A 72089-nucleotide genomic window follows, 5' to 3' on the forward strand; every position below is an offset into this window, starting at 1 on the left:
CGGAATGGATCCACAAAAGCAGCAGAGAGAAAATATCGTTAAAGTGGAGTTATGAATTTATTTTAGGAAGATCCTTATGTCACTGCCAATGTGTGCCGATAAAAGAGATGTTTACATCTTGGTGTATGGCTCCACAGGTGTATTCATGGTTTGGACTCTGATAGAATCCACTGATTTAGATGCAGTAGGCCTGTATATAAAAGGTCAACTAACAATAATTCAACGAATTAATCAATTAATGTCAGTAACTTTGTTTATTGATCAATCAATTTATTATCATTCCTAGAGCCAAAGTCCACTTTATTCCAGTTGCTTATGTGTTTGATCAGGCTAATCCAAAATGCAAAAATACTTAGTTTAATAGCGTGGAAGACAAAGAAAAAAAAATACTCACATTTAAGAGCCAGCAACCGGTGAATTTTGGACATTCCGTTTTTGTTGTTTCTAGCGGCACCTTTGGACCAAAGTGGTAGTGTTTTACGACACCAGCTTCCAAGCATTTGTTAAGGAAGCGAGTTAAAGAAATACCGCAGGATGCATCGCGATAATTGTATGTAGGCTATTTATATGTGACTATGTAAGATTAATAATGGTAATACGACATTGGTGAAGCAAAAAGCAAGTTCCATTCTGCCTGCCGTAAATCGTTTTGTCTAAGGGCCTGGGAAATCATACTAACCAGAGGCAAAGTGATCAAAGGAGGGCCAATTTTCTGTCAATAAGTTAATTAAGCTATTGACATTAAAAAAGGCTGACAGTTAACATGCAAAACTTTGCAGAAATAATGTGTGCAATGATGTTTTTTCCCAAATATAATCCAGGGTGCCACCTCGGTAACTGAAGTCACTGTAGAAATATTATTAATATCATAATATCAATACACTTAATAAGAAACAATGTTTTTCTTTAGGAGATTACAAGAAAGTTATAGATAAAACTGTCTACCAGGCTCAGGAAGATAGTTGACCCTTTGATTAAAATGTGTAAAACTTTGGCACGGTTGAAAATATACCAATGTGACTTTGTTTTAGAATATCACATGTCATTTTTTAAAGGCATTTTTTATCACTCTCATGTCACACTTTGGCAGTGGCCGTTGCGCCTTTAATCAGCACAACCAGGTTGTCAATCACGTATGTCAAGGCGCTCTGGCCACGCCCCCTCTGGAGCCCGTCCAGGATGACGTCGTCCCGTTTATTAGCCAGAGAGATATGGGTGAGAAATCCTAGATGGTCTTCCATCGTGTAAGTGATGCTCTGGACCTCCCTCCCCCACCTTCTTCTCCTCCTCTGGATCAAAACAGCGTCGTCCACATCTTCTTTGTTTCACGGAGGGCTGCGCGTTCTCGCGGGTCTGTGTGCAGGAATGCGCGTGCACACCTGACAACAAGACGACATCACTTCAATATTGCTATTGTGTTTACTATGGATTTTTAGAAATGGTGCATCCATGGTACCTACATGTAGCCTATATATTTTTGTATTCGACATCACAATATTATAATCTGAGGGCATCATATTGTGTATTGTTTGAACATGTCTTGCATAAAAGCATTCACTGCAAAATAAGAAGTAGGCCGATATTATTTACTGTCAGCAGGCTGACACGCTCTCTACAACACACACATACACAGCAGTCTGGAGTCAGTACTGTACAGGATTACTGTAGACAGTTGGTGTACATGTACACACAATGTGCAATAGGGTTTTGTTCCCTTCACATCAAAGAGAATACCTGATTCAGCAGTTTTGGCTCCTGCAGAGAACTATAGAGTTAACCGCTCTCTGGATGTACAGAGAGGGGTTAGGGGATGTCTGCGTGTGTTTGTGTGTGCAGAAATACTCTAGGCAGCCAACTGTGTTATATTGAGATATATTTATGTCTTTTGATTTCAATTTTCACAAAGATAAACCAGCTTCACCCTGGATGGCCCTTAATAGTGTTGAAAAAGGGCAAATTCATGCACACGAGCAAACAAACCCACGCACAACCATTTGTATTATTGTCCTTCATCTTTACATAGGGTTGCAACATCTCGTAATCTCTTTCAGGTTGGAGCCACCTCACATAATCAAGGGCCCTTAAAGCCAGATTGAAAAACTGTATCACGAAAATGTCTTCAATTGAAGTATTTACCACACGGGGAATGTTGACTGTGCCCTCTCAAAACTGGAGACTGTCCATGTTTACGATACCTCTTAACAGTGTCATGTTTTAACCTTATACATGTAATGCACAGTTCTTCAGTGGAGCTCATGGTTAATTAAAATTCGACCAAATGCAATGTTAAAACAGACATGTGCAATTGCAATTCACAGGTATAATATATTATTTTTTTATTCTCTTTTTTGTTTCCATTTTGACTGAGTAAGAGACAAAGGGTGAATTGTTTTCCATCTCCCCATGTCAGCATGGGGTAACAAGACTGTGGACCAAAGAGGATGGAGACTAGGACCACCCCTCTAAGCCGGCGTGAATCATCCAATTAAGACGATGGCAAAGCATGGCGTCCATCTCTGTTTACGTCTGATGTTTCTCCCAAACACCATAATGCTCTGATTGGATTAGGGGGCCTCGGCGTAGGGCGTGATTGATTTTTCTTTAATGGAGAGTTATGGTGGGATAGACTTGGGGCCTTGCTACCGACTCAAGCACTTTTAAATGACACAGGTCACGGGCGTGCATCCGTGCACACACCCACACACTGTCCACTGAGCCATTCACTGCCCCTCAAATGTAATGAGATTATACTTTGTACTGGTGCCATGATGATGGCTGCTTGGTGCAATCAAAGCGTCTTATATAAGACTCTTTTGTTGGGATACTGTAGGTGTTCCTCACTGTTCTGACTGTAGTAGTCAGGAGAGGCTGGTCCAGGCTGGAGTGGTGCACAGGGATGACCTCATCCTTAGATGGACGCAATAACAAACCCCTGTGGCGAATGGTTGCCTTCTGCTGCCACCTACAGGCAATCTGGAAGAAGGTACAAATCCCTCTTTCTGCCCTTTAATTCCAACTAAAATTGAGATGAAAATCAACAAAGGTGTTTGGAGCTTGTCGACCAATAACGAGATTATCTTTTAAAGTTTGGAGTGACGATCATAAAAATAAAATACACTCCAACAGGAATCAGAACCATATTATGTTGGTCAAAATGTTTGAAATGGCTCCAATGTTTTTAATTTATCAGAAAAACTGAAAAAGGGGCTCTAATGGAAAAAAAATATTTGATTGCATGTCTAAAAACTAACAAAATGTATACATATATATATGTAAATTTAAAAAATGTAATCACATTTTGTCAGCATATACATATACATAAGCTGATTCTTCTTGCATCCAAAGCCTCCTTCTGACTTGTTTAGACCTTCTTTTATGCTTATAAGAAGAAAATCAGATTTGTGTTGATAGCTGAACACCCCCATGATACTTCTTCTCCTAAGGTCTGGATTCATACATGCTCTTCACAATTTTCTCTTGCAAGTTTTATTGTATCAGAAGGTTTTTCTGCAGTTTTCGGCTTGTGGTACATCCTGTAAGAATGATAGACAAATCTCCTGTAACCGTATTCAGAGGCGGCCTTAACGATCTGGGGGCCCCATTCAAGACCTAGTGTGGGGCCCCCCACTTTTTTTGTATTTTCTTGAAAAAAAAAACCTTAATTTTTTTTTTTTTTAATACATATTTCTTGTGCATGCTTGTGCATGCTTCCCGCAAAAAGAAAACAGATTGTAGAGTTTTATGAGATGATGGGCCACTGGGTGCAGACTCTTAAAGGGCCCCCCCACTCCTACCTATCCAGTCAGGTACACTGACTTTTCAGCACATATACAATTAATGGTAAAAACATATCAATGAAGCCAGTTTTTCTCACAGGATTTAGGGATACTGTGGGAGGGACCCATGTCCTTGTTGGGGGGTCCGGGGGCATCCCCCCCGGAAGAAAATGTGTGCCTTTTGAATTAAAATGCATCAATCTGGTGCACTTTGAGGGGAAAATTTAGAGGCTATATCAAATCCTGAGATGCAGCAGGAACATTATTTTTCAGATTTTTCTTAATCAGGCAGCACTCTTTACTCTGCTACTGTAAAAACAGTACAGTAGATTGGTCTGCAGACTCATGTTCTATGATGGAGGGGCCCATTGCAACAGATAAAGGGTGGATAGCTACTTTTTATGAACAGCATAGAATTTACACATAGAAATCGTATTCCTGTATGTGTGTGGGGGCCCTAAAGGCTCATCATGAAGCCCCTTAGACAGAGCTACTAATGCTGTTTTCTTATGCTTTTGTATTTCTCCCCCTACTAGTTGAGGGGCCCATGATGATTTATTTCCTTATATTTAGGCTTATTCCTCTTTGGACCATGAGACACATGAGTGACTGAGCTCTTTGACAATGCAACATGAAAAGTTACTATGAGGCCTAGGGCCCGGTAGCCTGCTCAAGAATTATTTATCAAAAAAAGGGCGGCCCCCTTTTTTTGATAAAAAAGGGCGGGCCCCGCCCCCCAGAGGGCGGGGCCCCATTCAATTGAATGGGTTGAAACATAGCTAAGGCCGCTACTGACCGTATTTACAAAGTACAGAGTAAGAAATAATGGTGCGTTCCAGACCACTTGGAGGTCGTATTTTTGTTTAAAGCCTCAGGGAATTCTGAGCACATCAGTCTATCCTGACTTTGTTGTCGGAAATTGGAAATTTCAAACTGGACAATTTTCCACATCCGACTTGTCTGCAACGCAGCATAACAGCTGTATTCAAACCATCTTGGTAAAGTCAAAATCAAACACTAGTTGCAGACTTGGAATACATCAAAGCCAATCAGCCCCTGAACTCAACCTGAAGATGATTTGAATTATAGTCTCATTCATTCAATACACGGGTTAATATTATAAATACAGTTTCATATTCATGTATTCCATGTCTTGTGCTGTTTAGGTTAAATGTAAACCCTTGCAGTGACAATGAGAACTATTTGACCCTTCTCAGATTCAGCCACTAGAGGGCGGTAGCCCACCACTCTCAGGGATACTTGGGCTCCCTTTCGCTGTCTGAAGTGAGCACCTGTTTGCCTTGTAGTTCACTCATGTTGGAGAGGTTTCCATATTCTATCAAAATGAAAAGTCCACAAGGGGGAGAGAGCACACCTCACAGCGAGGACAAAATAGTAAAAGAGTAGAACACACACATGCTCAAAATGAAGGGAAGTCAGATCCAAATGGAGGTAACAGGCATGTTGTTTATCATAGTTATATACAGTATGTACTATGGATATCAGGCTCTGTCTTTTTTATATTGACTGTAAAATTCTGTTTATTCTTGAAATAGACTTCATATTTTCCATTTCAGAAATAGAAAAAGATGATGTGTATTTCAGGAATAGGCAGGATTTTACAGTCATGTTTTCTGCTAAGTAGGAACTTCTCCTGTGCAGTGTCAGATGTTAAGATAAATGAGGTACTGTGTGGTCTTGAGGTATCGTTGGTGCCTAACAGGCAGTCAAGCAGTGTATGTTAGGTGTTCATGTGTTTCTTGCTGTGGCTGCGGTCTCCCTCCATCCAGTACGCCTCCGTTTGCATCTCCGTCAGCCTGGAGACAGTCCTCTGGAAGGCAAAGATCTCCTCCTCTGCTGTGAACAGAGTCAGGCGCTCCGCTGCCTCCTGAAGAGACCAAAAGGTGACAGAAACCGTTACGTGATCAACTGATACATTTGAAAACACATTTATGGTTAAACAACAGCATACAGAGCAGAAGGTTAGTCGCAGAGGATCAATGTGAGTGTAACTATGCGAGTGTGAACATTGCTTTCCAGAAACAAAAAAAAGTGAAACATAACCTCAAAAGTGCAGCCTACAATCAGGTGAACTGAACTGTCACTTAAAAGTTGGAGTCAGCAATTCTGGAGAAAGCTTGTTGAATTCAATGTAGGCAAAATCAATAAATATCTCCTCAAGATCCTAGCTACCTGTACGTACTCTGTGTGCGCTAAACCAATTCTAGTAGGCACGGTAAAAAAACATGTTACTAGCTACGGCGGGACCCTTTGTTTACATATCTGTTTACAGAGCCTAGGCTGTGTATAGTAAACACCAGATAATTATTTTTACACAGTACAGACAGGTAGCGGATATATATCTTTTACAAAAAGAGATTTTGACAACAAGCGTTCTCCAAAATCGCTGACATCACCTTTAACGAGAAGTCAAATTCTAGGATTTTAGTAACACTGAGTATCCATTCATTGCAGACAGGAGGTGCTGTTTATTTATCTCAAGGTTTTAACTCATCATATTGTGTGGCAGCAGTAGATATGATGTTACCCCGTTGAGGCCTAGGTCGTCCAGCAGTTGTCTGTCCCTCTCATCATCTCCTCCAGTGTGAAGAAACAGCTGGTCTATAGGAGCAGCCGCCAGCAGCACCACTCTCACCTGGAACACAGAGTGGGTGGGGGGGCGAAAGTATGAACTGACATTGGCATGTTTAGTTTTATTTATGGAGGTGAATTCCTTAATTATTAGGTGTATGTCTTCTTGTGGTCGATATCAAAAGAGGGCGGTTTACCATTCACTCACTCACTCACTCACTCACTCACTCACTCACTCACTCACTCACTCACTCACTCACTCACTCACTCAAAAATAAAATAATTGATCAATAAAATAATAGTTCAACTTAACCATTCTGACTGAGTGCAGTCAAAAACCAAATATGACTGCAGAATTATAAAAAAAAATTGTTGCAGTAGAGAATTCAGTGATTTACCATTTAAATTTCAGCTGTACTGCTTCAGTTTTTTTTGGATGCATTTATGCATCTTTTGTGTAGTCTACAGTAAAGAGGTTGTAGAAAAAATTAAGATAGATGTTGCTGCAACACAAGCCCTCAAACAGATGTAAAAACTGGCCACGTTGTGTGGTACATGATCGGCACTTCAACCCCGCAGCCATCAGGGCACCATCATTTAAATACAAATATTATATTATATCTTGAATTGGGACTCATTTCAACAATGACCCATCATCCTCTAAGTTGATGTGTGGGTTGTGCATCCACGTTGAATAATACAGAACGCTAAGTTGTTGCTTCACCTCTTTGTGATACAATGCTTTTCTCTATTTTCCTTCAGTTACAAGCCCTGCTATGCTTCTTCAGGTAAAGCTGGAGTACCTTGTTGTCATAGAAGATGTCTATGAGGGTGGTGAAGCGCCTGGCCTGGTCCTTGAGGGTCAGTGTCAACATGGGGACGTGGCGGATAAATACGGTGTCAAAGAGCCGGGCCATTTCCAGGTAGTCACTGGCACCAAGAGGCTGGAAGTGAACCAACAGGTCGCACACATGTCGTTCAAACATACAGCAGCACATCGCATTGCAGAGAGTGCTTTTTCATTGTAGCGCATGCACACAGCTGCCTCATAATACACAATCAGACACTTTGGCACTATGAATGGTACAGTCTGTATGTAGGGCTCAGGCTGATGCCGTTTTAGTCCTTGGTCCTGTGCCATTCATTTGGATTGCTCTCACAATTAATGAACACGCCATGCCAACATATGTCGGATAGAAGAAGAAGCCTTGAAGCCGAGATGCCTGCAAAAGCTCACCACTTGTCCGTCAGGCTCATAGATAGCATATAAAGGTCAGGCTTCATACTTTAACGGGCGGCTGTAGACTGCTGTAGCGCACTCCTTTTATATGGAGGGCTCAACTATTCACAAAATTGTCAATGGACTTGCTTTTTGACATTGAGCAGCAAAATAGGGCTGAGATGGAGGGAAGGTGATTCAGTTTGAGAGCAAAGGCTTGCACAATAAGTATATTTGAGGAGGGAGGGGACAGGACACAGAGGCAATAAAGAGGCAAGAGCAAGTGCTTAGAATTTGAGCAGTTTTGATTAGTGGTGAGTGCATTTTGTGTGTGTGTGTGTGTGTGTGTGTGTGTGTGTGTGTGTGTGTGTGTGTGTGTGTGTGTGTGTGTGTGTGTGTGTGTGTGTGTGTGTGTGTGTGTGTAAGACAGAGATAGAGACAGAGAGTGAAGTGTATTGGGTAGGATGAGGTGAATATTGTGTAAATGTGGGGTATCAACACAGCAGGGACTCACTCTGGCACACAGCTCATCAAAAGTACAGTCGGCGATGGAGCCACAGGTCTTTTCCAGAGTCACGTCTCTGCCCAGCACTGTGAGTGAACGAGGGCCTGCAACTTACCAAAGCACACACCCACCCAACAGTATAACTAATCCTTATCCACTTGAATCATTGCATTACACACATATCTATGAAGGAAGGAAGGAAGGAAAGTTAAAGTGCATCTTATACATACTGTAAACCCTCTGTTATCAGGAAGCAAGCAGTGATGAATATACAACAAGGTCTCTAGTGTTGTTCATGATCAACATTAAGAATTTAAATTTCTATATAGTGTCTACAAGGGTTCAAATACAGTGTCTTTATACTGTTTTGATATTTTTATATATACTGTATATATATATAGACAAGAAAAAACTCATCTTAACTATACATGAAACCATTATTAAAACCTCTGAAAAAAATTATAATAATTGTAGATCATATGGTATACTGTTAATACTCAACAGAGTATCAGATCCATGGCTGAGTGGAAAACAAGTTAACTTAATTCAAATAAACAAATACAATAATACTTTATGAGATTGACTTTGTCCGTAAAAAGGAATGGGACTGGAGAGACACAGACACGGTATGGGAGACTGATAGTTATCATGAGATAGGCGAGCACAGAAATATCGCTCAACTTTATTTACAGGATACCTCAAGGGTTGAATGTACCGTATACTATTCAAATGTCTCTTCAGAAATCTACCTGAAAGTTGGCGTCTTTTTTTAAAAATGTAACCTCCTTACCACTCTTTTCTCTTATGGTCAGCTCCTCAAACAGCGTATCCAAGAACTCCCCAGCACCGGGCTCTTCTGTGCTAAATGACACACACACACACACACACACACACACACACACACACACACACACACACACACACACACACACACACACACACACACACACACACACACACACACACACACACACACACACACACACACACACACACACACACACACACACACACACACACACACACACACACACACACACACACACACACACACACACACACACACACACACACACGTGGAATAAATAGGATATGAAATTAACAACAGTGAAGTGGCCACATCAAACGGTGGAGGCAAGGAGAGCACAGGGGGGGAAGGAGGAGGGGGTACTTAGCTTTTCACTCCGTCGGTAAAAAACAGGATGTTAGGCTCTAAACACGAGCATTAGCCTGTGAATGGCCGTCAATATGGGACCTGTAGACTGTGTGTGTCCGTGTGTGCGCGCTTGTGTTCTAACTCCAGGTAAAAAGGGTGTGATGTGCCTCTATTTACATATAGTGAAAAGACTAGAGCACTTGAAAGCTCCAACACAGAGATGAGCAACAGCAGCGTCATTCATGCCTTGTTTGTTTGCACCACTGTGTGTGTGTGTGTTTGTGTGTGTTCCTAACAGCGTATATGTAATGAGGAAAATAGAAAACTAGCTTTTAAAGCTCTTCCATTTTCTCATACGCTATTGATTCCTCTTTTACTCTTTTCATGGATGGCTCAAGGTAATGTGGGTCTTTATATAACTCAATGATACACACACACACACACACACACACACACACAGTGTACTGTATGTGAGTGTGTGTGCTTGAGTGCAAGTGTGTATGATGAATGATGGTTAATGTCGACTCTGTGCCAGTCTGAGCTAAATTGGACTGCAACCAGAGGAGCGCAAGTGAGTGAGTGAGTGAGTGAGTGAGTGAGTGAGTGAGTGAGTGAGTGAGTGAGTGCGTGTCTTACAGGTAGTGGAGTTTCCCTGCTGCAGCCTTGTCCAGCCTCCTGTAGTCTATCCCAGAGTCTATGCGGATGGTGTGGCAGTACTCCTGCACATAACACAAACACACAACATACAGAGGGACCATATGAAAGGCCAGTCAAAGGGCAAATATCTAAAGTAGGTTTATGTTTAAACTCAATGTGGTAGAATATCACAATATTTAGCTTACACATTTACAAAATTCAGTTATTTTCTGATTAGATTTGAAGGACTCTGCAGTTTCAAGGATGAGGCGGTCAATACTCTGTCTCTCCTTTTATACTGTTTGTTTGTGCTACAGTCATCCTCTGTAACAAGCCTGTTTTTTTATTTTATTTCACCCATTGTCACACATTAATGACAATATTGTTAAAAAACTTCCAGTCCAAACTCATTAATTATGGTAATTTAAAAAATAAAATCACAACTTTTGATGGGATGAGTTGTTAGTGTGGCGTCACATTTGTTATTACAATTCCACGACAAAAATTGGGGTTTTCACACAAAAATTGGGCTGTTATCTACCATTTTACTGTAAGGTTAGTCATCATTTAGCTATCCAGTTAACATCAAGGCATGGGCTTGCAACAGTTTTGTTTAATGCACATTTGGATCGCAAATTTTGGATTTGAGTTTCTGTTGCTGTTTAATTTTTTTATTTTCAGATTTTTTTTTGGCATTTTTATGCTTTATTGATAGTGTAGAGACAGAGTTGAAATGGGGCAGAGAGGGGAGTGACATGCAGAGAACGACCGCGGGCTGGAATCGAACCCGGGTCCGCTGCTGGCTGAGGCCCATGGGGGGGGGGGGGGGGGGGGGACGCCCTACCAACTGAGCTAAGGGCGCCCCCAAGGATTTCATTCTTGTTGAGAATATATTTTTTTGTATTGGTTTTATCTGAAGTACTGTAATCCCACTTCATGCAATGTCTAGAAAATAGAAATACACAGTTTCTAAACAAGTGGGTTTGCAATACGACTATTACCAGACCTATCAATCGGATTTTTTTAAATTTAATTCTTGTCTTTCTACATGATACATTATCTTTGATTGTTACCATGAAACGCTATAGTGTCATCATTATAAAAACTGTCTCTTTTGCTGTATTGCTTTCTACTGCTCATACTGTATGTCATGTGAAAAGTGGACGACAAGTGCTTCATGCCACTGCTTCCTTTCTCAGCATAAAAAAAGAAACTAGAGAAAGAACAAAAAAAGAACAAAGTTAACAAATCAAATGACAGGTCGACACAGAAGGCAGGAGATGTCTCACACTGGGAATTAATGTCACATCTCCGTGCTTGTATTGAGATGATGTATTGTCCCCGCTGCTTATTCAAGTGCGTTACTGCAGAGGTGAACCACTATCTATGGGGTGAATGTGTGACGCGGGGGGGGGGGGTTCAAACTCTTCCCGCATAGTGTAAAACGTCAACAGGATTCATGTCAGCGAGGACAGCGCAAACTATAATCATCATCTCCAAGCATTCTATCAAAGAGAAGAAAGGGAATTGCATATCATCCCATATCCGAGGCTGACTGAGTGGTCGGCGACAGCTCCAGTAAATTATGAAATCAGTGAATTTCTAGCCACTGGCCTCCTTCAGCAATGCCGGATAATTACTAATCATCACAAAAGCAAGGGGACGGAAATACTCTATTCTTCTCCGCTGTCAACTTTTTATCTCCCCGTGTCCGCTCACACAAACGGGGTCCCCGCTCTGAGCCAATTGGCTGAATCAGGCTTTAATAACAACCTGACAAACTCGCCCTCCCCCACGCACAAAAGGGAGGTGTCATTTCATCAACCTACTGTGACCCCCCCAACCAACGGGTAAATAGTCCCTCCGAAATGAAAAAAAAGAAGGATAAGGAGAAAAAAAAAACTATACAGCAGCAACATCATTACAATCTCCCGTTTGTCTTTTTCTCTCCTGTTCCGTCTTCCACTCTCCCTCCCCTCGCCGTGTACCTGCATGCGGAAGGAGACGGCCGCTTGCGTTTCTCGACGGAAAGGCAAGGTGCAAATAAGAGAGGGAGGGAGGGAGGGAGAGAGGGAGGGAGGGAGTGATAGAAACACAATCAGCGATGATGATTCCATTGGTTATTTATAATCAGATGAGGCTGAGGCCCCCGCGGGTCATTACTTGATTATCCATCTTGAGAGGATTGTCAAGTTCTCACTCCTCCAAGATTTTATCCGCCTACACATTGTGGTCTTCTTGTCCCATCCCCCCCCCACCCCCCGCCATCAAGCTCCACTTAAAGAGACTCTAGTCCTAGTCAGTCTCCTCTCCGACTGTCCCTTTTGCTTATTCTGTTCATCCTGCTTTATCACAACAATCCAACATATGCATTCTCATACACGCTAATAGCATGCACTGTTTTTGTCAGGTGCACATGTTGAGAAGTTCAGGCCATTGATTGATTTATCCGTCTGATATATCCTTTTGAATTATTTGGGTTCTGTTCAAAAGGCATCACCCTGGACTCTGGGGGAAATTGTGAAATTGTTTCGTATTGTTAAGACGTTTTATAGACTAATCAAATTGATCAGTTAAGGAGAAGGAGTGAAAAAACAGAATGATCAGTAGGCTAATAATAAGTTCCAAGTAGTTTTTACCCCACTAGTACAATAGTGTGCAGCTGACTCACAGCAGAGAAACAGCTTTAAAACAGCACAAATTAAGAGTTCCACTACTTTCACGAAATGCATTCACCAACTCACAGACAGGAGAAGGGGGGGGGGGGGGGGGCGGGGAAGAGAGAGAGACAGAAGAGCCAGATGACAGACATGAGAATCAGAGTCCCCCTTTATAGAAGAAAGTCATCCAAACACATGTAGCTCCAATCATGGCATTGTCCAAGCTGTCCACTGCTCTCTCTGGACAAGCCGTTTAGCATGAAAACAGAGTGGCTTTTTATGTGTGTTGCTCTGCTGCTCACCCTCGGCACCATATATCTCTCTCTCTCTCTCTCTCTCTCTCTCTAGCCTCTACTCCTCAAAAAGTTGCTTTTGAGTTTTTCAAAGAGCGCGGTGCCATTGAGCTGCAACAAAAGCCAAGGATAGCTGACTATTGGGCTCTGATGAGGTCCACTCCCTCATTACCCGGCCAGCAGAAAACATTTGATGCTTTTTTTTTTTTTTTTTTTTTTTTTTGGCCCAGGAGAATTGACCAGGGGCCTCAAAGAAACGCGGGGTGGGAAGGCTGAAAAAGAGACGGAGGGGGGAAAGAGAGAGGTGTAGAGAGAGGGGGAGAGGAGGGGAAAGGTTGTCGTTCATTCAACCGTGTGTGTCTTACAGCCTTGTGTGGAGGGACAGAAGAAAAGAGGGAGAGAGGGGTCGAGAGAGAGTGAGAGTGAGAGACGGGGGAGAAAAGAGAGAAAGCTTAAAACACTGCCTTTATGCTGGCAAGTTCTGGACGACTCTTCTGACATCAAAGTGTTTTTTCACTAACTGGGGAGCTGCTCTGTGAGTGTGTGTGTGTGTGTCTGAGTGGGGGGGGGGTGTATCTGGTGATTTTATTCATTCTTGGGCAGTCGGGGGGGTGTGTGTGTGTGGGGGGGGTGGTACGTGACAATGTGAACACCCTTATTACACCTAATGATCTATTCCCTTAAAGTGTGACTGCCTTGGGCCAGCGATGGTTTGTTCCGAGAGGTCGTTCTCACAACCTCCCCCTGCCTCGGCTGCCCCTCTTGGGGAAACATCTTTTGATTCGGAGGCCCCACCTTTTGGTGATCCAGGACCCCATGGGACCCCCCACCCTCAATCCCCCTCTCTCTCTCTCTGGAACCCTGTTAAGGCCTGAATCGGCTCCCAAACCCAGGGGTGTCTGTGCTATACCTGCACCTGGCCAACAGAGGCTCAACATGTTGGCAGTGACATAGACATGAAAAATGGACGCCATGCATTGCTTCAGCACTGAATACTGAAACTGCTCGAAACATCACCAACGGCTTACGACCAAAAGTGGCTACCTCTCTGATATATTATGAATACCAGACACGGGGAACTCCATTGATGTAGCGTTGCAGTCTTATTACAATGTCAGACTCATGAGGGACAGTTGGAAAAGAAAACGGAAACAAATTGAATGCAAACAGCTACATATATGACGTCTTTTTTATTTCACGCCTTCATTACCCACGATGCAACTGGATCAGCAACAGTAAGGATGGGAAATGAGGGTGTTTTGTGATAGTGAGGACTTATATAGCCTCAATCTGCTAACTTCAAGCTGAGATAACGAGTGGGCTACAGAGGTCTGGTCTGAGCTGGTTTCTAACTCCACACACCTATATTTTTTTTCATCTTCAAATGTGTAGCCTTCAACCTCACCAGATTTCAGGCACTTCTCTCGGTAGAAAAATGCCTAATGCCTAATTTCCACACATGCAGTCAGAGTACACACTTTGAAGTGTAAAAAATAGTGGCGGTCACCTTTAAGAAAAGCCAACACACTGGTCACATTCCACTGAGTCTTGGTTTGAATATCGATGCTGTTGCAACAGGATCAATGTCAGGGAAATTAATCTCAAGTTAGATCATGTGCTGGGCTCATAAAAAAAAAGTGTTTGTGTCATACGAATCAGTTATAATCAGAGAAAACAAATCCCAATATTAAGCAAAAATCCCAGTGGTTCTTTTAATAATAAACGGTATTGGTACTGTGATTATTACTTAGTGTTAGACCCAATCAAATTTGGGACTTAACGCAACATGTACTACGGTTCTATTCAAGCCTGGAGATTTACAGTATGAACTAGATTAATGAAACTAGTGGCATATCTCTATACAAAGTTGCCTTATGTGAACACTACTAGCATCAACAATGCATTGCTGCGGTTTATAAATCAGTTTGCATTCAGGTGAACAAGTTAAATTATTATACTGTACATTTTTAAAAAGGAAGGCAATTTCCATTCATAACATGTAAAAACCAGCCGTTCTTCCCTGTTGTGAAAACAGGGGCAGAACATCAAGAGCCGAGCGGGTTTATGAAGAGTGAAACGAAGGCCGAGAGCATAACACAGTTTGAAAAAAGGTCTAGAAATGTACATGTTTGTGAAGTGAATCAAGTGTTGCCTTCAGATTGCAGGTGGCCTGCTTTACAAATGAATACTCACCGTACAGTGCAATGCACCTGTGTGCATGCATGCAAGCCTGATCAAACACATCTGACGCGTGCAGAAACCGATAATAAAAACACTGGAAAAACATCAGTCGGGCAGCAGGAAATAACAAGCGAAGGTGACTGGATCAATGAAATAATTAGGTGATAAGCACACAGACAGAATTCGTTCCTTGTGCTTAAAAAAAAAGGAGCAAAACTCGATTTGTCCTTAATTAATTGCTCAATTTTGTGGAAGGCAAGCTAGACATTGATATGAAAGAAGTGAGGCACGCTCTCAAGGCACACGGCGAGTGGCACTGCTATGCCATTAAAAGCAGCGGTAGACAATGACAGTCATCAAACATCAACATCCATTTGATTTGAACTGGCAGGCTGCCGGCTCTTCACAGGCACTCCTTCTCACCAAGGTCTTCACTGGAGGACAACAGCCCCCTCCTTGCTCAATTTTTCCCTTTCTCTATCATGCCTCATGTTCTTTTATTTATATATTTCTGTTTCTCTCATCACCGACTACTGCACAGCACATAGCAAATTATTAACAATGACAACATGGGGAAAAAAAATTAGAAAAGGAGAGCAGATCAAAAGGAAGGGTTAACAGCAGAGAACCTGGAGCTACTCAAAGTTGCCTCAGGGCTGTTTGTTGTATCCTCCCCTCCTTGGGCAGCATTGTACGCCACTGCAATCGAACAAGGAGAGGGAAAATAAAGTCACTATTCTGCTAGCAAAACCAAAATACAGAGGCCTGACCTTGGGTGAGTAAAGCCAGCGAGTAGAACAGGATAGTAAGAGAATAAAGAGCGGGGATAGAAGAGTGGAGTGGACAGAGAAGACAGTTTTTGAGAGAGAAAGAGTGTCTTAGTAACAATACTGCCAGTGTCCATTTAAAAAATTAATTAAAAAAAGCAACCACTAAACCCTGTATTTTACAGAACTCTGAGCTTTGCCATGGCTACAAAGAAAAATAACTGAATAGATTTCCTGATGGAGGCTGCAGAGAGGCTAAAAAGGAGAAGAAATGACAAATGACTGACTGGGTAGGGAAAAACTAGCAAAACAAACTTAAAATTAAAAAGCAGTCGGAGACACTTTTAGGGTTCAGTGACGACGCTGTATGCTTTTACATGAGTCTTCTTAAATTTTTATAACCGGTCATATGATATATATAGGGGAGAACGGGGGAATCTGAGGCATCGGGTAATGTGAGCCACCCCCTGTATCTAGGCAACGGAAAAAATGTTTGGTCATGTGAGATATATGTTTTCAAGCCCCTCTCATTTCCCCATGGCCGTGAAAGAGAGGACCTCATGGTGCTGTGGTAAGCATGTTTTTTTCACCAAAATAGGTATTTTGCATGTAAAAGTAAATTTTCTTGCTGTCAACTTAATCAACTGTTGTGCCAAAGCAAATGTATTCACGTAGAAAAACTTCTATCATACGTGTTGATGAACTACCAACATATGAAACCATGTGATGCTGATAACTGAAGATTAGCCTGAAATGCTAAGAGAGGTAGTTTTTTCTCAAATTGTGGTGGTGGGGGAAAGTGAGCCAAATGCTGTGGGGGAAAGTGAGCCACTGTCTCACTTTCCCCCACCATGAGGCACAAGTTAAGTTTAGTCTTAAACATATTTTAATGTAATATTACATATATGTTTTATTTTAATGTCATACACATTGTAGAAAAGCCATCATGCCAAGGAAATACACCAGGAAGATGACCTGGGGCAACCACATGGAAAGAGCACCTTCTCATCTTTCCCTGTAACTTTCAGGGCTGGAATGTAGAGTAGGCCTAGTTGTAGAGTATGACAGGCTGATGTTATAATCCAGTTGGGTCTTCTCCTGTGTTCTGAGTCCCAGGCTGTTCTCGCTGGTTCTGATTTTCCTATGCTTTGACCCCCAGACACTAGCTGGCTCTAAGGGTCCTGTGTTCTGACCCCCAGACTGTGTTCTAATCTAACTGGTTCTATCTTTCATTTGAATCTTATTAAAACCTTTTGAATTATAATATGTTGTATTTGATTTTGTTCAGAATTACTTTCAAGTGTTTAGAAAATTTGCTTTGCTTAATTGACCAAACCCCATCATTATTTTACTAGTCCGACATTAGTTCTGGAATGTGTGGCTAGCTTTCAGGATTCTTACTGTTACAATATGTGGTGTTAAGGTAGTTTCAGAGTGGAAAAAGTAAGTGGATCAGTTTACCCCACAGCTGGGGTAAAGTGAGCCACATGACAACTTTTTTTAAAACAATCATATTTTCACTGCCCTTTGTCTTGAAAAAATTCTGCTAATGCCCATTTCTAGGAAACATCCTGAATTAATGGGAAATGTGTAAATTTGAGTGATAAATCATTTTAGCTCGCTTAGAGGGGAGCAAATGTAAAAAGTGGCTCAGATTACCCCGTTCTCCCCTATATATATTTTTTTTTTAAAGATTTAGGTAACTGAATGATCTGGGAGGGAGGATGGGGTGCGTGCAGAGGAAAAAAAGGGTTCCCAACTAATTAGAAGCCAATAGTTAAATAAAGACGTCAACCCAGGCGGACAGAGGCGGAGGATTAACCCCTAGCACTCCGGCTCAGGTGATAGGGAGGAAGAGGTCAGGGGTTATTTTTTTACCACTATAACACCCTCACATTCACTGGCTATAGAAACACACTCAGGCACGCACACAAGACAGAGAGCAGCATCATGGGAGGAGGACCCGGCTTGCTGGTCCCCTGCCAGTATTAATTCAATCTATTAAGGGTCAGCTAGTTAGCGACGTGACCTCGCTAAAACACGCTTTAACTTTAACAGGGCAGGTCGCTATAAAAGGAAGCCTTGCACCCCCCCCCCCCCCCCCCCAGACACACACAAAAACAGACCCCGAAAAACCAGATGGCCTCACAAAGGGGAACACGGAACTGTGAAAGAGAGGAGGAATAGTGCAGGGCAGAGATGGACCACAGGCATTCAGGACCTGGATGAGGGTGGATTAGAGAGGGCAAGAGTGCTGCTGAGAGAGTGGGTGGGGAGCAGGGTGACTCCCAAGGCCTCCTCGGTTTTAGTGCGTTTACATTTATGCGTGTGTCCGTCGGATGATACAGTGGAGCTCTGATGACCCTGAAGCTCTTTGTGGTTTGGGTCAAACATGTTGCTCTTATCAAAGCACCTGTGTTGCTTTTTTACTCCATTATTATCATTCCTCCAGATTATTGTCAACAATTGAAAAAAAAAAATGGTGCTTTCTAAAGTGCTTTTCCCCCACATTGTGTACTTTATTATTTAGCATTGTCACCATTGTAGTACATACATCAGTCACTGTTTAATGTGCCTATTCCCTACAATAAACACAAGAGTTTAATGACAGTTTTCCTTCATTAAGTCATTTAATATAAGTATCACTATGAGGGTTCACATGCAGTGCTTTACTCACAGGAGAGCATATATCTGCTACAATATACTGGCCATGTGTGTACCTCAGCCAGGCCTTTACTGAGAACTTAAAAGTTTCTCTGTAAAAATAAAGCATTTGCGGGTTTCTAAGTCTGTATATGTGTCTATCTGTAAATCTATTTCACAAATATGTATTCCACTTACTTATGAATGAAAGGCTACACAAAAAATTTTCAAAGTAGTATGGTAATACCAATGAATCAGTTTATTCCCATAACATATATTTTAAATTTAAGCTTATGTTGCAAAAAACATTTAGTGGTAATGTGGTGTGTATGTGTGTAAAATGACACCTTTTTCTGATGGTTGTTGGATATAGCTTGCCTTTACTATTTAGACTAAATACCAATAAAAGATGCAAGAATTCTGCCCTCCTCTGTTGCAAAATGCATCACAACTAATTATGATGCAATTATTTATGATCATGATCACTCCAAAACACATCAATGATCATCTGATATGCAGGCAGGATAATGGTGCTACCTGCTTAAAATTGCAAAGCAGATTTTTTTCCCGCTGCTGGCAATGCTAACCAGCGCACTCTTCTCCCCCGCAACTCAGCCCCCCCCCCCCCCCCCGCCCCCTTTACTTTTGAAATGCAAGCGGTGTGGGTCAGTCACTCAGCTCATCGGCATTACCTGTGCTCACTCGCGCACTCTCTATCTCTCCCTACCTTTCTCTCTCTCTCTCTCCGTCTCTTTCACCGTGCCCTGGTATGATCAAAGACGGCTTTGTGACACTGTTCGAGGCATCCAGGAAGCAGAAAAACATCAAACCACTAAAGAGCAAACTTGCACAAAGACAGACACACAGGGACAGAGCCGGACATGCAAGTGTGTTTGTGTGTGTGTGTGTGCATGTGCTTGTGTGTGTGTGTGTGTGTGTGTGTGATAAATAAATGAATAAATTAACAAGAGAAGAGGGGAAGGGGGTGACTTGGTCTCTACCTTTAGCACGTCGATGAAAGGTAGGAAGGTGTCCCTCTGAAGTCCGTTTTTGTACAGATCTGAAAGAGGAGGGGAGGGCCTGTATTAGAGCTGCTGTTTAGCCTCCTAATAATGTCATTCCCCCGCCGCAGATTGGCAGATAAAGTGGCTATTGATGAACTGAAGGATGGGTGGGGAGGCACCACAAAAGGGCCCGGGGACCAGGAGAGGGAAAAAAATGGATTTCTCTACCGGCAGCGGCAGCGACATAAAATTCATTACATTCCCAAACAATGGTGGCGAGAGAAAGGACTGTCGCCTTTTCAATGCGGACAATGTCCACAGCAGCTCGCTGAATAGGAGTTTCAATTAGCTCGGCTGGAACAAATTACATCTGAAGTAGCATCCGTGATAGACAGATAAAACAGACAGGGATGCGCACACAAACACGGACAAAAAAAGACACACATACATCACACGAGCACAGACACACACATCCAGGTTTGGAGCTCTCTCCAGCTGCGGATGCAAACAAGTGTTCGCTGTTGATGTTTGGGCTCAAGCTCCCTACAGTAGGATATGACACACAAGTAACAATAGCTTGATTACTCCTTTACTGAAATTGATCTGTGCGGTTGTAAATGACGTGAATAATGCCAATGGTAAAGGAGCAGTTCAATATTTTGGGACATTTGGGCTCTTTGGACGATTTGTATTTAGGTGATCAAAATCCACTCTGATGTCTGTTCAGTCAACGTGATGCTGTAAAGCATGTAAACTGGGGGGGAAAAAAGCTGGCAAGAAGCCAGAGTATTTTTTCATTTTATGAGTCTATATGCCATGATATTGCACTGGCTATTGCTGTTGGCAGATGTGTAACTGATGCTACTTTAATAAGGAAAAAACATATTATTAGAATTTAATTAAGTCAATCAAAACTGGCGTACACAGACTTACGGCAATTGATGTAAGCTGCATATGAGTGCACCGAGGGTGTTCCACTTCAAAAAGACACCATTTATCCCCCTAACCCTCCTCAATCTCATTAATCTCCATCGGTGCATAAAAACAACAAAACGCTACTTTAACCAATCTCGGGGAAAAAAACTATCTCTCTACACCCCCCCCCCCCCCCCCTCCAAACACATTTAGAGCTTTTTGATACCGGCATCTCCACATCAATAAAGACGGAAAATGTATGCCTTTCATGTCCAGTTGTCTCTTATGGCTTTCAGTGTTCCATTAACCATGTAATTAATACAAAGTAGGCTCTCTATCAAGTTTGCTCGGTTTGGCGCTTTGTTCTTAATAGCTAGTAAATATGAGAGACGCGTGTCTTTCCCTGCGAGAGCCATCCTGCTGCCATCCACTTGGTGCCCACTCCAGACTTTGAGACATCAACATGTTCACGGAAAGAGAAAAAAAAGGCCTCAGATGGCACACGTCACGCATTTATCTCCACCTTGATCACCGTCTTGCTGCTTTCTTTCTCCCACCTAGCTCCGCTGGCAGTAAATGCAACATCAAAGCCCGTTTAAAGGTTGTGTCAGCGAGAGCACCTTTCCGTCTGGTTAATTGCTGTAAACAACAAAAGTAGTTGAAGTGGTCTCGTAAAGCTCAATTGATTCTCCCCGAAACCAGGCGCTTTTAGGACACAAGTACTCAGTGAATAATGTAAATGAATGTCAAAGCGAGGACGAGGCAAAACACCGATGTTCCAGGAATATTACTTGTCATTTTAGCTGCAGGCAGATGGAGTACTGTTTGCTCAATACTTAAAATGGACCTTCAGGATTACGGGGCACTCAAGAACTCAATAATTTTTATTTAAGTGCAGCTAAGGCGGTGAAAAGGGCTGTTGTGAAAACTTTGCTGGTTGAAATTTTTTGTTGAAGGTGAAGTGAGCGATATATTCATGTTGATATACGTGTTAATATACGTGTTAAATCACTCTATATTCATTCAGTGATCACTTACATAGTGTGCACGTTTCATAAAACAGGTCTCTCAGTCACCCAATCTGCATGTAATCGGCAAATAAACTTTTCTGGGATCCCACAACCTGATATCCAATCAGAAGAGAGAACGCTTCAAACGGGTACGTCTCTCTGCCGGTGCACGCGCAGAGAGCGACAGATGGGTGAATGTTTATGCGCCTACAATGGCGGAGCAGGTAGAAATCCTTCTCAATGTCTGTTTTGATGGTTTTTATCATGTTTTATCGCACTTACGGATCTGAGATGACGCTAGATGACTCGCTGCTTGAAGACCGAAGTGCATTAATGTGGTGACGTAGTAGGGACGAGGGAGGGGACTGCTAACTGCAGTCACTGACAGGAAGTTAGCTAAAAGAGGCATTTCACTCACAGCACCTTTAAGTTAAACCTGAAAGAAAAAAACTGAATTGGTAAAGCTCTGTTGTGCAAGGTCTAACTTTCAGACAACACTAAGATACAGCTGTCTAAATAAACCTTGTCCTTGTTTTTTGTCAAGGATTTTTCAACATTACAAACGGGTACAAGTGCAATTAATCTGTGTTGTCTTGGTAGTTTTAGGAAGCTCCTTTACTTTTTAAATGAATCAAATAATGTCATTGTCAGTTGATTTTTTGGCGGGAATGCCTTTGCCCAAGACTCATTGCAATACTTTGACTTGGTGTAAAAGTGGCATTTTCACAGAGCAGAAAATACTGTATCTTACTCTGTTGGCCACAATCCTGCACATACCTGTTAACTGAACTATGTTGTTTTTAGCAACAACAATATACTTAATTATCAACAATAGATAAAGATAAGACATAAAGTATAAATACATATGGGCTCAGAGACACTGGTTGTCTTACCATCCGGGGGCCTGTTGGAGGTGGCCACCACCACCACGCCGGTCTTGAACAGCGTCTCAAACAGCTGCCTCAGGATCATGGCATCAGCGATGTCAGTCACCTGACAGAACAGAACCACAGAAGAGAGAGAGAGAGAGAGAGAGAGACATTCAGGTACTGTATACATTTACCTTTTCTTGCACAACACGTGTATGTGTGTGTGAGGTCAAACTACGCCATCAACAACACTCCATGTTGATGAGTGTCATTTAGGTGTGCTCATTCAATCCTTTGTGTCTGGTCATGGCCATTCACATGACATACAGACGGGCAGGCGCACACACACACACACACGCAGGCGCACACACACACACACACACACATACGCACACGCGAGGATGACCGAACACGAGTGAAAAATAGAGGAGAAGAAAAGAATAATTAAATGTCAATCAAGACCGGGGTCACAATGGCAGACAAAGCTTCGATCCAAAATGGCCCTTTAAAAGGCATACTAGACGCAAAGCTATGAGGTAATAATAATGCATAAATCCAATTCAACCTTCTGTTGCCTTTTCCCTCTACAGTTTTCCCACATGTACATAATAAACAAAGGTAATTGACAATGCTAAAGCAAGGACGTTTATGAGTCGCTGGCCGGCTGCTGACTGAAGAGCTCTGACCTTTCCATTGGCAATACAGCGCTTTCACTTTTGTTCTTATTCTCTCATCTCCCTCTCCCCCTCTTTCACCACTGTTGTTCTTTCGAATGGGAGATATCATTCCCCCCCCCCTCCCCTGTGATGCACGGTATAGTAAACACATCACAAACATGATGACTGACTGAGGGCATATTGTAAAAATTAATTCTATCATGCTTCGTCGTTGCTCAAAGTCACCAGTCTCATGACCATTTAATACATAAACAAAAGCATGTTGTGTTCCAATATGACATGACAAAAACGTCTTTAAAAAGTGACCTTCCCTTTCAAAATTATTGCTGTGAAGAAAGAAAAGAATCTCTCAGTACACCATTCACATTATGAGTCAACTGAGCATTACAAGTTACTTTGCTATCCTCTTAAATAAACGACATGCCACATTTTGGAGTGAAACCTTTTGAAGGAATAGGATGTCTTGAATAAAAAAAGGAAGGCTGCTGTCCCGCCCTCTCCTCCTTCTCTTACCCACTTTCCTGTATATAACAGGCACTTCTGACGGCCATACCCACAGCATATGCCTCCTTTCATACCCTGGAGAGTCTTCTGCTTTTGCATATTAGCCCCACTGCCCTTGCCAATACTTGATTAACATTTGTGTTAAAGCCTTGATTTTTCGCTAAGGAGAGGTGGCTAGGGGCATCAAATTAGTGTGCGTGTGTGAGTGATTGTGTGCGCGCGTAATGAGAATCAACAGAAAGCCAAGGCTCTGTGTCGCTCTGAAGGGGCCCCCATTTCCTCCAAGCGCAGGATTTTTTATTTTCATTTCAAAAGAATCATTTAAAAATGACCTTTTATACAACCTGGATTTGTTTATTCATGTGCCCTCAACATGGGCATAGTATGAGGGGCAATATTGATTGCTGACTGAGAAGGGGGAGAGGGAAAGAGAATGGGTACCCACAGAATGAGAAAGGTGGATGGGGTGGGGGGGGGGGGGGACTGATGTAGCACTTGTGGAACACACAAAAAAATAATGGCGCAATCTCCGTCAGCCAACGCCGATATTTAAATGAGCATCCAATTACTCAAGCGGCTGTCAGTTTACGGCGAGGCACGCGGGTGCCAAATTAAAGCTCTTTTGATGTTACACCTCTTTATGTACACAACCTATGAGCAATTTCACAGAGGCTGCACACCGTGACTGAGGCCCTGAGACAATGACGCTCAAGCAGTTTTCTTCTCACTCTTCTTCATCCTTCCCTCGCTCGCTCTCTTCCCCATCTTTCTATCTCGGACCCTCTCAATGGCGAGGAGTATTCATTAGGGGAGCCGGGTGCAGTGTGTGGGGGGGGGGGGGGGCGTAAAAAGGAGGAAGGGGGGGCCACAAATTACTGATAATGGCACGGCGCTAATGAAGAGAATGGAGAAATGTCATTAGCATTTAAGAGGATAAGATCCATCTGACCGCCAGTCGCTTTCTAGCTCCACTCACTTAAGGAAGCAGGAGAGTGCGACTGATACCCGGAGCCTTCATTTACATGGCTGAGTGGAGGAGGATGCTGATTGGTATATAGACCCCCCCCACCCCCCACCCTCAACTCTACCAACCTCTTGTTTATGCATCACAAACAACACGCGCACATGTCTGTTGCTTGTTTGCCCCCCTCTCTCCATTCACCGGTAGCAACAGTCGACAAGCGAGAAACAGCAAAGCCGGGGCGACGGCAAACAAAAACAAATCAATGAGAAGGCACAAACAACTCTGCTTGGTGTAATGTGAAAAGACGCGGGGATAAAAAGGAGCAGCTCTTGATCCTCTGCAGATGCATAGAGAGTGATTACAGAGAGCAAGCGCACCCTTCTGTGACCTCTGACCCCGCTGGCATTAACTGTAATGATATCGGTAAGAGGAGCGACATTGTGCCGCGACAGATGTGTGCAGTGTCTGTCTAATGATGAAGCACACGTCTTTCTCCAGTGTGCGCTGAATGACTAACTACCTTACAGAGAATACAGAGGGCTTCAGTAGTGGCTCTCTCCTCCGACACCGAACAGGGTGAAATAATGAGCGATCTTCAGCACTTAACCAGTGTACAAAAACTAGAGATGAGAGAGTGTCAGAAGCATAAATCAAGCAGCAGGAGCAGATCACTGGCTCAAATGAGTACAGCTGTTTCACACGTAAAGGTAATCAAACGTCATACCTTGATACAGGTGAGATTACACAAGTTGTTCTATCGCTGCTGTATTACTAACCCACTACTTTATTATGTGCTTAAAAAAGGAGAGGTTCTGTTTCATTGCTACTGAAAGTCATTTTACAAATTTCGCTATATTCAAAAAGGGGCCACTAGATGTCCCCAGTCCTGTTTGTGTGGGGACATAAAGTTCAGGAAAAGAGCTATATAAGTACAATATGTTATTAATAAGGCAGGAAGGTAGACAACAAAGCACTTATCATGGAAAAGATAAATAGTGTACATCACTTTGTTTTCTTCTTAGTTTGAGATTTCAAGATCACTGATATGCAAGTTACTATATAATGAACTATAAAGTGTTAAGTTAAGTTGCACATCTTGTGGCCTTCTACTGACTCTGGCTTTAATATGAAAAACATATCTGCTGTTGTCGAATTCCCCTGAATATAGAATATGCCCAAAGTGACACATATTAAGGAAACGTATGCCACATACTGTATTCTAAAAACAATGTAGAAATAATAACGTCAGTGTGTAGCCAAAAACTAAAAGTGACCTCCACTTGTCAACACACACACACACACACACACACACACACACACACACACACACACACACACACACACACACACACACACACACACACACACACACACACACACACACACACACACACACACACACACACACACACACACACACACACACACACAGAACGAGAGCCTGCAACTCACTCACTCACCTGAAACTCGTCAAAACACAGGAGGCAGGTTTCATCGCTGATCTCCATGGCAACTGGCGATATGGGGTCATAGGTGAACATTTTCCCCAGGCTTCGTTTTGGCAGGCTTTGTTTCCTCCGATGGATCCCTTTAAAGCAGTACACAAACGTCAGGCACATCTTAAAGAACACCTGCGTCTGCAAAACCCAACAACAATACTGACTAAAGCAGTAATTTCACCTGTATGCATAATGGTAGACAATTAACAGGGGGTGGGGGGGGGGGGACTCAATGAAAAACACAGGGATAAATATAGAATCTGGTGCACACGAGGAGTCATACAACTTCCATAAAGTCACACAAGCCAACCTTCAACTATAGTTGGCTTCGTGAGAGTGGGAGGGGGTATACTTACTTTTGTGGATGTCCAACATGAAGCCATTGAAGTGGACTCTCTTTTTACGAGTGTTTTCCACACGGGAGAAAAACATGTCCATGAGCATGGTCTTCCCTGTGCCTGAACGGAAAGAAGAAAGGATTTTATGATTCTGAGTGCTGTCCCCGTCTCTGACGTCTTGTAGAGATTTAACACCATATCATAACTCTTACCAACATCCCCGTAGATATAGAAGCCTTTTGGGGGTGGTGGCGCTGGTGGAGTGGGTTCTTCCTTATGGGGGGGGGGGGGATGGGGGGGGAGAGAGAGGAAATATGAGGAAATGACTGTAGTATGTTTGTTTTTGTATGAATTCCTCTAACAGCTGCTTATCATGGTAGACCATAATGCTCAACAGTTAAACATAAATCAAAGGGGGTTATTGAAAATGAATGGATAAATGATTGCCTTATTTAAATCACACAACACCATAGCTGCGAGGCGACCTATATCTAGGCTTCGTTATATTCATTACCATACAAGACTGAAATCATGCTTTCATAAACAAAGTATGCTGAAGCATTAAGCCACCACTACAGTGTGAGGTTTCACATTCTCCAGACTAGCCCACTGCAGGGGAGGAAGACAAAGGGGATCTAATCAACAAGACAAGCCAGGGTTCCCACGAAAGAAAAGCATCATCAGAGGAACAATGGGGGGATTTGTCAGACAAAACGGAGAGGACTGGATGAGGCTCCATACGAGATGGAGTGGACTTGTCTGTGCAGCCTGTTTAGCGCTGCTAATTGATACGGTACTGTTGCATTGAGGTGCTGCTGGAAGTCATTGTGCTGCCTGCCTCCCATCATCAAAAGGTCCTTGCTTAAAAAAAATATAAAAAAACGTCTTCTGTGTGACCGAGCTGAGAAATATCGAATAAAGCCAAATATCTCTAAAGAGGCTCCAAAGCCATGTCAACGCGTATGTCATCAGCTCTTAATCATGACATGTGAAGATGACCCCGTGCACATCCGTACATAGGAGGACAAATGATAGACGTTTTTATACAGCGTTTAACAACGGTGTAGTTGAACATGGTCCATCTCTGTAACTAGGCAACGCCAAATAGCTTTGGAATTAACCCACCGCCAAAAAGAAAGGTTTGTCCTTTTCAAATTTAATTTAGCAACTATTTCATGGAGACGGTACTCGGTGTCCACTGCACAAGCATCACTTGACTCGGGTAAATGTTGACAATGGCCAATTGAAAAGTAAATGAAAAAACAACAACTTGTTACCAATCCTCTCTCTTTCTGTCTCTCTATCTCCCCTCTCTAGCCCCCTCCATCCCTGCCTGTCCTGTCCTGGAGTGAAATACTGGAAGAGCAACAAGCCTTTTCCTTTCTGCGCTGGCATAACAGTATATGACTTCTCCCTGACTTCCCAAGCTGCTCTCTGGCATGGAGGGGTAATTGTCAGTGGTGGCTGGAAGCCATTGGGCCACAGCAGAGTGGAGAAGGACAAGGCTGTCCTTGAGTCACTCTGTCTAGCTGAGCGCTGTGGCCTCGTCCAACCTCCCATTGAAGGATATAGACTGGCACAAGTGGAAAAGTTCACATGCCGGACATGGCAACTTTGGCTTTGAAACGCCTTGATGAAAAGCTGCTTTTGAACATGTTTATCTACAGCCCGAGATGGCATGTCTCTCGCTAACAATGTTTATGATGTGATTGTGGGAGTCTAAGATAGGTTCAAACTGGTACAACCGTCCTGCTGCAGACGCACAACGTACAGGAGGACTTTATGGTGCAGGTCTGACTTGGAGAGGGTGGCTCCACCTAAACAATGGCCCATTGTTAGCCGACCATCCGCATAACCACGCCACATTGGGTCAATATTAAGTCAAGTGCACTCCACTCACAGACTTGGTCAGTTAGTGAGGACAATGGCGGCATTTTCATAGAGAGGACAGACACCGAAAGGACAGTGGTATGACCTGATTCAAACCAGAATAATTGCTAAAAAGCACTCACAGTCAATGTGCATGTGTGTGTGAGAGACTGAGAAAGAAATAAGGTGCAAAAGGAGTAGGAGGAGGGGGGTTGGTGTTGATAGCCTAACACCAAAGTGTTTGTCAGAGTCCCGAATCAAAAGCAAAAAGGACAAGAATGTCCCAGACAATGGGGATCCCCTCATTACTGCATGGGGACGGTGAGAGAGTGAGAGGGGTGCCGGGACGGGCCCAGCGGGAGGTCTGCCCTGCTGCCTTCCAAAATCTCTGCCTAACCCCATGTGTCTGTGCCAGCCAAAAAAAAAATCCCACCACTAGATACTAGACAGTCAGCTCCCCTGACCTAAAAACAAGAACAGCCCCCCTACATCCTGCCGTTCAAAACCTCATATGCAAAATACCCTTCCCAGACCCCTACCCTCCCTTTGACCTGAGTCCCATGGCCACCAACAACTGGAGAACAGTGCATTGTACTTTATGACGGAATGCAATTCCTGATGCCACTATGTAAAAATCTGTACAGTTTAAACTGGGCCCATAATCACTTGATATTTTCTGTCAAGTGCAGTTGTTTTACTGTCATAATGTCATAATCATAACTGTCAAAATGTGTGCCGATTTGTTGTCCTCATACAATATCACAAAATAAACAACAACTTATCTTTTTAGTATTTGCTGAAAGTCCGGGTAATTTGCAACCCAACACCTACCGATTCTGGTAAAAAAATTATGATGATTTTCGAAAGTGTCAAAAATCTCATTATTGAATGTTTATTACAATAGTGAATGAGTGTATATAGGGGAAGGGATTTCATGCATTGCAAACTCCGCCCACTGGTGAAGACCATATCATACAGTTGAAACCTCCACAGATTGCTAGTGCGTGGAGTTGATTTTGGATCAGTTTATCACAGCAAAAGCCTTGACTACATACATAGGCCTGGCTGGTAGTATTGTTGTAATAATAGGTGTTTTCTGCTAACTGAACATGCAAATGATCCCCTTGCCATCTATCCTATCCTAGCAGTGAAAGCAGAGGGAGTTTGTGTTTTGTGTGTGTAACATGCGATAAATCCAATCTACAAGTCAGGGACAAGTCATACACCTGACATACCGAGATAGCTTGTACCTCTGGGACACCTGAGAGGGATGAATTCAAAATGTTTTTTTGTCTATTTGTCAATTTATTTAGACAATTTTAGTGTGGAGAATTTGATTATCCGACTATGGGTTATTGTGTTATGACACTGTCACATAACGTCAATATAGTACCTGTTATTATAAAGTGCTACCTAACTCTTTTACCTTGACAGCGGACTGGTCACTTTTGTTTTCAGCTGTTGTTATACAGGGTTGTTTATCCTCTGGAAGCTGGCTGTAGTAAACACTGTTACTGTAGTTATTGAGGGTGTGCTGCAGCTGAGCCAAGATCTGTAAAACATCTCTCTGCTGGGCGTCTTTCCTCAGGGAGCCACCCTGAACGAGGCGATCGTAGTGTCCTATAGCTTCACTGTTAGCAGCTGCAGGAGACCCAGAAGAGCAGGACGATGCAGAATTTGAACTGCACGTCCTCCAACTAGTGTAACCTTGAAGCACAAGTGCAAAAGGCAATCTGTGTTAATTACAAAATATACCTTGATTATATTACTTTATGTTTAGGTTAGATAGGATATGGGGGATGCAGCCAGCAATGTTACCAAACATGAATCACCAGTCAAGGAGAAAGGTTATAACACATTAAAAGTAGTCCAACGTCAATACTCAAATACAACATGACCGACGGACGCATACCTTTTCCTGTGCAAGTGTCTGACAGATAGCACAATTTCCTTGAGGTCAGAAGCGTATCTTTTATTAGAAGTTTTATTGAGCATCTGACAGCAGTGTGCACCGTGTACGCCGCCATGATGTTTTTCAATACTGGAAAACTTTATTGACATTAATGTAACAGATGCAATCCATCCGCATGGAAGCAATTTAGCCGGGACAAGTCCTGAATACAATTAAATCTATTAGCCTATTACAAAATCTGGCGTTTTTTTCTTTATGTGTTAATCTTAAAACGGAACAAACAGCTGCAAAGTGTAGGCTTATAAAAGATCCCTCCGTTGTTTACATGGACATAGGTTGTTTATCTACTAGATAATAGCCTATTTTGCAAGCAATACAATGAAATAACCTGCTTGCCGTCTTCTAAGTATTTTTCATTATAATTAAATTAGCCTATTAAACATTACAGTTCGAGAATGCTAAATGTCTGATCACTTGTAGGTCATCATTCTAGAAGCAATTATTTTACGATGCAAAGTGTGATAGGTACTGATAAGACAAAATGTTTTTTATTCAAACTAGGTATACAAATGTGGTTAGGAGCAATGTGTCTGCTGGCGTAGGGTTGTAAACAAACCGATCAGCAGGTGGCAAAGCTGTGTCAGATGAACCTCAGCTGATCGGAAGTGTCGCGCGCTGGTCTTTCAAGCTCGCGACTATAAACCACCAGCGCAATACCGGAAACAAAACGATTTGCCTTCAACATAACATTTGTAATTAAATGGTATGGTTGTGTAACAGAGAAAATCACACGAAAATGTGTTAATATAGATATATATCCTCATTTACTATAATACACCCAATAAATGAGATGCTCTTCTCGTATTATTATGTTTTATTATGCGGAGACAGCACTAGCCATTTTTTTAATTTGAAGGAAAGCAGAGGAACTTCTGCGTTTGTATTGTGGCTGACTTAGCACTGTCACCAGCTGCTAGAAGGACAGGAGAGAAATGGCTGATACCATAGCTGACACAAGAAGGCTCTTCAGTAAGCCGCAAAATTTAAATGACGCCTACGGACCCCCGAGTAACTTTCTAGAGATTGATGTGAGCAACCCCGAGACTGTCGGGGTCGGCAGGGGCAGGTATACCACGTATGACGTCAGACTGAAGGTGAGCCTGCAGGAACGAAAACGAAAGCTAATAACGTTAGCTTCAAAGCTAGACACCTGGGCGAAGAAAACGGCTTTACTGTTGTTAAAGAAAGTTATTACTTATTGACATTGTGTATATGGTTGGCATACAATCACATAGTCGATATTTAAATGTTTGAATCACTATATGAGATGAGCAAGGCGTTTGCTTTTGCTTTTTCTAGCCAACGCTAGTTAGCAGGCTAGCAACGTTAAAGCTAGCTAACACTAGTTAGCTTTCTGACATTAAACTAACGAGTTATCGATAGTTAACTATGTCAATGTTGAATCGTTAAACGCTAGTTTACATGAAGTCGAGAGAATTTGACAACATCATTAAATGGTACAGTGAACCTGATAATGTTTGCTTTAACGACAACTGTTTACTTGTGGCGAAGGGAATTTGTTTACATTTTAATAGCCTCAAGTGTTCTCTTTCCCTTTGGTGTATTAACGGTGCTGTGTCAACCAATTCACACAGTTCATATGTACATCATTAAGTTACAGTTATTTAACCCCCGTGTTAAGCTGAATAAACGATCCTTAAAAAAAAAAAATCCAAAAAAGTTCAAGCCTAACTTCAGCCACACCCCATTTTCTGACTGCAAATAAAAGATAACGGCACAATCACCACCCTAAAATGATGGTAGACGTGTCTGTCTCCTTACAGACACACATTACATTAACATTAAATCAGTGGCAGACGTTTGTTCAAGAATGCTTTAGTTACTAGTTTGACTGATTACTCATCAAAAGCCACCCAAAGCAACATATTCCAGTGTTAGGCCAAAGGGAAACGTTAAAAAAAGCAAGTCAGCTTCTCTGGAACTGTAGACAGGATGCTGTAGTGCTGCCTGATCCTTTCCAGGCTCGCCCACCTCCCCCCCCCTCAAACTATTTCCTTCCTCATACTCTATTGAAGAACTTGTAAAGGAGGACACATGTTTTTCTTCTTATAAGTTGCTGTCATCCATTGTTAAACTTGTTAGTTTTGAACTATTTTGTGAAGAAACATGTGGGATGTGTATGTTAATGCTTTTGAAATGTGACATGTTAGGCTATTGGTTGGTTTTATACTTTCCTGAACATTTTGGGTTATTGAGCAATCAGTGAGAAGAGTAACAGTAAGACAATCCTAGCTATTGCAACAGGCAGATCCGGTATCCTGTGTGTTTTTTTTTCCCTGTCACAAAAAGACGCACATTTATTTCAGAGACCGCTTTTGTACAACACTAGCACTGAACTTCAATGAGTAAACACATTGGACACGATGATCCTAGTCAATTACTGAAGAAAAAGACAATTGTAGGTCCACTTACCCACGTTTCCTGGGGCTTTCCAGCATAAAACACGGTCTCCATCAGCAGATGCAGTTTGCTCATTTGTTATCAAAGTTTGGCGTAAGCGCTTTAGAGGACTCGAGGAGATAGTTTAGCTTCGACTAGACATTGCTCCAGTGCCTGGCTACTTTTTATACAAGAGTCTTCATCCAGTATGTAATGTAGCCAACACCATCATAAGATTATTTCCTATTCAATTTCTTTAAGATTTGACTAAATATGTTGTTTTTTATCAGACATTTTCGTGTTTAATTTTTCATCGTCTCTGTTGTCACATACAATTTTACATAAACTGAGCCATTCCCTTCCAAGTTGTGCATGTCTGACATTGTCACAAGGCCCATCTGATTATCTCGTCTCATATATCTTTTAAAATTGTTATTTCAGTTGACTGACACCCATGTAGTTAATGGCCCTCGGTGTTTAGACTGGTGAGAATCCCCAAAGTATTTATAGTTTCCCCTTTTTTAAAGAGTCGGGCTGAGGAAAAGAGAAGCCGTCTCCAGGCATTAGCGTTGAATATAAGGCTACTGTACTTGATTAGCGTGTAATAATTAGCATATGCGTGTAATCAGCATTATTGTGCACCTCATAGCCCCGTGTGACCCTGCTTTGCATAAGACCACGGAATAAGTGGCGCATCCCTCACTTCTCAACAGACGTGGTGTCAACTTTGCTTTGCTTCTCTCCTTCTCCTTTCTTCAGCTTTCTTTAGAAGCGTTTTCCTCCATCTCCAGCACGTTAAGAGCGTTAGCCACAATGCCTTCGCCTGGAATGCATAGCTGCTGCTTTGCTCTTTTTGTTTTGGATCTTACTCGCAATATTCAGAACCATCTAATTTAGTTTTTTTTTGTTTGTTGTATGATTATGCCGTACTGTTTCTGTTTATAACACATTCCCTTTTCTCCTGTTCTCACTGCTGGTCCCGCTAGTCATCCCAAATGGAGAGAGCCCTTGTGGTCTCACTGAGAGAGAGTCTGCCTAATCCCCTCATTGAGGAAAGAGAAGAATGAAACAGGCCAGGGTGTGGGGGAGCTGGAGCGTTTATTCTCCATCCTTACCCCTCCGCCCCCCCACCCATGGGAGGGCAGAAAGCCACCCCCTTCACCAGCCTTCACCTCATAGCCCACTTATCGTATTGACTCCCGGCTGTGTGCAGTCAGTTGCGTAGTTCATAGCATGCTTGGTGAAGTCACTGTGATATCAATACACGGTGTGCTGTATATTGTTAACACTAGGGCAGAGGGCAAGGGCCTACTCTTTCTATGAATTTGCCTTGACTCTGTTAAAGTGAGTGTCTCTGCTTACACATTTGGGATGTTTATGTAGTCCGCGGTGTAAAAAGAATGGAATAAAGATTGAATTATTATTTTAGAAGCCAACTGGTTGCGGGGGCTTTGGCGCAGGTTACACAGTCACTTGTTGACAACCATGCCTGCATTTTGTCTTTTTAAAATGAATAGGATGAATATACTTCTTTCAGTCGCTTTTTTTTCCAAAAGAAGGTGGAAGCAAAGTTCATACTGAAAGGAGGCGGATATCTCCTTTTGCCTGAGCGGACTTGTAATGTCCAGGGTCGCGTTGAAACAATGGATTTTTGTTCTCATCTTAATCCCTTGGTTTTGAATGTACTTTTGTGAAATAGCTTATGGACCACAGGGAGCTGGTGGGGTTGGCATTTTTCTTTTCTGCCTCTTCACATGTTTTTCCATGTTCCTAATGGACAGAGTTATTCAGCAGAGTCCTATCATATCACTTTAATGTTTTTTCTTGTGCTGCTTTAAGAGGACCCCCTCAAGCAACATAGTCCTATTTGTTTGGACCCTCAGCAAACAGGGGGTTGGTGTGTGTGTGTGTGTGTGTGTGTGTGTGTGTGTGTGTGTGTGTGTGTGTGTGTGTGTGTGTGTGTGTGTGTGTGTGTGTGTGTGTGTGTGTGTGTGTGTGTGTGTGTGTGTGTGTGTGTGTGTGTGTGTGTGTGTGTGTGTGTGTGTGTGTGTGTGTGTGTGTGTGTGTGTGTGTGTGTGTGTGTGTGTGTGTGTGTGTGTGTGTGTGTGTGTGTGTGTGTGTGTGTGTGTGTGTGTGTGTGTGTGTGTGTGTGTGTGTGTGTGTGTGTGTGTGTGTGTGTGTGTGTGTGTGTGTGTGTGTGTGTGTGTGTGTGTGTGTGTGGTTCCCATCTCATCCTACGAGCACATTCAGGATAGGGAACTTTGGGATCTCACTTTGTTTATGGATAGGAGTACATAAAAGGCCTCTTATAGCTCTGTGGCTCACTCTCACTCGGTCTTCTACCCCTCCTCTTCTCTCTACTCCCATAGCTTCTCTCTCTCTCTCTCTCTTTCTTTCTCTTTTCCATTTGGGCATTGGGGTGGGGGCCTTTGGTCATTAATAAAATGGGGAGTATGTGTGTGGGGGGAGGGGGGTGGGCTTGTCAGGCACAGTCAAGTGTAATCCAAAGTCTACAGCATCCTCTTCGACAACTATTTTAATGGAAATAGGGAACATATTGTGTCAAGGCTACCATATCCTACTTGAAATGACAGTATCAAAAGTGGGAGTTGATACTATGGCAACAAAGCAGCTTTTTGCCAGCTAGGCGAGTAGGAGAGAGGGTATGTTGTCAGGCTGCAGGGGCCTGGGCAAGCCAGAGAACGAGTGTGAGAGTACATGGAGAGGCGAGAGCAAAAGACCTATAGCCCCAACGCTTTTGTTCCCTGTCTTTTTTTCTCCCCCATTTTGGATTATGATGCAATGAGATGGTATTATGTTGAAATATTTTATGCTATTATTCTGAAAGGAGAGCATATGGGGGGGGGGGGGGGGTAAGAAGGGGGACGGGGGGAGGTTCAGGATGCGCACTCTCAAACTTGACTTAATCCATCCTGCTAAAAGCTAATGCATGGTGGCCTTGAACTATTCTCTCAGGAGACGAGTGATCTCTGTCCCCTCTCTACCTTTTTCCTCTTTCTCTCTGTTTTTTAAGGGTTCTGCCTCTTTTCAGCCCATTTTCAATGAGCCTAAGGTATTGTGTCCAACACATTATGAATCACATGCTCCCTCCTATGGAGCATAGATTGCACCTCGCACATTCATAATGGAAAGTGAAGCTACGTTGAAGGAGGTACCTGTAGCTTTATGCTCCTTCTTTTGAACAGTTTCTCTTCTAATACTTGCATTTAAACGCAAAATGTGTAACATTCCGCCGCTAGGGGGCTCACGTCACGATCAATACATAACCAGAGAAGGAGTTTGACGACTTCACGGAGCATGGGAACAGCGGAGGGCAAGGCATTATCGTGGTGCAAACAAAACAATACGATACAATGTAACAACACAATGCTAGGTAGCAACTACTTCTCCCTTTTCTTTTTCACTTGTTTCGCAGTCAATGCTTTCGCTGCAATCGAATTTGTTAAAATTATGTTTATAATATATTATTATTAGATTTGTGACGTGTTTAGTACACAACATGAAAATATAAATGACATTGTTTTTTTTCATTTTGTGATGTTTTTAATGCAAAAACAAAACATAATTCACCTTTTAATATAATTCCTTATTTGTGTGTTTACTTGAGATTTGACCCGTCCGATAAGTTTAGTTTCATTCCGCCTCCCTCTCTCTTATCTATTATTCTGTCACTAAGAAAGTGAGGGAGGCAAAGTGTGCCTTTTTAGACAATTCATGAAATACTAAGTCCGGAGGCTGGGTGTGGGCTGGTCCCATGTCCCAATCACTGAAGGGGCCAGTAAGTTGAGACACCCAGGCCCTAACCTCTAACCAGCCATGAAGAGAACAGAGGCTGGGGAAACCTGATCTTTGACTCGAAGAGCTCTCACGCACCGCCTCTTTTATTCTGTTTGTGTGTGTGTGAGAGAGAGAGAGAGAGTGAGTGAGACCTCTCATTTTTCAGTTCTGAAGCTTTGGTTCCTCCCCTTGTCCTGCAAGGCCAATCTCTTAATCACAGGGTTTTGAGAAGGCGAGAGGATTGAAAGGCCAGGTGACTTTCTTTCCTTACACTCCGGCTGCTCGCTTTATTGTGTGGAGATGAGTGGTCCGAGTTCGACTGTGTGTGTGTGTGTGTGTGTGTACAAAAAGAGGCTTGAACGCGTCAGGCTATTATATTTACTTGGTTGTTAACTGTGTGACTGGGCAAATATATACTTAACACCTGAGCATGCATACTGGATGTCCTTCTAGGTGTGCTAGTGTGTGGTTAAGTGTTTTAAGTGTGCACATGATGGGATTAGAGTCACGGCGGTGAAAGATTACCTGTAACTGTGATCTGTTGTGGTTGGGATTAACTTTGCAGCGCTCCATGCTGTGAGGTAACATGACGCAGCGGGGACCGGCCGCGGTGTGGGGACAGCGGAGTTAATGCTAGTGCAATGGGCTGATTAAAGCTACGATTATCCACTTCTCCTGTGAACTGAGAAAGAGGAGGAGTGAGGGGCACATTGACAACTTCACCTGGAGATAGAGAGAGAGCTTAAAACAAGCGGGAAGATATGTTTTCAGGGCTGGTTATTCCCATTAAAGGGGCACTAAGGACACTTTGGCTGTGTCGGAGAAGTTTTCTTTGGTGTATTCTCATTACTGAATGTACACCAAACTTTACTCGCAGGAAAAATGTGATCCCTGGAACACGGTTTGAAGTTAGAAAGCCAGCTGAAAAGTTACTGTTTTATTATTGTTGTTTATAGCAGCAGGGCCCACAGTTTGGTTCCAGGTTCCCTCGAAATAATTTGGTTTATATGCATGATGATGGAATAATTCAATATTAAGAATTACATGTAGAGTTATTCTGTTTAGTAAACTAACTACAGGCTCTGCAAATGTAAACAGATTCCCTGCGTCAGGAGATATTTTAAACATAAACACAATCATGGATGATTCACAGGGAGGACACTGGCCCCAACATATTGTAATCTAAACCTAGAAGTAAAGGGCTTTTGCTCAAATGCACATCAAAAAAGTTGCTCCATTTATATTTTATATTGGACTGTAGGCTACCACACATACTCCTGGACATGGATGTCTAACAACTTGGACTTTGATTATCAAGAAGGTGGGTTACAGTCCATCTTAATACTTCAATTTGTGTCAAAAACAACTTTTAATAAAGGACAGTATTTTGCTTAAATTTAATCAATGAGAAAGATAAATAAATAATAAGTCTTAATTATTTCTCATTTATCTTTCTGTGACATCACAGAAAGAGAAATGTAGGGTTAGACAGTGAGAGCATAAAACACTCTTTCTGCCTTTTCTCAGGCTAGGATGATCCGATTTCAATTTTTTTTTGCACATTTATACTTCATAGGATCTCCGAGTTCAATACACCTTCATATTCCAACCGGTGAAGTAGGCCTTTAATTATTGTGATTTAATAAAAACACAGTCGACAGTTAATTAGGAACACCAAAATTAATTGAATCCACTTATAAACCTTTCATTCATGGAGGTTATAATATTCAGTTTTTATTGAAAATGTTTTATAAGAGTTGATTCAAACGTGTGTGTGGTCCTCTTTAGACGATGTTGATTGAGGTGGTGTGGATTCTGTTATTCAGCCTATATCCTAAACACATTTTTATAATGGGATGGTCAGAGTAATAGAAACACTATACCTAAAATGCTATACATTTCAAAAATAAGGAGGCACTGATAAATTACACTACATTAAACCGCCAAATGAGTGTGTATCATGGAGTCTCCCTTAATTGTTTCAATAGGTAACTTTGGTTTTACAATCAAACATGTAATGAGACATGTTGGCTGACAGGCATGCAGCTCCCATTGCCATTATAAAGGTTTCATCTAATGAGTTTGTGCTCTACCAATACATCTGGGCAGGATCCATAAATATGAAAAAAAAAAAAAAAAACCTTTTCCCCCTTGGAAACACTGCAAGAAGAGTCTCAAGGGCAGATTGTCTGACTTAATATGGCAGCACCGGGGGAATGAAGGGTGAAAAGACAAAGGGAGAAGACCATGAGAGCAAAAAGAGCCACTCCTGCTCTCTCCTTCTTTGTCACTTAGTCCAGAGGAAGCTCCTAACATCTCCACTTTTTCCTTTTTATGAGCACCTACGCCCCCTTCATTCTCTTTTGTCCAGCCATTTACTCAGCCTTCTACTCTCCATCACCTTTACTGCACACAGATGCAGTCGGCTGCTCATCGATCAGACTGTATTCATGCTGCACCTACTCGCTCAATTGCTTTGCTCTTGTGATTCCTCCTCCCATGAATTCTGACCTTCTGTGAATGTGGCCCGCCAATGAACTGCTCATTCACTCCCTCCTCGTCGGTACATTGTCGCGGGATGGCCATGTGCTGTCAGGACTAGTGAAGAGCTTTGGCATTGTGCTGTGATGTGCTGTTTGCTCAATGTTCTCTGTCAATGTCGAAACATCTCCCCCTTTTTAATATGAAATTCACTCTCAAGTGCTTGTCAACAGCAACTTAGAATTACACACACACACACACACACACACATCCGTGCATTGGCGTACCCAAACCCACAAAAACATCGCAAAATGGAGTGCGATAGACCTTGGTGAGCAAAACATAAGTGAACTTTTTTTTTTTGTCTGGATGCCAGTTAAAATTTTTCCATTCAATTTGTTTGAATTTGAAAGGAGTCTTTGTTTTTTTTGTTCTTTCTCCTCCTCTTTTCCTTTTTAATAAAGTCAGAGCAGATAACACAAGGCTATTGCCAAAACCGTTGCAATACAACCTTTCATTCTGTCTTTTTCCTGAAGTTGGCGCAGCCTCTCCCTACCTTTCTCCGCGCTTTCCAGTGATAATTATTTGCTATTTGTGCCATTCCCACAGAAAGCACAACCCCTGTTTAGAAGGTAGTGTTGGGGTTTAAAGTCTGTATTGGAGCATCTCAAAAATGCTTTCCAATCAACCTTTAAAATACTGGTTTAAATGTTGCTCAAGCTGTTTTAATCTACAGCAACACTAATGGGACATTACCAGTTAAGTCTCAGTTGAAACTAACCTCTTTGGTGTTTTTATGAATTACATTATCTCAAAACCAAACTTTCTTTTCATGAAACTGAAGCTGTTTGTATGCATACAGTATGCCTACCATGGTGGGGGTCAGTCCCATGATGCAAAGGGGAGTAAGGCTGCAACTAAATAATTGTATCATTTATAGTTTTCATTTTTTCCTATCTCTATTGAAGAAAGAAAAAATGACTTTATCAACCAGACCTTGATGGTCAGAAAAAAAAACAAGCAATAAAGATGTCAGCCAGGGCTGTAAATGGTCATTTAAATAAAAACCTGTTATTTATTGAAGAAGTATTTTGTCTAATTGCGTGCACACTGTTAGAGTTTAAGGAAAATTCCGGAGTACATCAATGAAACACTTAGAAGTGACACTTGTAACAGTTTGCCATCTGTATGTTTGTGTCCACAGACCAACCTACCCATCTTCAAGCTGAAGGAGTCTGTTGTACGGAGGCGGTACAGCGACTTTGAGTGGCTCAGAGCGGAGCTGGAGAGGGAGAGCAAGGTGAGCCATTGAGGTGAACCCTCATCACTAAATCTCTAGAGTGTTTGGTGTATTAAATCCACAGACAATGGGTTAGAAAGTTGTCGAAAAAGATTTCACATAAATGTGGTCTGCGGCTCCGCTAATAATGAGGACCATAAACCCGTCTGCTTTTTAGCCTCAGATATGGCACCTAGAAATGTTTTGACCTGATGAAACTGAACAACTGGTGAGCCTTCTTCAAAACACATTTACTCTGTTAAATATAAGCACTAAAATCCATGTTGACAAGTGAATTGGGCCTGTTGAACTGCTGCCGTTTGATTTTCCGTGGGTGCTTCTTTACGTCAGGTGGTGGTCCCGCCTCTCCCAGGAAAAGCTCTCTTCCGGCAGCTTCCGTTTCGGGGGGATGACGGGATATTTGACGACTCTTTCATCGAGGAGCGAAGATCGGGTCTGGAGCAATTTCTCAACAAGTAAGCCTTTTCCCACGTCTTCCCTAGTTCTTCTGCTACTTTGCCATAAAGTTTTAAAACTATTTATTCTTTGCAATTATGTCTTTGTAGTCACAGCTGTTTGCAGGTCCTGCCATTGTGAAGTATTATTCTTACACTCAAGAACAATGCAACACTTTGCGCAATAGGTAGATCCAACTTTTTCACTTCTTTTCATATCGTGAACAGGAACATCTGAACGGCCAGCGACGGGCACAGTCTTTTTTTTCTCACCGTCTTTCTTCTTAATTCTCTTTTTATAATTACCTCGCGGAGGACCAGAACCCCCAAAGAGGACTCAAGTGTGCACGTCCCCCACAACATCATTTTTCCCACATTTGTTTTATTGTTGATGTATAATTTATGATAATTGCAGCTCCAATTACAGCGCGTGGTTCCGTGGGTTGGTGTGTGCACCTCTGCTTATTTTTGATCCAGCATGTCCCCATGTTCAGCTGCCGAAACAATAAAAGTTACAGTGTGATAGTGATGATTTGCTTTGATTGCAGACTTGGCCATTATCTTTTGTTTCATGTGCAAATACATCAATGTTTCCTGTTGGAATATTAAGTGCTCAAAGACCGTTGAGAAAATTAAAAATCCATAAATATGTTTGTTTTTTTCAAGGAAGATATGTGGAGAATGTGTAATTAAGATCTCGGTTTCCTATGAATGAAACGCTGCCACTGATCATTTCATTGTTCAGATTTAGTCTTGGCAGATGTGGCTGGCTTCATTGTTTTAATCTGTGATTGAGAGCATTGTCAAGTGGAAATCTTTTAGAGAGGTAAGCATGATTGTTGCAGTGAAACGGAAGTGAGAAGGAGGAGAGATAACCGTAACTTTTTGATGAAGCCAGTCAAAAATAATTCATGCTTCAGGTAATGGAAAGAGGCTTACATCCCCACTTAAAAAAAGCAAGCAAGGCCTTGAGATTTTTTTCCATGCTTCTGTTGAACCTTATCCTCAATGTCAACATCTCCCAGACCTATTAAAACGGGCTTTGTTGGGGGCGAGCGGGATCTCTCCAGTGGTTACCCTGGTATCTAACCCTGTGAATGCCTCCCTCCTCCGCAGCTTAATTTGTCCAAACAATTTTTTCCGTTAGAGGTCAAGATGCCTGCACAACGTCCAATGTCATCATGTTGATTTGGTCTGAGAAATGAACTGTTCTCAAAATGAGATATTTTAGGGTCTCAGGTGCACTGGCTCCTTCTTGTTGAGGCACATTGTGTTATCTGAACTCAGGAAGTCCCGATGTCAAAGTGACTTTAACTGAGGAATACACATTCCAAATACAGATTAATTGAATTAATTCAAAAGCAGGATAAAAAGATGGATGTTGGGGGTGGGTGAGCATTTTGACCGAAGCCCCTTAACTCATGTCCTTTTGAGAGAACTTCCCCACCTGCTACCCTCAACTGTAATTTTACATGGTAGTGGAGTGACTTTGTCAAAAAGACTTTGCTAATTTACTGCTTGCTTTAAGGCCCCTTTTGTATCTTTATTCTGGGTCCATGTGTCTTTCCCTTCCACAGGTTTGACACAAACAAATCAATATTACTACTAAAGTAATAATAACTTGCCTTGTGACCACAGCCACACGCCCACACATCCATTAACCAATGTTTTTTTTTTTGTAACCATTATTTAAACAGGTATATCCCATTGAGACCGAACACTCTTTTGCAAGGGAGACCTGTTTTCCTTTCCCACGTTACCATTCACACACACATTCATACACCGATAGCAGGCTAACTATCGACATTCAGACAATGTGTGCAAGAGTTATTTTAAATGACCGGTAATTATGTAAGTGGGTAATAGAAATCATCAGTATATACAATATAGTCACATTTTCCAATATGGCAGTAAGATTTTTCATCAGAATATCATTTCCTGTTTTTATAAAACACTAAATATGTTAATTTATTGTGTAAATACTATGTATACATTACACTATAATGAGTATGAAAATCATAACCTACTGTAAACAATTAGTATAGAGTATGGAATTGGGTCAGAGTGTATAGCTACACTGTCAACAACTATGCAACGTTTCTAGTACAACCCCAATTCCGAAAAAGTTGGGATGTTATGTAAAATGTGAATTAAACAATGTGATAATGTCCTAATTCTTTTTCGAAATGTATCAATAAATAACAGTACAAATACATCACATGTATCTGTTTAAACTGGTAAACTTTAAAAGTTTTTTTTTGTTAATTTACAGAAATATACAATTTTAAAATTGTAACATGTTCCAAAAAAGTTGGGACAGGGGCTTGTTTACCGCTGTGTTACGTCACCCTTTCTTCTGACAACTCTGAGTAAGCCTTTAGGAACTGAGAACATTCATTGTTGACATTATGAAAGCAAAATCATTTCCCATTCTTGCTTGAAATATAACTTCAGATGCTCTTTGTATTTCTGGTTCATAATGCACCAAATTTTTCAATGGGAGACAGCTATGGACTGCAGACATCCCATTCTAGTACCCGCACTCTGTTCCTACGAAGCCAAGCTGTATTAAGACGTGCAGAATGTGGCTCGGTATTGTCTTGCTGAAATAGAAGGGACGTCCCTGAACTAAGCGTTGTCTTGATGGCAGCATGTTGCTCCATAACCTGCATGTACTTTACAGCATTAATGATGCCTTCATAGATGTGCAAGTTACCCATGCCATGTGAACTAACCAGTCTCCAAACCATCACAGACGCTGGCTTTTCAACTTTGTATTGGTAACAATCTGGATGGTCCTTTTCCTATGGATCCCGGAGGACAAAAAGTCCATGATTTACAAAAACAATCTGAAATGTAGACTCGTCAGACCACAGCACACTGTTCTACTTTGCATTAGTCCATCTCAGATGAGCCCAGGCCCAGAGAAGTCTGCTGTATTTGTGGATGTTGTTGATAAATGGCTTTCACTTTTCATAGTAGAGTCTTCTATTTGTGGATGTAGCAACAAACTGTGTTTACCGACAATGGTTTTCTGAAGTGTTCCATGGCCCATGTAGTAATATCCTTTTTATAAATTCATGTCATTTTTTAATGCAGTGCCACCTGAGGTCATGGGCATTACATTTTTATTTTGGACCTTGCCCCTTACGTGCAGAGATTTCCCCGGATTCTCTAAATATTTTAATTATATAATGGATTGTAGATGGTGTAATCCTTCAATTCTTTGCATGAATGTTGTTTTTAAACTGTTGGACTGTTTTCCTCTGAAGGTCTTCCCAAAGTTGTGAGCCTCACCCCATTATTGCTTGTGAAGACTTAATCTTTACGGGATGCCCCTTTTTTATATCCATTCATGATAATATCACCTGTTACCAAGGTTCCAAACTGTTTGTTTTTTTAACATTCTACAGATTTATCAATCTTTTAATGGCCCTGTCCCAACTTTTTTTGAAACATGTTGCAATTTTGAAATTGTATATTTGTGTATATTAACAAAAAACAATAAAGTGTATCAGTTTAAACAAATACATAAGTATTTGTACTGTTATTTATTGAATAATAAATCGAAAAGGATTAGGAAATGATCACATTCTGTTTTATTCACATTTTACATAACGTCCCAACTTTTTCTGAATCGGGGTTGTATTTAAATGCACTTACAGAGGTGGAAGCTCTTACATGATCACACTTTAACGCTGTCGTCCCTTAAAGGCTGCCCTCTGCTCTTTGTGTGTTCCAGAGTGGCCGGTCACCCTCTAGCTCAGAACGAGCGCTGCCTGCACATGTTTCTACAGGACGAGTCTGTTGACAAGACCTACACGCCGTCCAAAATCAGACAAGCCTGAAAGAAAAGATGGCTCGGCTCGGCTCGGCCCCGCTCAGCCCGGCCTGGCCCCACCACAAGCCAAAGCTCTCTTCACTGCTCCAGGTTTCTCTCAGACAATAAACATTTCAATGACAACTTCCCCCTCCCTGCGCTCCCCCCAAAACCATATTGTTCACTGCCTCTTTTAGTTCAATTAGTGACCCTGATCGGTGTTTGTTTCCACTTTCTAATTGGAGTCAAGAATGTTCGACACATAACGTAATTTATAATCATTTCTCTTTATGTCTGGAAATGCCACTAACATGGATATATTATGTATTTATCATTTAGTCATGTCTTGAATATATTCCTTTATACAGTAAAATTGAATGAGCGTTCTATATATGCCAAACTCTTGGAAAGTCCCACAGTTTCTCATCATATGAATATACCAATACTGGCATGTTGCTCACCAGCACTAGCAACTAAACACAAACACAAACATATGTGATGAGCCTTGATTTTCACAACGCACATAGTTGATCTTCTCTTCAAAACGAAGCACGTCGTACGTACGTGTGTATGTGGATATCAACCAGCACCTGCCCGGTTATCACAATGATTTTTCTAGCCACAAATAAGTAATTTACACAGAGCAAACTGCAGTATTTCTACGGGCTATATGCATTTTGAGATTTGTATACTGCTGTGCCATTTTTGTTTATTTTGAATATTTTCCAATAAAATAGGTGAAATGTCTCCCTGCATCATTACATTTGTTGATTTGGACTGTTGACCTCTCGTAAAGCTCCAGAGTGCTGCAAGCTGACAAAACCATCACAGCTACTTTTAACGTAAGCATTCAATTAACACATTAGCTAGCACCTTCCATACAAACATGTGTAGGCCTTAATTAGAGTGTCTGTTAAAGCAACCCTGTGTTAAGTAGAAGGGAAATAGAAGTACTTTTTGGAACAACACACGTGTATAGTTAGTGATGCAAATCTAATGCATTTCATATTTTAATGTATCATGATGATCAAATCACTGAGGTTATGTTATCTATTGTTAAATCACATTAAGCTCATAGATTAAACTATGTAACTTCAAATGACCTTGAATCCAATTAGATTGAAAATGGCATTTCAGACACACACTTGATTAGCTCGTCTGAAAGGAAACGTTTGCATGTCCAGTACCTCTTCATACTCATCATTTACATAAGTGAACATCAATTAATCATTTGCAAATGAGTGTCAGGACTTCACTTTACCTGCAGGGACACATCACCCAGATATCTTGTAAGAAATTGTGACTTTATGTGTGAAATAGTGATACAGGCTTAATGTGTCTCATTTACTCCATCTAGTCCCTTTTATTCAGTCGCCTTATTGCCATTCGGTTAGCTTTAACAGGTCTGTTCATTAAAATAATTGTTTTTTAAAATGTGTCTGTGCCACCCCAAAGCTTGTGAGTGTGACACTTGTGGCAACTTGTAGTTGTACCAGTTTGATAAAAACGGCTTTATATTTTCATGTGGCTGATCAAATGGATCAACCAAATTCCATGTACATTAATGTTTCTACTTATTTTAAACAGACAACCATTGATTGATTATCTATGAAATCCCAACAAATCACAAGCATTTTGGGACTTCATACTTTCTGAGCAACAGCACTTAATGATTAGTTATTATATACTTAAGCATCTGTTTTTTTAACCTTATTTTAATGTGTTGATGGTAAAATCTTAGGGAATTTAACTAAACATTGATAAAAAAAAAATCTGATCTGAGAACATCGCCATTGTTTGCACTGATGTGTATCATAAACAGTTTCATAACTTCAGCTGGTAGTTTTATATCAGTTTCTTTTTATTCTCTCAGTTACAACTCCAGTTATAACTCCAAATATGTACAACAGAACAAAAACATCACAGGCCACACTCACACATACACACAAAAAACATATTCAAGTGCTGAATGTTTTTTTTTTTAAATCCAGTGTTAGTGTCTTCACTTCACAAAGTCGACCTAAACCTTTTTAATGCTGCGCCTCAAACCGGACACACCAACACAAATGGGACAGTCAACAATTAAATACAAACACCATCTCCAGATTAATTAAGTTTTACAGACGGGAGGCAATGCCAGTAAATCCTTATATAAAAGTCTTGATATAGAGTTGGCACCTCTTCATAGTTGCCCCGTGCGTTTGGTTTCAGCACCAGATCGAGGGACAGCGATTCACAACCCCCACTACGCATGCGTCATCTTTATCTTTTCTTATTTTCTTTTTTTTTTGGTTTCCTCCATTGGGATTGAATACAGCAATACAATATTGAATTGGTCTTCAAGCTCATTGGTCTCAGAGAAACTCGAAAGATTTCGTAATATAGAACTTTTTATCAGACATACTTGGCAGGTGCTCTCCAGAGTCTTTATAGTTGGTATTTAAACACTATAGGCCGTCAGTGCCCACAACAGACATCGCAGTTTTGCAGTTTCGGTAATTCTATAACGAAAGTTACAGGCTAATCCTTAACTAGAGCAACTGTTAAACAGGCTACTTTGTGAATTCTGGCTGTGTTGCATTCTGTTTCAGTGGAGCCTAAATATGCTATTTAGAGATTGTGTGCTCAGCAGAAATCCAACCCCCCCCCCCCCCCCCTTGCTATGATTCGAAAATGTTCGTGTGCTGAGTGGGGTCTCTGGGGCTTCAGCTTAAGTCTTTTCCACGCGCCATACAGGACAGATAATTCATATATCGCTGGACTTGTACATGTCGGAGAGGAGCCTGGTGATGGGCACGTTGCCGATGGTCTTCTTGAAGAACACCTCTTCTATGGTGGACGGGCCGACTGAGCGGAGCGCAGGCAGGAGCAGCAGGAGCTTCCCAAAGCGACACGGTTGAGTAGGGTACCTGAAACACAGTACTGCTGGTCAGAAAAGCAAATCTCTCTCTCTCTCTCACACTCTCTCTCTGGCTTTTCTACGTGCAGTCCGTTTAAACCAGCCTGTCCAATTAGCGCACACCTGTTACGAATAGCTGCTAATTACAAACTCAACCGTCAACACGCCGCACCTGCGCACAATTACAGTAGACTACAGTAGCTTATTGCCTCATTAACTTTATAATGAAGCTCGCTGCTAATGATAGCTACCCGCCCTCGGAGCAGTAGACGATGCCAAATGCGCGCGAAACATGCACGAGATTTGACTTGTTGACTGAGTTGAATCTCACCTGGTGTGTATGTAACTGTTGAGAGTGAGCTGTGCCTCGTCCTGTAGCGCAGCGATGGCGCTGGCGTTGCGGAAACTTCTTAACTCGGTGCTGCCATGCATAGGAACTGTAGGGCAGAGAAACGGGTTTTCATTATTGGAAAAGGCTAATACATTAAAAGAAAAGGACAGCCTACATTTTTTCGCTGCTTGTATTTCAATTTATTTTCGGGGCTTCCGTTTGCATTAGACATAATAATAATAATTTTAAATAAATGTTTTGAAAGAATACTGTAAAATACCCAGTGAGACAATAGTACTGACCGGCTTTGAATGTCACGATGCATTTCAAACAGGCGAACTCTGTTGCATCGAGACGCATCTGTCTGAACCTGGTGACCACCTCTTGAAGTGCTTGTACCTCAGACATGATCTTATTCATCCGCTGAGTCTCTGTGTTTTCAGTGTTCATTCCTGTGCAGAAACATGGAGAGACATAGTCCTTGAAGCAGGGTGCTGTTATTGACAGTGCTAATATATTTACATCCAGGCCTACAGCTCATGGGGCCTATAGTAGTGGTCTGTATTTATTTCTGTATAAAGCCCTGTACATACCAGAAACGGCAAGAAGAGTCGACGAGTCCACAGGAATGGCCCACTGCGCGATGCCCAAAACAAATAACTCCCTCCAAGCGTCCTCCAATAGAATCAGCTGCAAAGAGGATTTTTTTTTCAGTGTTAAACTGCACAGTCAAGCAACCATTTTATTTATGTTAAGCCTTCTTGAATAATGTTTGGCACCATTGCAATAGTAACTCGTGCGTAAAACGTGATAGATAGTTTTGCCTCATATTGGACATTGACGATTTTGTTTGCAAGGCTTTGAGAGAATCCCAGCTTGTGACATCGACCCTTTAAAAACTGAATTTTTACTCAAATATATTTTTCTGCTCACGTTACCATGAGGGATAATATTTAAACAGCCCATCAATCCAAAGGGGAGCATACCTGGTCAGATAAAGGGAGGGTGGAGAATGCGGGAACACTTTTTGCCCACTTGATGCTCATGAAAAGGAGGCGCGCCGCCGACTCGCACACAGACTCCGTCGCCACCTCGTAGAGATACATGGGGGTGCCGCTGACTTCATGGGGATACTGCGGAAGAAATGAGAGAGATTAGCGTCATCAGCAAAAACAGTTCGGTAATTGGTGGAAAAACCGTAGGTCAAATTCCAAGCCCTTGCACCTGCTTTTATAATGATCGGTGTTGCTTGTGCAGGATTTACAGTGAGAAATCTAATAGGCGGATTTGTGGCTTTTACAGGCTACTAAATCGGGACAAGAATTTCAACTTCTGACCCTTACGAAAAAAATAGTGTAATCCTATAATAACATTTAGGCAGGCTTTAATATGAATATCCACAGAATATCTTAAAGGCCCTTGCGCATTCTGATAACTAAAAATTATGAAACTGACTATAAATGGCAAGTAAAACAAGAAAGAAAGAAAAAAATATTTAGGCCTATATAATCAGGGAATGCCGAAAAATTATTTACAGGCAAAGTAAAATGTATAGCCATTACAGCTATAGAATAGTCATTAAAATAATACCCTAAAATGAATCCAAAATGTACCTTCGGGGTGGGCTGTGCCAGACCCACGATGGCCTGTCTCTCCGGCGTGGTGGCTGTGCTCATGTCCAGGCTGTGTGGCTCCAGTTGCGTGACAGAGGTGAAGAAGGGAGGGCCGGGCATAGAGGATCCCGGGAAATGGCTCGATGATCCGTTCACCTCTTTGTGGCCTCGGAAATACAGGGCGACCTGTTTGCGGATGGTGGACGTCCGGGGCCCCCTCTCGTGCTGAACAGCTGTGCAGTGAGACAGACAGCAGGGACACAGAGTAAAGGAATGGTCTCTGCAGGAGGTAATGGCTTATGTATATCCTTTCCTTGATACTAGCCCATTATAACTGTTCGTAAACGTATTGACTCAATGTGCAAATAGCATTTGTGTGAAGGAGGAAATAATTATCTATAATAGACTTTAATCTAGCCATATCAGAGTATAAATAATATCGCTTTTTAAAATAAGTAAAATAAATAGGTTATCATCAACCTGTTGCTTTTTTTAAGCTTCATTCATACACCTTTCCCTCCGAATTGTTTACCTCGAACCGAAACGCCACTGCATGGCATGTCAATGACCAAAGTGATAATTCAATCAAGCCAATTTACCGTCTTTATTCATGTTCACTTCCAGACACTTTTTCAAACGGCACGCTCGGCACTGGTTTCTGTGAGTTTTGTCGACAGGACAACCACCCTGCGCAGAGAGAAAGACATGGAGAAAACAAGAGTTAACATGCAACCTTCAGTTGAGTTTTAATAATTTTCTCACTATGCACTGCAGAATGCTTCTTGCTATTATCTTCCTGGGAGGCCAATAATCTCCAGGTAAAGGATCGTGCTATTATCGTGTAGTTCTCGAGCTGCTCCCCTGCGGCTCTGTGCGGCCTCATCCCGGAGGATAAGTACTCTTCATCCCGCCCTCTTCTGCCCAAATCCTCGCCTTCGAGTCATCATATTAGATTGGATTACACCTGGTATATTATAGCAGCACGGTGTTTAGCCCAATGCTTAATGGTAGAGGCATGCCACAATTAGGCTCATCAATGGAGACTTAACACAGCGCCACTGAAGGAAAGCAAACGGAGTCTTCGCGTAAAATACGCACTCCATGCGTAAAGCGGTTAATTGAATTTGGATGAGGATCATCAGGGACGTTTAATCCTGCTTTTAATAACACTTAGAATAAAAAATCTCTCTCGGAACAAGTGCAGTGATTGTATCTTACTGATAAATTATCATGTATTGAAGATGGCAGTCACTATGAATGGACAAACATAAACTTGTGTCTAACTGGGTCGATTCTCAAAAAAAAAAAGTGCAAAATCGAGATTATCCAAAAATATACTTTTATAAAGAGGTTCAGCCCAATTCAGGCCCGTGCGAAAAGGGGGAATAAAAGGAGCCCTGGCGTAACTGAGAACATGTAAGAAATAAATAGGAGGCCCTCACCTGAGAGCCAGATTTACAGACGTAGGTCCTGTTTCTGCGGATGCTCCTCTTGAAGAATCCCGAGCAGCCGTCACAGGCGTATACGCCGTAGTGTTTCCCTGAGCTGCGGTCGCCGCACACTTTGCATGGGATGTCCAGAATCCGACCTGTAAGAGAGAACCAACATGTCAATTATATACAAAAGCATCAAGCACTGGAAGGCAATCAGCTCTATTTTAAATGTATACAATTACATGGGGAATGTGACTATCGCTCTATTATGAAGATTGAATAATTGAAAGTTGAAACACACTTAGAAAAGTGTCACTTTATTGTTTTTTGTTCAAAGTCTGGCAGTTTGGTTAAGTGATTCCGTTATGTAAGTTTCATGTCGGTTGCTTGATTTGACAATGAAGACAGTAGGCTAAATTCCAAAATTGAACTAGTTTAAGACGATTTACACAGTAGAGCTATGGTAAAATGGTCCTACAAATGACTTGTTTTTGTCCGACCACCCCACTAAACGCACACACACACACACACACACACACACACACACACACACACACACACACACACACACACACACACACACACACACACACACACACACACACACACACTGGACAGCACCCCGCGCCTTTCGTCCGTCCATGGGAATTCATGGCGCGCATTTCTAGAATAAAGTCCGGTGGGAAGCGTCATATCTGAGCTCTCTAAGACAATGGCCCGAGGGCGCACAATGGAGACATTAGGGGAAAGTGTTAACTTAATGATTTTCCCCCATTGAACGTCGTCTGACTGCCTGGATCTCGACAAGCTGCCAACTCCCCTTCATAATGGGACTCGACAGCTGCTTTATCCCGCAGGTCTATAGGCCCCAGGATTAGGGAGTGACACTGCACCATGAGAATAATGCGCACCAACTCGTTTCACCAACTCAAATGAAGTGTATGTAAATTGACCCCGGTGTAGATGAAAAAATTTGATTTTTTTTTGTGTGTGTGAAGATTTTGTATTCAAATCTATAGAAGTATATTTGTATGCATATGAGGGAGGCTTTTTTTATTCTTGGAGGGAAAAAGCCGTGTATGTAATTACACTGACGTTTTGCCACCTGCTCATTGATTCGCCAGTGACCCGTCAAAAAGGGTGGCATGGGAATAACCACTGTGCAGCAAAAACAATGACTTCAGGGGAGAGTTATAGAGCTTCAATTGGCAGATTATTAAGAATCAGAAGGACGTGTAGGCTATTTAACTGTTGACCACAGCCGTGTAATTGCCATTGGATTGAGAAAAACTACTTTTTCTTGAGCTCTTATGTCTACTCAAAGTTTCTAACAAGAATGATCCTGTAAAAAAACAAAAAACAAAAAAGAAAAACCTTCTGTACATCCCCATCTGTTGTCTATAGGCCAGGTACAATGTAGAATATAGACATTATTTAGTATCATAATTAATGTGCTATTAACTTTACTCATTGGAGTCACTGATTAACAGATAATTAATAAAGTTAATCGAATAAAATAATTTGCGCACTCCCCGAAATAAAAGTGTAATAGCCTACTTCAATGAAACATGGACGACCGTCCGCAACTTCTCAACGAGATATAAGCTCGCAGAAAATATCATACTGTAGATTGCTGGGAGTCACTTAAATAAAATGAAGCACAATTTTGTTGTGAGAGGGGGAAATCTATTTAACTTCCCGCTGTGGGGGTCCAATTCGTCTCCATTGTGTGCGCTAATTGCTTGAAGATATATGGCATATTCTATTAACGTAATCACCATCAAGGCGAAAACCCGCTAAAAGAACTGGAAATTAAGTTTTCCTGATTGCAGGAAATGTTCACTGACCACCCATCATGTGGGTAACCCGAATGACAGAAGTTGAAATGCTGTAGTGTGTGTGTTATTTGTATTCTAATTTTTAAAAAAACACATAGTGATCTGCAGCAATTCTAATACATTTGTTTAGGATATTTTAGGACATATTTGGAAATGGCAAACGATATTAAAGAAACGAACTGGCAAATTTAAATTATACTGACATTTCCTATCTTTAAAAAGGTAAAAAAAAAATAGCCTTATTTAAGCTTATGCTACTTGAGATTTAATTTGAATTCATCAGGAGTTCTAACAGACAACTAAAATGCACCCATTCTAATGGAATCTAAAAACCTTAAATCACGAGAAAATCTTCAATATCACACGACAAATAGTCAACAGTTGAATATCAAATCACTGAATACGTTCGAGATGTATTAGATAAAAGAAGTAGGCCCTAAATATATATTGTTACAGCTCTTAAACACAGGCGCGCGCACGCATACACAGATAAACAGGGTTTACTCATTTGTCAAAAAGAAAAAAATAACAGTATACAGAAAAGAGAACAAAAATCTTACACGAGCTTTAAAATCATACTATTAGTGTTTAAAAATATCGCTGGTTGTTAAAGCCAGTGGTGAAATAAAATTCGGGGCAACAAGTGGCATCAAGAGTATGGATAGGCTACAGCTATTTTTATATTTTATTTTTAAATTTCTCTCTTGTTGGGACTTCTAAAAAGATCCATTTCCAACCAGGCCGAGATCGTTTTAATTGTAAGTCAGTCATTTTAAAGAAAACGACGACAGCCTTTCCCCCAGGAATCACTAGTCACATTGTTGAGAGGCCATGACGAATGAAGTGACTTTAGAATTGTATTTGAAGCTCTGATGACATATTTGTAAGAAGTAAGTAACGTTCATGATTTACACTCTTATGTCGGATAAAGGCCAATTACAGACTATTTACGCCAACACATCGGACTGCTAAATGTTCTCTAGAAGCGTCAGGCGAAGAGGAAAGTGACACTTACTTGATTTAACATTCAGAATATCCAGACAGCCACTTGTTGAGCCGACGGGCTTGCTCATGGTGGACACTCGACTTAATAATAAAGTTCGGAATGAAAAATGAAAGTCCTCCTTCTCTTCTTGGTCTTGCTGATATACAAAAAGACAATTCAATTGGAGAAAGCGCAGCACTTTCCCTCGAAACCTTCAGCGGTGAGATCGGCAGGTCAGTGTCCCGTGTGGGCCAGCTTCACAGAGAGTATAGATCACCGATAGACAACCCCAAATTAAGACACACGAGTGTACATTGTATCAGGCAACCTTCGCGTCCGATAGCCTATATGCAGTGTGCCCCCACAGCCCCGGGACAGGCAGCGAGCGGTTACCGGCGACAGCAGCCCTCCAGCTCGGGGCGCAATAGCCGATGCATAAAGTTGGAGTTGGAAAAACGCCGCTTGGAGCACATCCGACGGTGCGAACCCGGTGTGTGAGCGGAAAAAGAGAAATCAGTTTTGGGATATTCTGACAGCTGGTGGTGGTGGTGGCGGCTTGTTAAAACCCGAACACGATGTGACTTTGCTCTGCGAGTTCCTCCAATAAGCCTTGTTGCTAATATTTATGAGAAGTGTCAGGGGAAGGCTGGAGGGTGGAGATCTCCTCTTCCTTCATCCACTTGGCTTTCTACTCCAAACTCCAAACCTGACGTCACCGGCGTTTGAGGGAGTGTGTGCGCCTGATCGCGCCCGCGTGTGTTTGTGTGTGTGTGTGTGTGTGTGTGTGTGTGTGTGTGTGTGTGTGTGTGTGTGCCTGATCGTGTGAATGTGTGTGCAAGTGATGTGAAGTGCCTTGCTCATGGATCAAGAGGCATCGCAAAAAAACAAACAAACACGTGTTGCATGTATGTTTTCTGCAGCATTGAAATTTGTTTTAGCTCTACATTTATTTATAAAAATAACCAATTTAAAAGACTAACAGGATCTCCGAGTTAAACCCTATACAAGAACACTGTTCAAAAAATATAACATCAAATATTCTGAATTATATAAAGAAATTGCAACAAGAAACTTCCCCATCTGACTTCGTGAAGCTGAGGATGCTGGATGTAACACAACCGAGTCTATTACGGCTCTATAAAAAGCCATTTAAAGCTGCACTGATAACAGGGTTTTTCAACCTGTTGCAGCTTATTTCTGTCTCATTGACCCAGTCCCTAGGCTATTCAAAGGATTTGCCATCGATTGATTAATGTGGTCTATGGGCAGATGAAGCTCGTTAGCTGGACGGTAATTTACAGACCCACAAACAAACAGAACATTGGCACCGTGAATCTTATGGAATGTGAAATGATGATTAAAAAAAAACATGTTTAATTAATTATATGCTTCATAAAACAATGTTTAGATACAAACAGTAGAATAGAAGTTTGCTCTCACAACCCTTCAGCATTTTTGAACATTATAGCTTTAAATGTAGCACATAAGACATGCAAAATATAGAAATGAATACTTTAAAATAACTTTATAGGTGACAAATACAACAATAATATATTTAAATTTAAATATTTAAATCCTATACTTGTATTTATATGCCTCTAGAAACATTTCTCCCATATGCTGCCTTTACTACAGTTGTTTTCCCTCATACTCTTCACACTATTGACACACAAATATGTCCCAAAAAATTAATTTTAATTATATTAACCATACAATAATGAGTATGTCTGTAACCACATGTCTCTATGATGTGCCTTTTACTGGTTATTACATTTATCATGCCTCAGTGCCTTCAAACAAATTCCTTATCAATCTCTCTTTAACTAGTGGGTGAAGTGGTTAAAGGTCGCTGTGAGGTGGCTCACCTCGCATTGCCCCCTGAGGCCAGTGACCGGATTCCCCGTGCCCGGCTGTCCGGAGGGCCCGCGCACTGACACCCTGACCTTGACAGCTTGCTGTGCTTTCGCCGGGTAACTCCAGAAATCCATATTCTGTTTTTAATTGTCTTCATTCCCACGGTACACTGAAGGCCATATGGACTCACAAAGTGTCGATTTAAGCGGACAGGGGCGAGGCGGAGAGGCGTAGTTAATTGCAATCAGCCATTGTTGTGTCTTTTCAACCTGCCCTCTAGCTGAACAGCCAAGGCAGGAGACTAACAAGCCCGAAGAGAAATCAGCATAATATTCCTTTGATTTATTTTTTCCTGCAGCGACACATACAAAGCCCCCGTTTCTCAACGGGAAGTTTATAGCCACATATTGTGTTTTTTTATTCCCTATAAATGGTCCAAATATGAAAGGCTACAATACACCTTTACAGGAGGACCATTTTCCCCGGATCTCCGCTATTTTTAAAGGATTACCTATTCTTTGTCATAAAACGACCGCCTGTTTTATTGGTTATTGAATTAAAGAGTAGGAACTAGAAAAAAACATTTCCAAAGTAAAAGACACTGGAAATCACCTTTCCGTTCTCATAGTTAAATAACATTTCCAGTTATTTCTAAGTGCGTGTGCGCGCGCGTGTGTGTGTGGTGTGTTAGTGCATGTGTGTGGGTGGCTGCCGGGGTGGGTGAATTGAGTGAATGTGTGACATAATCTCCTTAACTCGTCCTAATCCTCGTCATTCACTGATAGCCTTTACACAAATATAACCAACATCATGGTTGCCGGGGTTGCCTTCTTTTACTTTTTTTGTATTAGTGACTCTCTTCTCCTCTAACAGTCAATGAAATGACGTTAACAAAAGGGCCACTGGATTGTGTATCTGTTTTTTTTTTGTATTTTTGGAGGGGGCTCAGCATCAGTATGCGGATACTTGACATACTATGGGATAGACTTAAACAACGAGAAACGAGCGAAGGTCCAACATAAGTCATTAGAAAACAATGCAGAGAGACTTTGGGTGTGTTCTGCTCGTCTTTGCATCCTTTGTGACTTTTTGAACGGCCAGAAAACGCTTCAAACACAAGCCAGGTGTGAATTAGGCGGTTGTTCTATATTCGTTCTTAACGCCTGTTGATTTTTTTGTTTGGTTTTATTGTTTGTTTTTAACATTTTAACCCGGTGAATACAAAATAAAAAAGCACTGGTTCAATAACTGTTTTCAAGGTGATTAAAAATATTCAATGCTACTTATATATTTTTATTTATATTTTGAATCCCTGAAGAGTAGCCGACTGGAGGCCGTAGATTCACCATCTTTTTACGCACTGCTATCAGTGTGCAGGCCCCTAACCGACCAGGCATGAACCAATTGGCTTTAGGGAGAAGTCACAAAGCTCCATATAGAGCAAATAATGAGGAGGATTCAAGCCGAGCAAAGAGCCGCGCAGCCATGCATCCTCTTTAAAAACGGAGCGGATCATCTTAGCTCACAGACACTGTGCTGGTGTTTAGCTCAGGAGACGATTAACTTCATAGTGAAGAATCATCCCCGGCAGCTCCTTTTTAATGGCAGGTACAGTCAGTCACAGCACGCACGAAGATAGAGAGAAGATTAGTAACCAAGCTGAAAAGAAACACACACAGAACTCCCCCCCCCCCAGAAAATATTAATAAACCATAATATATAATATGGCCAAAACTTGCAAATAGGTGATAGATATGATGCCAGGTTTCAGTACCATGGACAGTTCTCCAACAGGAGTCACTAAATAGATGCAGTTTACCTGTCTGCCTGCGTATTCAACTATTACATCGGCTGCGACTTCTTGATTTAGAACTAATCAAATACAAGCGGCATTAAGATACAACTCAAACCTCATGGTGTTTTAGTTTAGGTTTGAAAAAAATATATAATTTTATTCAGCATTTCAGAACTGGACATGCTCTTGACTGAGAACCTGACCATCGGAAAATTGGTGAATTAAACCAATCAGGATTCAGTATTGTGACAGCAAGATCAAATGACCAAAACTTAAAAAAATAACAATTGGAGCCTTTCTTTCAAAGATAAATAATGTACATTTAATAATATTGCAATCTGGCCGTTTGTAGCATTAATCACCTCACGAAAGCAATGTTATCCTCATGTATACTCTTTGAATTGTAATAGGAAGTTGTCTCATGCATCTGACCAGCTGATAACATTGTAATATGTGCCATTACATGCTATTCTTGATGAATGCAAAGTTAACTAATGACTAGTTCTTTAGTTCTGGTGGCCAGTGCTGGAATTGAGTAAATGCAGTACATTACTTAAAGGTCACATATTATGCTAAATGCACTTTTTAAATGTGTTCCAACATATCCATGGGTCCACGGTGTGCCTAGAGACTGCCAAAATATAAAAAAAAAATAACAACCTCTCCTTTTCTCACTCTCCCCCTTTCTGAAACCCCCACCCCTCCCCCCAATATACTCCGTTCAGAATTCTCGCGCTTTATGACGTCATAAACTGCACAGCCACATCCCCATATTTTATTTATATGTCCATGCTCCCCCCCCACATTAGTAACCAGAAACTTCCACCGTGCAGTAGTCTATGATAACCCCACCCCCCCATTTCTTATTGGTCCACGGCCCCGAGATCCTCTGGAAAATTTTCCGAGCGACAGCCATGTTGCTTTCCCCACTAAGCGACAAGATGCCCATAGTACAGCCTGAATGTTACATACACCAACACAGAATGCTTTTGCTCATACTCCACTAATTTATCTTAACCACAGCAGTCTATTAATGCCTCGTTTTTAATAACACAACGGATAGGAAGCTACTTGTGCTTTTTTTTAAACGGTGAAACTAAAATAATTGTTTTTATTGGTATTTTTGACTGCCTGGTGTATAGCTATTAGCTTTGGGACAAGCAACCAGCTTTTGCTCATGACACGCTGTTTATATTCCCCACAGCAGTCTGACAAAGCCTCGTTTTTAGCTAGACAAAGCATAGGAAGGTAAGAGAGTTGAAGTCTAGCTTTGAAGCTAATTTTTTCACTGATTTTCGTGATATTTTTAGCCGTTAGCTTCCGAGCTAGCTTCGGGAAAAGCATTGATATTTTGCCCATAACAAGCTCTTTATATTCTCCACAGCAGTCTGAAAATGCCTCGTTTTTAGCCAGACAAAGCATAGGAAGGCAATAGAGTTTAAGTTTAACTTTGAAGCTAATTTTTTCACTAATTTTCGTGATATTTTGATATAGTTTTTCTTAATGCCTTTGTCATGGGTCCCCCACCTACAGGAACTATAGCTGGCATAGTAAAAACACTACCGCTTTTGTCCAAAGGGGGTGCAAGAGTGAACACAAACTGAAAGTTCCTCGGAGCACCTTTAAGCAAAAAAATTTGAGACACTTACTCCACAATTAAATTATCTTTTAAAATAAGGTTATATGCTTCTAATATGTGATGTTTTCATTTCAGTGAAACTATTCAACCCTAAACTAAAGAGCTGATACAATTATTCCACTGACAGAAAATCTTTCAGTTATTGTTTGTGCAAAAGTTAAAACATTTCATTTCAATGTTAGCTGCTTTCCCTTTGAATTATTTTTACTTTATTTTTTCATTTTATTGAGCTACAGTTTCATGATGATGAAACACCTATATACTGTAAAAGAGTATGAGGAACTTTTAAATGTTTATGAAACGGTCAAATGTTTCCTCTGATGATTATAATGGACCTGTAACAGCAAACAAAACCATCAGCGAAAGAATGCTATTCTTTATATCTATTAATGCCTTTGCTTGGGTCCGGATCCCCCGCCAACTCAGACTTACGCCATGCAGACCGGAAAAGCCTGTGTTTCGTGAACATAACTTAATTAAAGTTTACTTTTCTTCACCATCGTCATGTCACCATTATTAGTTCCATTATTACCTCATCGCGATGCATCCTGTGGTCTCTCTTTCAGTCACTTCCAAAACAAATGCACACACTGCTGACACATGCTAGCAAAGATCTTTAGGACAGCAGGTACTACCAGTTTAGTCCAAAGGGGCTGCTGCTGGAATCAACAAAAAATCAAAGTTAAAAGTTTCAAAGTTGAAATAGGATTTTGACAATGTTTTACAGTGTGATATAAGTTATTTTACTTAAAGGTGCACCATGTAACTTTTGGGGTGTCAAAGAAATTAACAATTTTTAAAGGTATTTTCTCATAACTGAATAGACAAACTTTAATCACAAGAAAATTGGATCCCTGGAAAACAGTTTGAAGTTAGAAAGCTACTTGAAAATGTATTGTTTCGCTGTTGTTGTTCACCACATCAACAGGACCCACAGTAGTATTTCAGTATATTATTCAGTCATATTCCAGTCTCATGTTTGGTTCCAGGTTCCTCCCAAATAATTTTGTTTTGATTTATGATATAATTATTCAATACTAAGAATAACATGTAGGGTAATTATGTTTTGTAAACTAACTCCAGGCTCTACACATGTAAACTAATCCCCATCCCTTGAAACTGCATAGTGCACCTTTAAGTAAAGGCTCGGAATACTTGCTCCACCACTGCCAGTTGCTACAGTAGTGTTGGTGGTGCCATGCAAGAAACCCAAGCATCAGATTGTCTTGGTAGTGTAGTGCAGTTCCACTACACCCACTATACTTGATTTCCTGAAGTGAGATCCCTCAGGAGGACTACCACACCAGTGACCTCATACTGTCCGGCCGACTCCTCCACCTCCACCACTGCACACACACTTCTACATCTACACACGCGCCGAGGCCTTCGCCATGGAAGAATCCCCCCGAGAAGAAAAAAACCCCTCAGACCCAGAACCCAAAACCCAGAAAACCCACAAGTCTAGTGCGGTGCAGTTGGACGCTCTGACAAATCTATTTGGGGCAAATTGTCAGTGAGAAACTTCCGCTCGAACTGCCCTGGACAAAACTGGCTGTTGGGGAGAGCAAATCCCGCTGCATGAGGGGTGGGGGACAATGGGGGGCGAATGTGTTGATGTGCGGCCGGTGGCTGGGGAGGGACAATGGACGGATTAGTCAGTCCTCTGGCTGACTGATTTGAGATGGCTCCTCTCAGCCTCTCACCGTGGGGAGTCCCATTGTCCCGCTTCTGATTCCCACTTCTCACAAACTCCAAACAAAAGTCAATCTCTTTCTCAAGGGAGGGTGGGGGTGGGGGTGGGGGGGATATCGACCTGTTTCAGCTGGGGAAAGTGAATCAAAAACGTATTTAAGCAAGAGATGGCTGACTCTCTAACTCCACTTCTACTCTTTATATGTCTCTCTTTTTCACCCCCCTCCTTCTTTTCCCTTCATCCTCCTCAGTCTTTATTGCCTGGTGGTGGTGCTACTGGATAGTTGGATGTTGAATGATCCCCAGTTTTTCAGACTGCTGGGGGCACCTGTTGGAGGCTTAGAGGCGGCTTTGCGGCCGGGGTCATTAATATTAAAATATACAGAGATGCCATCACGGGCCGGTCTGAAATCGGTCTGATGTCGCCCCTGGGTTCCCTCTCTGGATGGACCTCTGCTTTCAGTCACTCGTGAAGAGCCTTCTTTTCTTTTTTTTCTGTCTTCTCTTTTTCTTTTTTCCCTCCCTGAAAGGACTCGTTAACAAATTATGACAGCTGAGTAGAGGGGCTTAGTCTGTTCACACTGCGAAGACAAACATGTGAGAGCCAAGTAGCCCCGCGATGTGATCAATGTATCTACAGTCCATTTAATATTCTGCCTGCATGTGGTGTGTGAAAGTGTCTGGGTTTGCCATGGTCTTGAAAAAGGTTGAAGTCATGCAGAGGTGACTATGTTGACTAGTAATTGAAATGTATTATACAGAAAATAAAAGCTTTTTATTTTGTGCTGGTGACTTATCGTTAAAAAGCCTAACATTAAATATGAAGCTTCTTTCAGAAAATTCATAATTTGAGATTATTAAAGGGGTGACGGTTCAGGTTATTAATGGCATTCCTCACCTGAGCTATTCATCTGTGTTTTTTGTAGTATTCTGATATGGATGTGTCTAATTGATTTTGGCTAATTTTGCACTGGTTTAGTTTGTAAAGACTTTTTGTCAGTTCAAAGTCTTTTCACATCAAATCAAAGAGAAAAACATGCATCTGAGAGTGTCCATCACTCCTCGCATTCAGCCGTTCATCAATAATGATGATAATATTTCACAACAGCAGTCATTATTACAATTTAATGGGTTCATTTCTGGTGGGCGCTGTCAACATACCCTTCATACACTCATTCAGACATTCATGTATCTTAGAATTGAATATTATTCAGTTTAAGACGCTCACAGCATTTTTCTTTGGACAAAACCACCACACCAATACACAACCTTATGTATTGTTAACTATTATAGCGCTATAAGCAGCTAGTATTGAGTTGATCTTAGGCTTCTTCCGCTTGATGAGTTGATTTAATCTTTGCGGCTAAGTGTACTGACTTATTTTACTGTATTTACATATCGTATTTCAAGATTAAGAATATTCCAATGTAGAATGACTTTGCTTGCGTTAGTGGTTTAATGTCTGGGCCACAAAAACTTGATCTCCGAGTCACACACACACACGCGCACACTCGCGCGCACACACACACACACACACACACACACACACACACACACACACACACACACACACACACACACACACACACACACACACACACACACACACACACACACACACACACACACACGTTTGTACAGATATACTTGTGAGGACATTCATTGACATACTGCATTCCCTAGCCGCATAGCTTAACCCTAACCATCAAAACTAAATGCCTAACCCCAACCCAACTTACACTCACACTAACATAAACCTAATTCATACCTACACCTTTAAACCTATAGTGTTAACCTTCAAACAGCCTTTTAAAGGCCTGTCCCAAATTGAGAACTGGCAAAATATGTCCTAACTTTCCAAAAATGTACTCACTGTTCAGGTCTAAAACTCAAATTGGTTCTCACAAAAATAGTTTTACAAATACATACACACACACACACACACACACACACACACACACACACAACGTAGCAGTGGTCGCGGCCGTCAGACAGATTAACCGCAGAATGGTTGTCATCCTCCTTTTCCACTGCAGCGCTTCACCTAGAGTCTCTCTCTCTCTCTCTCTCTCTCTCTCTCTCTCTCTCTCTCTCTCTCTCTCTCTCTCTCTCTGTCTGCCTGTGTTGTTGTGTCCCGCTCTGTGCAGCAGTCAGTGCCTCTCCTCCTGATGTTCTCCTGCTGGCTGCACACAGGTCAGGTTCAACGGTCACAGCCTGCAGGGTCACAGTTTCCTCTGGTGGTTAACCCCTCTGGGACCCCACTGCACAGGGCCTGTCATCGGGTGCCTCACACTCACCTCACAGGTCTTAATAATAAACGCCCAGACACACAGACAGGGCACCGCTGATTCCTCCATGCAATCAGGGGCATGTTGTGACCCCTTTCCCTTGTGTTCAGACTGGGGGTATAATGTGTGTGTGATGATGATGCTCTTTGGGGGAAGCATATCTAGGTCAGTGTATTAGTGTGTGTCAGCAGGTGATGAGGAGAGATGAGCATGTGGCATTTGTAGGTGAGTAAACAATATACTTGGTGTAAGGGCACTGGCACTGCAGGGAAGGTTGTCACTTTATTGAACCGTACTAAACCGATAGGATAATATTTCTGTGATTATGTTAAAGGATGTTTTCACTGGGAAGTGAACAGAGTTTCTTACCACGTCAGTTTTCACTTAATGTGAGATTGACTGTTTCCATGTAAATTTTATTTACTTGGATTGGATGATTGGCAGATGAGTCTGATGTCTGTGTCTCCGCGAGGATACTTTCCTGTGGGGGACAAGGGGAAATCAGATGGACACATTGAGGACAACAGTGTGTGGAAATGAAGTCTGCACTGAGTTTACGATGGCTGCCATGTTTTGGTCGAGTACAAAACTTTAAAAGCAGGTGACTATCATGGTTACTGTACATGGTGATAAAAAACAAGCTTCAATCCCTTAGTGACAACTTGCAATGCAACTTTTGGCTCCTTTAAATGGATGAATGAACATTATCTCAAATGTTCTTTTTATTATTTTATTGAACTTTTCATGTATTTCTTAAAAAAATTGTTATATGTAGCTATATATTTTTTTCAAGATATTTTGTTTTGGCATTTTTATGCTTTATTGACAGTATGTAGAGACAGAGGTGACATGGGGCAGAGAGGGGAGTGACATGCAGAGAACGACCGCGGGCTGGAATCGAACCCGGGTCTGCTGCTGGCCGAGGCCCATGGGGGGGACGTCCTACCAACTGAGCTAAGGGCGCCACCTAAAAAAAATAAAAATAATTATATTTGTTTCAAGTTTTTATTTTAATTTATTTTTTTACCATAAATGCAGCCACGTACCACAACATTTAAATCCTACACTACTGCAGCTTGCAATGCTCGTCCCTAGATGGGCCTTTTGCGCAGACACACATCTACATAATATATTTATGTTTACATTACTGTGTTCACCATTCACTGATTGGTCACTGGTGTAATGAGGGACCCAGATGTTGCTGCAAAAATGATCTTGTGTGATTTCAGGTTGTGCTTATACATAGTTATTGATTAATCTATGTCTTTCTAGAGGATTCCTTGTAAGTGATTGTCTCTGTGTATTGCTTCACAATTGAATGATTTTATATTTTAAAGGACATAATATTTTATAATTTCATTTTATTGCGAGCAATCGCACAGCAGAAACAAATATTTCAAAAATAAAGTGTGATAGATAAATCAGGTATCACCTTGTAATAGAAATATGACAACATGATGAATGTTGTCTCCATTGGTGTCCAGTTGTAAGTCATGATAGAGGCACATCCCAGTAGCAGACTGCGTTAAGTGAAGGTTTCATACATAGCTGTGTTTCTTTTTTTTAACTTTGGAAGAAAAAGATGAGTGATGAAAGTAGCTGGGAGACATGGGGTCCTTTAGAAACACCCAGACAATGACCAGGGCAAAGAGGCACTTGTTTTTTCTTTTTCTTTTTCTCATATTCACCACATTTCTCTCAATCGTCCACCCCACCACCCAGCAGCTCCGTGCGTTCCCATCCTCAAATTCCCTCAAAGTTTCAGATGCTCACAATTCCACAATGCCCAGATGCTGTCCTTTGGCCCTTTACCCCCCTCAACCCAGAGCTATCATTCATAACCTTTCTGTGGAGCTGCGAGTGAAAGAGATGGGATAAGGGAGAGAGAGAGAGAGAGAGAGAGAGGGGGGAGCGGAGAGCAACATGGCAGCTTATTTAGAAGACTTCCTTTATTGGAACATGTGCAAGCAGTTCACTCACAAAGGACTTAAATAGGATATTTTCTGTTCCCTATAGTTGCTTTCCCCTTTTAAGTGCCGAGGCAAAAAAAAAGTAAGTTTACAACTCCCTCCTCAATGGGGGCTCTTCACTCTCAGGTTGCGGGGACCTGAGTGACCTAGGAAAGTTAATTAGGAGGCGAACAAAGAGCGAGCTGGAGCAGAATGCCTAGCCTCTCCTCCAGCCAAAGATGTCATCCATTAATTAGGAAAATCTTTAAGGTGGCCTTATTGAATTTACAGAAAGCCCTGTGGTTGGCGGGCAACAGTTTTTTGATCAAGCCCTGACTCAAACAATGCCTTTCTGGGGGTTAAAAGAGAAGAAGGGAGGAGATTGGTGGTAGAAGAGGAGAGGGGAGAGGAGAGAGGGGGGGCTAGAAGGAGAAACGTATGGGGTTCTGCGGCGCAGTACAGTTTAATAGGGGTGGGTGTGTGTGGGTGGTGAGGGGTTGGCTGCCGATTGTGACAGCTCAGATTCACATGGGTATGGGGGGCATAGTTTGGGGATGATGTCATGCAAAGGCAAACCTGGGGGCTTGGGAAGTAAAGAGGAGGGGGTACCGCGCAGGAGCCACAGGGGCCACTCAAAGTTAACATCGCTGCCTGCATCTGGGCCAAATCCCTTTCTTTTGGCCCAGGAGAGGCTTTTCCTGAGCGCTAGGGCCCTCCACCACTCCTCCTCCCACCCTGCCTCGTTCACAAATCAGGGCCCGCTTTAAAAGCTAACCCCTTTCGCTAACTGACTAGCTAACTGCCTTTTCTTCCCAGTCTAACTTGCCTATTCATCCCCTGGCCCACTATGAATAATATGGCTGGATAACAAACACAGAGCTTTTATGCAGCCAGTCTGCTTCAACAAACAAGTTAATGTAAAATGAAGCTTAGACTTTGTTTCAACAACATTTAAACCGGAATGATATTATTCAAGAAAAAAAGTCATTTTTTATTCACTTGGCCTATTTCTACTTTAGGGTTTTGTCATTGACTTCTTTCTCATTTGATTTCAATTTAATGATACTTATCACAACAAAAGATTTTCGTAACAATTACCAGTGCCTCATTTTGTCAAAAGACTTTCACTTTTTTGGGGTGCACAACAAGTCCCCCTTCTCCTCTCCCCAACCATTACTAAAAGTATCAAGATTTCTGCTGACGACCTAGGGCGTTAGTGCATTTCAGCAGGTTGTATAATTAATATGGTATAAAAAAGAGCAACAGCAATGAATTGATAACATATGTTTTGAGGGACGTTGGACGTAAACCAAACTCCATTAACATTGCAAAGGATAACAATTGAATAATTATTATTTTCAAAATAGAAAAGCCAAGATTGAACCTAATGCTTTAAAGTGAAAATGTCTGTTTGGTGGTGTTGATGTTTTGTTGGTGGTCAATTAAAAAAGTGTGAATTCCAGGAATTAACTATAATTGCTTAATCTTGCCTCAACAAGATAGTTTTTAAAAGTGAATTCAAATGTGTACATTCAGTTGATATTACATTTGAAATAATAACAAAAACATCTAAGAATTGTAAATAATAATTGGAATTAGGCAATTATGTTTACCCACCTTTTTAAAGTTAAATCCCCTTAATCTATGAAGTAATATCTTACATGTAACATCAAACAGGCATAAAGGAGACATATTAAGTGGAAAACAACTGGCTTTGTAAATAATTGTTGTTCTTTTCTCATCACCTTAATCACTGGAACCAGTTAAGAATAAACACCAGTATACTCACGCTGTGTTAGATGCTGGCAGTCACTTGCATGCTCATGCTATATGCTGGCATGCTGTCCTGACTATGCATCTCCTGGGACATGAACCCCTCACCCTACCCCCTCCTGGGGGACTAATTTGAGGGGAGGGACGATGTGTTTTGTTGCCTGTCAGAAACAATCACTCCCGGCCCATTACATTTACAGCACGTCGTGCTCTCATTGCTGTAACGTGCTGAGCTCTTAGAGGGGGGAATGTGGCTTCTGACAGGACCGTGGAGATAGAATCATACATTTTACTCATCAGGGGAAGGGAAAAAAAAGTTCACAAATATCTGTGAAAGGTGTCCAAAGAAGTCGAAATTCAAATGCAGCACTGTTTGTCCTCTGGAGCCAGACACATTTTCCAACAAAACTTGCTTAAGTGTGTTTTTCCTCCCCAAGTCGTAAGATTAAAGTGAATAACAACTTTATTTAGAGTGCCCATGTGCCGCCCCCCCCACCCCCCTCTCTTGTCCCCTGTCCCGGCCCACCCGTCCTCTCTCTGTTCTGTTTGGGCACTGGAGGTTGTCAGTCGGGGTTTATGTCCAGTTCACTGGAGCTGAAAGAAGTCAGTTTCATGTCTTGTTATGGAACAAGACGTCTGTGCCTCTGAGGAGTGATGAGAAGTGGTGCGGGGTGAGCAGGGTGAGCAGGGAGCGGGACCGTCCCCGTGAGGCGACCAGCAGTGAGGAAGTCAAAGCGGCTTTTGTGTGTCTGCTGTCGACTGCGTGTTTGGTAATTATCCTCCTCTCTCTGGGAGCACACAGGCCCGGGTCTTTCCAGGAGAGATCCCAAAACCCCGGCCGGCCCTCGGAAGAGTGCACAACACACCGTCAACACAGATTAACTTCTCACAGTGCGCCAGAGATGCCTGATTGTGGGAGACACACAGCAAATACATCAAACCCTCTCGTGTGCGACGTGATGAGCAGAGTCAAACCGTCTCCAACTGCCCAAGCTCATAGAGACACATGAAGAGCTGATGGACGGCAATACCTCTATTACAGTCACAGTCAATTAACTTTTCTTCATTTTTACTAAATATTCAGACATTTTACTAAAGTTAAAATAAAAATACCAAAATGTAAAAATACTAAGAGAAGCAAAATTATTATTAACACATTTGCTGTAGAAATGGTCTCATTCTTCAGAACAGTGTCCTTGATTATTATATATGACATATTTAGGATTTTAATACTGATGCATCAGTGTGTAACATCATTGTAGCTCCTGTAGTAGCTGGTGGAGCTGGAGCGTGTTCTTATGACTTTCTATACTGCTAGATTCGTTGGAGTCCCAAACATATGGTTCGACCCCTTCAAAGGGTCACAAGATCAATCTGATGGGAGATAGTTAATGAGGTACCACAAGAAGAAAAAGCAAAGTTCTGTCACACAGTAGTGTAAACATTTTAGATTTTTGCTCTACTCTTTTGTGTTACCTCTTTGAGCCTCCTACAGTTATTGAATTGAAACAATCTGAGAGGTTTAGAGGGGAAATCCGTCTTTGGTGGAACTGCCCAAAGCTCATAGTCATCTGAAACGTGACTTGGGGCCCCCTACCACACACTGATTTATTTAAGTGACTAAGCAACAACAACAAAAAAAAGGTTGGAAGCTACTGGTTTTGGCTTATTACACATCTTTAACTGAAAAGTAACAAGTAACTACACCTGTCCAATAAATTTAATTTCCAACTGAAATATATAGTGGTGAAGAAGATTAAATCTACTTAAAAATATTAAATTAAAAGTACCTCAAAATTGTGATTTAGTACAGTGCTCTGCAACATGTACTTTGTTACTTCACATTAATGGAGCCGTTATACAGTATAGTGTGTACATGTACTACATAAACCCACTGTGTGTATAAAGTAACTTCTGTCACACATTCAAATATTTATTCACACTGTGTGCTTAGTATTTCTTGCCTGAGGTTTTCAGGAGATATCTCATGTACATATGAGTATTAATAGGTGTTTTAGTGTGTGTATATATATTTGAAATGTAACAGCATTAGAATAGTTGTAATGTTAATGTACAATAGATTGATATATAGATATCATTGTCATCTATGTATATTCTTTTTAAAGGTCACATATTATGCTAAATGCACTTTTTAAATGTGTTCTAACTTCTAACATATCCATGGGTCCACGGTGTGCCTAGAGACTGCCAAAATATTTAAAAAAATAACAATCTCTCCTTTTCTCACTCTCCCCCTTTCTGAAACCCCCACCCCTCCCCCCCAATATACTCCAGTCAGAATTCTCCTCGTTTCTGACCTCACAAACTGGAAAGCCAGAAGCTTCCACTGTGCAGCCCACACCCCTATTTCTTATTGGTCCACGGCCCTGACAGACAGAGGGCGAGGCGTATCTGGCTTCGCTTCCGGACAGGGGGCGGGGGGAGCTCAAAGATTGAATATTTACGAGGGGAGCTGCAGCTCTTTTTTAAAAAATAGGCCATTGTGAGATTAGCTGAACATCAGCATAGTACAATAAATTATCTGAAAGTTTTTTTCAGCAAACAATTAAAGAAAAACGTATTAGGGACCACTAAGACCATATAATATGGTGTATAATAGAACCGAAAAGTGTATAATATGGGAGCTTTAAGCCACTTGCACATACATACATGCTACATGTTTACTACTTCAACTTCATCTTTGCTTTAGTTTTATACTTTAACGGTGTATGATTCTTAAAGCTCACATATTATACACTTTTCTGTCAATATTATATGATCTTAGAGGTCCCTAATACATTTTTATTTAGTTGTTTGCTGAAAAAACCGTTCAGATCATTTATTGTAGTATGCCTATATACCCTGATGTTCAGCTAATCTCACGATGGCCTATTTTTTAAACCGAGCTGCAGCTCCCCTCGTAAATATATAATCTTTGCGCTGCCCCCGCCCCTCTCTGGAAGCGACGGGTCCATAGCCTGTAGTAGTAGCCTGTCCACAGTGCCTGTAATGACTGTTAGCACGGAAGCTAACGGCTAAAAATGTCACGAAAATCAGTGAAAAAATTAGCTTCAAAGTTAAACTTAAACTCTATTGCCTTCCTATGCTTTGTCTGGCTAAAAACGAGGCATTTTCAGACTGCTGAGGAGAATATAAAGAGCTTGTTATGGGCAAAATATCAATGCTTTTCCCGAAGCTAGCTCGGAAGCTAACGGCTAAAAATATCACGAAAATCAGTGAAAAAATTAGCTTCAAAGCTAGACTTCGACTCTATTACCTTCCTATGCTTTGTCTTGCTAAAAACGAGGCTTTGTCAGACTGCTGTGGGGAATATAAACGGCGTGTTATGAGCAAAAGCTGGTTGCTTGTCCCAAAGCTAATAGCTATACACCAGGCAGTCAAAAATACCAATAAAAACAATGATTTTAGTTTCACCGTTTAAAAAAAAGCACAAGTAGCTTCCTATCCGTTGTGTTATTAAAAATGAGGCATTAATAGACTGCTGTGGTTAAGATAAATTAGTGGAGTATGAGCAAAAGCATTCTGTGTTGGTGTATGTAACATTCAGGCTGTACTATGGGCATCTTGTCGCTTAGCGGGGAAAGCAACATGGCTGTCGCTTGGAAAATTTTCCATCGGATCTCGGGGCCGTGGACCAATAAGAAATGGGGTGGGGGGTTATCATACGGTGGACGTTTCTGGTTACTAATGTGGGGGGAAGCATGGACATATAAAGAAAATATGGGGATGTGGCTGTGCCGACTGTGACGTAATAGTCGGCGAGAATTCTGACTCGAGTATATTGGGGGGGAGGGGTGGGGGTTTCAGAAAGGGGGATAGTGAAAAAAGGAGAGATTGTTATTTTTTTAAATATTTTGGCAGTCTCTAGGCACACCGTGGACCCATGGATATGTTAGAACACATTTAAAAAGTGCATTTAGCATAATATGTGACCTTTAAACATTATTTCTAGTGTGTGTTAGTCCATTGCCAGCTCCTGGAAACCAGTGTAAAGAAAGAAAGAAAGAAAACCATACTTGAATCTTCAGCATACTCTTTCTCGTTGATCATTATCATCATCTGCATCAGCATTTTTTGTCTCGTCGTTTCCAAGACATTATACTTCCATAATCTTCCTCGTCATCTGCCATCAACATACACATCATTGTCATCATGGTCTTCTTCAGCATGTCTATACTTACTCTCACCACCATCACTGTCACCGTCATTTCAATCACAGTAACCTGATATCATGGCCAGCATCTTGTTCAGAATCCTTCTCACCCTACATACTATATCTTTACAATCACTGTCCACTTATGGCCCTTGACATCACCATCAGCAGCAGCTTCTTCATCTTCTTCTAACTTCACCCTAACCCTCAACATCTTCATCATCAGAGTGGATGAAAAAATGAATAAAAAAACTGCTTATAGCCTTTCTTGTATTCCTTTTGTCAACAATACCAACCTGCAACGCTCCCCCCAAAATATCTATCAATTAATTTGTGGGAAGCAAACTGAGCACCATCATTTTCTTCTATTAAAACTGCCTCCTTTTTTTTTAGGCCAACTCAGGTCGGTTCCTATTGAAAGGCTGCCCGAATAGGCCCATGCCTTGATCTGCATCAATTGTCATCCCCGGGGCTCAGGGGCACTTCGGCGGGCCAGTATAGCAAAGCGAAGTCAGGGCTAATCCCTGGAAAAGGGGAGAATCACGGGAGAGGAGAAAAGCAACAATAACCAAGTCAAGCGTATAAAATGAAAGCGAAATCTCTATTATCACTCCCCGCGATTCCCAGCGAAGTGGTGAAAATCAGGGTTGGTTTGAGATTCGAGTCAGACGCCGAGGGAAGAATATGGGGGTCCCCGCGGGTTGGGAGACTCACACGACGAAAAGGGCAATATTCTGGAGAAAAGGGGGAAGAAGAAAGCCCCTCTCCCATCCCGACATAACCATTAAATGCAGTCTGACTTTATGTTGTATAGAGTGGAGGGGACAAGAAAGGAGGCACAGTTCTCCGATGAAAGAATGAGGTTTTGGGCGGATTAGGGACGGCCCGAAGGATGAAGAATAACTTCTGCATAACTTTACAGCTAGTTTTTCTCTCCCCACGCCAAGAGCCAAGTTTAAGTCTGGATGGTTTTGAGTTAACCCCTCTGGGATGGTCCAGTTAGAGAGACTTTCACAAGGACCACATCACACTCTCAAACAAACTATTTATCCTAAGGCAACATTACAGGTACAGAGCTAAAAAAAATTTTTTTTAATTTTTTTTATACCCGTACATTTTCGTAGGTGGTGCACTTAAATACAATTTTGAGGGTACGTTTCTGCCTTTATGCAGCTTTATACTTCTATCTCACTAAGATTGAAAGAGAAATAGTTTACTTTTTGATCCACTACATTAATCTACAATTGGCTTTTCAGATTAATATTTTAAACAATAATCAAAAGAAACATTTTCATTTTTATTTCTTGAATTCTTTCCTGGGTCCTTTGCTTGTCATGTTTCAGATGTCTGATTTGTCAGAAATTCCATGGGAGACTGAATTCCCCTTTTCAAATAGTTTCATTCAAATACTTTTTCATCGCCGAGAAAAGAGGTATACACTTTAAAAATAAAAAAGCAAAAATTTAAACCGCAGAACTGTTTTCTTCTTTCTTTCATTTTCCAAAACTCATTCATCTCATGACCCAAAAAAATGTATCGTGTGT

At 41.6% G+C, this 72089-nt stretch overlaps 3 protein-coding genes across 4 annotated transcripts; 1 reads left to right on the plus strand and 2 right to left on the minus strand.

Moving 5' to 3' along the window:
- Nucleotides 1-5288: 5288 nt before the first annotated feature.
- afg1lb (AFG1 like ATPase b) lies at nucleotides 5289-30104 on the minus strand (the record flags this gene model as incomplete). The annotated part of the gene is made up of 13 exons (XM_080048231.1): nucleotides 5289-5664; nucleotides 6325-6432; nucleotides 7172-7312; nucleotides 8102-8202; nucleotides 8883-8953; nucleotides 9885-9967; nucleotides 19430-19488; nucleotides 22251-22350; nucleotides 25832-25959; nucleotides 26227-26328; nucleotides 26421-26481; nucleotides 29504-29784; nucleotides 29990-30104. 13 exons carry the CDS (start codon nucleotides 30102-30104, stop codon nucleotides 5518-5520), a joined length of 1497 nt encoding a protein of 498 aa, XP_079904357.1. The 3' UTR covers nucleotides 5289-5517.
- An 857-nt stretch (nucleotides 30105-30961) lies between these two features.
- snx3 (sorting nexin 3) lies at nucleotides 30962-45029 on the plus strand. The gene is made up of 4 exons (XM_080047742.1): nucleotides 30962-31143; nucleotides 39933-40028; nucleotides 40359-40483; nucleotides 44205-45029. Exons 1-4 carry the CDS (start codon nucleotides 30982-30984, stop codon nucleotides 44308-44310), a joined length of 489 nt encoding a protein of 162 aa, XP_079903868.1. The 5' UTR covers nucleotides 30962-30981; the 3' UTR covers nucleotides 44311-45029.
- Nucleotides 45030-47028: 1999 nt separating this feature from the next.
- Nucleotides 47029-53469, minus strand: nr2e1 (nuclear receptor subfamily 2, group E, member 1; the record flags this gene model as incomplete). Of its 2 annotated transcripts, none has more annotated exons than XM_080048040.1 (9): nucleotides 47029-47191; nucleotides 47513-47618; nucleotides 47815-47964; nucleotides 48106-48202; nucleotides 48499-48645; nucleotides 49126-49358; nucleotides 49725-49812; nucleotides 50568-50713; nucleotides 53445-53469. In XM_080048040.1, the coding sequence occupies 9 exons, from the start codon at nucleotides 53467-53469 to the stop codon at nucleotides 47029-47031; spliced, it is 1155 nt and encodes a 384-aa protein (XP_079904166.1). The 2 variants fall into 2 exon arrangements, with proteins under 2 accessions (XP_079904166.1, XP_079904165.1); XM_080048039.1 differs by having other exon boundaries at nucleotides 53412-53469.
- Between the last annotated feature and the right edge of the window lie 18620 nt (nucleotides 53470-72089).

This window comes from Ammodytes marinus (assembly GCF_949987685.1).
Source record: "Ammodytes marinus genome assembly, chromosome: 19".
NCBI classification, from domain to species: Eukaryota; Metazoa; Chordata; class Actinopteri; order Uranoscopiformes; family Ammodytidae; genus Ammodytes; species Ammodytes marinus.

Coding starts and splice junctions, on each gene's coding strand:
- snx3 (XM_080047742.1), top strand. CDS start 30,982: ATGGCTGATACCATAGCTGACACAAGAAGGCTCTTCAGTAAGCCGCAA. Junction 31,144..39,932: donor CGTATGACGTCAGACTGAAG/GTGAGCCTGCAG, acceptor TTGTGTCCACAG/ACCAACCTACCCATCTTCAA. Junction 40,484..44,204: donor CTGGAGCAATTTCTCAACAA/GTAAGCCTTTTC, acceptor TGTGTGTTCCAG/AGTGGCCGGTCACCCTCTAG.